Source organism: Phoca vitulina, unplaced genomic scaffold, assembly GCF_004348235.1.
Source record: "Phoca vitulina isolate PV1807 unplaced genomic scaffold, GSC_HSeal_1.0 scaffold6, whole genome shotgun sequence".
NCBI classification, from domain to species: domain Eukaryota; kingdom Metazoa; phylum Chordata; class Mammalia; order Carnivora; family Phocidae; genus Phoca; species Phoca vitulina.
The window spans coordinates 58398818-58470906 of NW_022589709.1; the positions used below are offsets into that span (position 1 = coordinate 58398818).

At 37.7% G+C, this 72089-nt stretch overlaps 1 protein-coding gene across 4 annotated transcripts; it reads right to left on the reverse strand.

Moving 5' to 3' along the window:
* Positions 1-14510: 14510 nt before the first annotated feature.
* Positions 14511-56265, reverse strand: SREK1 (splicing regulatory glutamic acid and lysine rich protein 1). Of its 4 annotated transcripts, XM_032404312.1 has the most exons (13): positions 55957-56261; positions 46572-46705; positions 41197-41320; positions 40795-40910; positions 35100-35264; positions 34779-34957; positions 33446-33576; positions 32451-32565; positions 27413-27532; positions 26661-27035; positions 22758-22853; positions 18730-18874; positions 14511-17150 (listed from the first exon to the last, which is right to left on the reverse strand). In XM_032404312.1, the coding sequence occupies exons 4-13, from the start codon at positions 40855-40857 to the stop codon at positions 17001-17003; spliced, it is 1539 nt and encodes a 512-aa protein (XP_032260203.1). In that variant the 5' UTR covers positions 40858-40910; positions 41197-41320; positions 46572-46705; positions 55957-56261; the 3' UTR covers positions 14511-17000. The 4 variants fall into 4 exon arrangements, with proteins under 4 accessions (XP_032260203.1, XP_032260201.1, XP_032260200.1 ...); XM_032404310.1 differs by lacking the exon at positions 41197-41320 and having other exon boundaries at positions 18730-18871; positions 55957-56265; XM_032404309.1 differs by lacking the exon at positions 41197-41320 and having other exon boundaries at positions 55957-56264.
* Positions 56266-72089: the final 15824 nt, after the last annotated feature.

Genomic DNA, 72089 nt, shown 5'->3' on the forward strand with positions numbered 1-72089 from the left:
GACAGCCACATGCCGAAGAATGAAACTGGACCATTTCCTTACACCACACACAAAAATAGACTCCAAATGGTTGAAAGACCTCAATGTGAGACAGGAGTCCATCAAAATCCTAAAGGAGAACACAGGCAGCAACCTCTTCGACCTCAGCCGCAGCAACTTCTTCCTAGCAACATCGCCAAAGGCAAGGGAAGCAAGGGCAAAAATGAACTATTGGGACTTCATCAAGATAAAAAGCTTTTGCAAAGCAAAGGAAACAGTCAACAAAACCAAAAGACAACTGACAGAATGGGAGAAGATATTTGCAAATGACATATCAGATAAAGGGCTAGTATCCAAAATCTATAAAGAACTCATCAAACTCAACACCAAAAGAACAAAGAATCCAATCAAGAAATGGGCAGAAGACATGAACAGACATTTCTCCAAAGAAGACATCCAAATGGCCAACAGACACATGAAAAAGTGTTCAATATCGCTCGGCATCAGGGAAATCCAAATCAAAACCTCAATGAGATACCACCTCACACCAGTCAGAATGGCTAAAATTAACAAGTCAGGAAATGACAGATGTTGGCGGGGATGCGGAGAAAGGGGAACCCTCCTACACTGTTGGTGGGAATGCAAGCTGGTGCAGCCACTCTGGAAAACAGTATGGAGGTTCCTCAAAAAGTTGAAAATAGAGCTACCATATGATCCAGCAATTGCACTACTGGGTATTTACCCCAAAGATACAAAAGTAGGGACCCGAAAGGCTATGTGCACCCCGATGTTTATAGCAGCAATGTCCACAATAGCCAAACTGTGGAAAGAGCCAAGATGTCCATCAACAGATGAATGGATAAAGAAGATGTGGTATATATATACAATGGAATATTATGCAGCCATCAAAAGGAATGAGATCTTGCCATTTGCAACGACGTGGATGGAACTGGAGGGTATTATGCTGAGCGAAATAAGTCAAACAGAGAAAGACATGTATCATATGACCTCACTGATATGAGGAATTCTTAATCTCAGGAAACAAACTGAGGGTTGCTGGAGTGGGGGGTGGGGTGGGAGGGATGGGGTGACTGGGTGATGGACACTGGGGAGGGTATGTGTTCTGGTAAGCGCTGTGAATTGTGCAAGACTGTTGAATCTCAGATCTGTACCTCTGAAACAAGTAATGCAATATATGTTAAGAAAGAAAAAAAGAAGAAGAAGAATGTAGCAGGAGGGGAAGAATGAAGGGGGGGAAATCGGAGGGGGAGAAGAACCATGAGAGACAATGGACTCTGAAAAACAAACTGAGGGTTCTAGAGGGGAGGGGGTTGGGAGGATGGGTTAGCCTGGTGATGGGTATTGAGGAGGGCACGTTCTGCATAGAGCACTGGGTGTTATGCACAAACAATGAATCATGGAACACTATATCTAAAACTAATGATGTAATGTATGGGGATTAACATAACAATAAAAAAATTTAAATAAAATAAATAAATCTTTAAAAAAAGAAGAAATAATGATTTAAAAAAAAATCTCTGGAAAGACACACAAGAAACAAATTATACAATCTCTGAGGAAGGAAAATGTATTTTTTTGTGGTCTTTGAATTTTGAAACATAAGACTGTTATTTCCTGTCCAAAATGAAGTAATTAAAACACAATTTAAAATACACATATTTGGAGCGCCTGGGGGGTCAGTCATTAAGCATCTGCCTTCAGCTCAGGTCATGATCCCAGGGTCCTGGGATGGAGCCCCGCATCGGGCTCCTTGCTCAGCGGGAAGCCTGCTTCTCCCTCTCCCATTCCCCCTGCTTGTGTTCCTGCTCTTGCTGTCTCCCTCTCTGTCAAATAAATAAAATCTTAAAAAAGAAATTTTAAATACACATATTTATTTTTAAAACATTTCTTTTCCCCAGAATTTCAAGGTAGACTAGCCAAGGTTGGCCCAATAATAGTGTACTTCTGGGTAGAGTAGACTTCCACAGACTGCAACACAGGAAAGGTGAAATATCAGGATCATGGTTCTTTGGGAGACAGGTGGAACCAGAGGTGGAAAAACAGTGTTGTACTAAAAGGTTACAGTGCCAGTATGGAATTGAAACTCCTTAGACCTCCAGGAGCATTCCTGAATTCACAAAATCACGGGAGCGTCACTGGACTTTCCTATACAAAATGGGGACAAGGACAAGGCTCATGAAGGGACTAGTATGGGGTCAAACTGAGGCAGCACACTTGGATGGAGAAGCCAGTTAGGAAGAAGTTCAGAAATTCACAGAAGTCACAAAGAAGGTATAGGGTACACACAGAACAGAGATTTGATCCAAGTCCACCTCCCAAGAGCATGCCAAACCCCAATTCAGAAGTTTATACTTACACTGAAACTGAGGTTATCCTGGAAGGAAACTTGCTTCTGAGACCCATGGGGCAGCACCCGTGCCAGCTCAGACAGAACCTCAGTGTCATCAAGAAAATGGTACTCCTTACTTAAGACACCTTCCTTATATCTGCCAGAAAACTGTCAAATCTATGATGACTGCTCTTTGAAGGGTACCCCCTCATGCTGTGTAATCCACAACATGTTAAACCACCATGGCTGCAGAGGACAACTCTGAGTAGGGGGCAGGGGGTCTGCAGGAACATGTTTGTGGATCTCAAATGGAGGCAGGATTGCCTATATTCTATAAAACCTTAGTGAAATACACACACACACACACACACACACACTCACTCACTCACCTCTTCTGCCTTTACAGAACAAAAACCTTAATGAGTAATTCACATTTCAAAAAACTATTTTGTGAAAAAACTTCCCTCAAATAATAAGTTTTCTTTTTTAGGTTGAAAATGTGAATTGTTATCACTGTATTTTATTTCTATATTTTACTGTGCCCTGAGATTTCATTTGTGCCCAATTTGTCATGGTTCAAGACATGTTAGGAACTCATGGTTGAAAGACGCCTGGAGCTGCAAGAGCAGAGGCCATCCACTTCCAGAGTAAGATGTGCTTCGTGTAGCATGCACTCTGCACGTCAGCTTCACTTAGTGATCATAGGTGATGGAATAAATTATTGTTTTAGGGATCTGCTACGGATAACAACGTTCTCCTCAGCACACAGAAATGGTTCTCAAATTCTAATCTGCATAAGAATAACCAGAGAAATATGTTAAAATTATATTCTCACCTCATTCCATCCCAACTACAGCCACCATCCTGACTCAGTGGGTCCAGAGTTTTGTTAAATACCTGAGCAAGGACTCGGTTACGGTACAAACTTCACTGTCTTGTGTGAACTCAGAGGAGACCTGCCAAACAGGAACAATAACTGTGATCTATTTTGTTACCAGTGGCTTTTAAATAAATAAGAAATAATCACATGGCTCCCTTAGGTACTTGAAGCAAATAAAGTGAAAGTCCAGGGTAATCAAAATTGCCTTTGATGTCTTCCTTCCACTGGGTTCCAGATGAAGAAATTGACTTGCATTCAGGAACTCTCGTAAATGAGAAATAAATATCACTAAAGAGAATCCCAGCAAGCATGCAGCACACAGAGAATGAGACTGACCCAGGTGACAACAGATCGGAGTCTCCCAATTTATACCAACAGAGGAGTAAGGAACACACAATTCCACGACAGAGGAGGAAGCTCTCATGCTATTAAATTCAATGCCTATATAATGTGATATTGTTTGCATGGCGTTAAGCAAAGCACTAAGTATGTTCAAGTTGCTCTAAAGCATCTTTTTTCTTCTGCCCTCTCTCCTCCCCACTGTCCCAGCCCTGAAACACATGCCCCTGAGGAAAGGGACAGGAAATCAACATGTATGGAGTCAAGTGTATCTATCCACCCTGTGAAATAGATAGTCCCCTTACCACTTTGCAGATACGGGAACAGAAGCACAGAGATTAAACAACTTGCTGCAGTCCTCAGGCAGGACAAACCGGGGCTAGGATTCACGTGCTGTTCTGCTGGCATTCCAAGTCCTGGCTCACCACACCTGGAGCATCGTGCTATGCACTGTGCCAGGCACAAAACAATGGTAACTAACACACGTAGTGACTGCATGGTTTGCTCTCAGTTTCTTAAGGCTTGCTCCCACTCTCTTCCTCTACTCCCTTTCCTCAAATCTCATTTATTTCTCATGGCTTTAAATTCTATCCATATATAGTCATCAACTTTCAAATATATATTGTCAGCCCAGATCTCGTCTCTGAGCTTCAGAGACGTATCCACTAGGCAACATATCCATGACTTACTGTTGTCTGAAATGGAATATGTCAAACACTGAACTGTTTATTTACAGTCCCTCCTTCCCCAGCAAAATCCTTTCCCTTCCCCGTTCTTCACCATTTCACTTACTGGCCCTGCCTTCCACGCGATTGCTCAAGCCAAAACAACGAGCAGCGCCCTGAATTCCTTCACCCTCCCACACAAGGTACATTAGCATCCTGAGAAGCCACCTCCAAAATGTAACTAAAAATCTAACTACTACCTACTGTCCTCTCCTTTACCATCCAGTTTTATATATATATACGCATCTGTGTACTCACGTTTCTTAGCTGCAGTGTGAGCGTCAGAAACTTTGGGAGCCACTCATTGCCCGCCAGGTTAAGGCGCCTGCCTACGTCTTTGATCTCATCTCCCTCCTCTCCCCCTCTTGGTTCCTTTGGTACCTGGAGTTCCGAGCTCTCTCCCACCTCGGAGCGTGAGTATTTGCTGTTACCTCCACCTGGACCGTTTTCCTCCATACCTTGCCCATAGCTCTCTTGGTTTAAATGTAGATCCTCAGAGAGGCCTCCCCTGACCACACTATGTAGACTGTGTCCTATACCTACTTATTTTTCTCTAATGAATACCTATCAGTTGACTTATCATCAGTTTTTCCAGGAGACTAAAAGCTTTGCGAGGACAGGAATGATTGACATAAATGGTGACGCCCTGCACCCCACTCTCACCTAACTCAAAGAGCCCCACAGGAAGGGAAAGTAGCTAAGGACTTCCTGCAGTGTCTCTGTAGTTTCATAGAAGTAGTCAGGTTGCATGTTGGGGTAGGTAGGATTGCATCCCCCGAAAAGATATGTTCATTTCCTAACCCCTGGTACCTGTGGGTGTGACCTTAGTCATAAATAGAGTGGCTGCAGATATAATTAGTTAAGATGAGGTCATACTGGACTAATAATGACCCTTAATCCAATATGACTAGTGTCCTCAAAAGAGGAGACTCGGGACACATAGACGGAGAACGCCAGGACAACAGGACAGCGACTGGAGCGGTGCACCATCAGCCAAGGGAGCCGAGGATTACCAGCAGCTCCAGAAGCTAAAAGAAAGGCACGGGACAGGTTCTCCCCTGAAGGCTGCACACACAGCATGATGCTTCAACACCTTGACCTCAGACTTTCAGCCTCTGAACTACAACTCTGAGGATGAATTTCTGTTGCTTTGAGCCATCCCGGTTTGTGGTGGTTGTCTCTTGCTTGAGGAAAGTGAGGAGAGGATAGTAATTTCTAAAATAAAATGTAGCTCGTTTTGTGGATTTTAAGAAGAGTAATTAGTCAGAAGTGAAGCTAGGCCCAATATAGGATTTGGAGAACCTGGAGATGATTTCTAACACGGGTTTTCTTCCCCGAAGGTAAAAACTCTCACCCAAACTCTACTATCTCATCCAAACCGATGTTACCCCAACCCCTGAAGCAAAAAATAAGACATTTAATTCTTTAAGCAATTAAATTCCTCATTAAACTTTTGCCACCTGACCTGAAAGAACAGAAAATCCTATTAACAGTGATGCTAGATGTTCTCATTGTTTAATAGCTGTAGTACTTTTAGAAGTCAGGTACTGATAATGAAGTTACATCAGCCTTTTAGGACATCTCTGAACACAAATTGCATTAACTCGCAAGTCTCAGTTGGTTCATCAAGAGTAATGGAATTATTACTGCCAGAAGCCACAATTCCACGGAAATGAAAATTTTATCTTTCCAAACACTATAAATGATGATGCTTGGCAGTCTTGTACTCATTGAATCAGAAAACTTATCTTTTTATCTGCATTTTTGAGATAGGTTTTAATGTAAGCAGCATTTTGGAGGGGAAAAAAAACTAACCAAAATTTAATTTAAAATAGTAGTTAAATATCGGCTAGGAAATTACTGATGGTCAAGTATTGGGTCATTCAGGCCCTTGGTCCAGTCTTGCTGCTTACCCCTGGTGAATGTGGGGCTACTCACTTCCTCTGAGCTTTGGGATCCTCATCCATTGAAGAGCAAGAAGGGAAGAACTCGATCATTTCCCAAATCCTTTCAAGCTCTAAAATAATGTTGTATGTGGACATTTCCTTATTCCTCTGCAGCTCAGGATTTCATAGTTAGGCTTTCTGACTCTTTTGAGCCAACAAAAGTTTCACTGATCTCAGTGCCCGTACCTGCTGAACAAGCCAGTGAGATGTTGTGGCTGGAAGGAGACTTGTTGAGGCTGCCTCCCATCACTGGGACCCCACAGACAAGTGTGCAGTCTGTTCATGGCACAAGAATGCCCAGTCTGGGAGACAAGGGAGACTGAACTCGTCCGAGCTCCACTTGCCAAGCCAAGCGCCTGTGAGTTTGCGTCTCTCAGGGGCGGCACCTTTTCCTAATCCACAGAAAGGCACCAAAGAGACTCACAGCAGCCCTGCGTCACCTCCCTGGATTTCATAGTTTCTATGGAGAAGCTGCCAGATTCTTTTCTTGTTTCAGAGAAAGCAGTTACAGAATATAATTACTATTGCTATTAATGTATGACTGTTTATTATCACTTATTCTTACGAACTGATAAAGAGCCTATATGCACATTAAACTAGAGAACTCTGAAACCAAACAGACTGGCTATAGAATTTCAAAATTCCAGTCCTCCTTTTATCACTATACTCTGTACATGACAACAATCGAAGTTGCCAGTTGTAACTCAGTCAGTTTCATGATTTGTTTTACAATCACATGATCCTGAGTAGGGTGTGTATCACTTTAACCCCTATCCAAGTTTCTGATATTAGCTTGCTCTCACACCATGCAATTAGTAGGAGCTTAAAGTTGGGACAACAAAGATAAAAGCATGCACCACAGATTCAGCTCATGGGATAATGTGAGACCTCTCCCAGGCCCCCCACGCCACCCCATCTGTTCCTGGGCCAACTGGGACTCCAGGCTGCCTGACCCTGGAGGCACAGGAGATCCACTGGGTCCAAGCTCCTGGCTGAGTGGCTTCGTGGAATCTTCAAGCAAATGAGCTTTTATGATCTATCAAGAAATCAGTCTTTGCAAATACTACCTCTTTCATTGGTTGTCACTGGCCACACTGCACTTGGCAACAGTCTAATGAGCCTGGAATGAAGCCTCCATCCTTCCAGATCTTGTCCTTCTTCTCTTAAAGAGGCCCTAAGATGGATTTACTGTAAAGTTTAAGCCTCAAGACTCACTGCTTGCATGGATCTTTTCCAAGACTTTTAATCAATTTTTTTTTGAGAATACACAGAATCAGCAAAAAGTATGCAGCCAAATAAGTCGGTTAGAAAGGCTAACAGCAGACTTCCCACTTTTATATGCTTAAATTACCTTCATATTTTAACATGTAAAATAGACATGGAAGATATAAAAAATTATAAACTGAACTTCTAGAGCTATAAAATACAGTATTGAGATTATTTTTATTATTATTTTTAAAGATTTTATTTATTTGAGAGAGAGAGAGAGCAAGCGCACACACAAGCAGGGGGAGCGACAGGCAGAGGGAGAGGGAGAAACAGGCTCCCCGCTGAGCAGGGAGCCCGATGCGGGGCTCGATCCCAGGATCCTGGGATCATGACCTGAGCCGAAGGCAGACGCTTAACCAACTGAGCCACCAGGCACCCTTGAGATTATTTTTTAAAAGATATACTTAGGGGCACCTGGGTGGCACAGTTGATTAAACATCCAACTCCTGCTTTCAACTCAGTCCGTGATCTCAGGGTTGTGGGATCAAGCCCCATGGCGGGCCCCATGATCAGCATAGTCTGCTTGAGTTTCTCTCTGTCTCCCCCTGCCCCACCCCCGCTCTCTATCTCAAATAAATAAAAAAGATAGACAAAATCAACAGATTAGACTCTACAGAAGAAAATATTAATCTCAGAGATAGAGCAAGAGAACTTTCCAAAGTGAGACATATACACACAAAGCTGAAAAAAAGAGATTGAGTAAGCTGTGGCACAACTTCAAGTGACAATATGCATTAATAGGAGACTACAAAGTGGGGAGAAAGAAAACACATGAAGAAATAATAATTGGAAATTTTCAAAATTTAACAAAAACTCAAAACATACAGACCCAAGAAGCTCAAGGAACCACAAACACTGAAACATAAATAAAACAATACCAAGACCTATCAAATTAATTAAAACCAATGAAGGGAGTTAATCTTAAAAGTGGTCACAAGAAGGGGTGACTGGCTGGCTCAGTCAGAAGAGCATGTGACTTTTTTTTCCTTTTTTTTATCTAGGAAGGTAATGAGGGGGAGGATGGACAGAGGGAGAGGGAGAAACAGAGAATCTTTTTGTTTTTTTAAGATTTTATTTATTTGACAGAGAGACACAGTGAAAGAGGGAACACAAGCAGGGGGAGTCGGAGAGCCACCCAGGCACCCAGAAACAGAATCTTAGGCTCCATACCCAGCACAGAGCCCGATACAGGGCTCCATCTCACAACCCTGAGATCATGACCTGAGCCAAAGTCAAGAGTCAGACACCTAGCCAACTGAGCCACCCAGGTGCCCCTAGAGCATGTGACTCTTGATCTTGGGGTCAAGAGTTTGAGCCCTACATTGGGTAGAGAGATTACTTAAAAATATATAAACTTAGGGGTGCCTGGGTGGCTCAGTTGGTTAATCATTTGCCTTCGGCTCTGGTCATGATCCCAGGGTCCTGGCACCGAGTCCCTCATCAGGCTTCCTGCTCAGCAGGGAGTCTGCTTCTCCCTCTCCCTCTGCCACGCCCCCTGCTTGTGTTCTCTGTCAAATGAATAAATAAAATCTTTTAAAAATAAACAAACTTAGGGGAAAAAAGTCATCACAAGAAAAAGACCACATACCGTGTAGAGGAACAATAATAAGAATGATAGCAGATCCATTTGCAACGACAAGGATGGAGTTAAATATGCTAAGAAAAATAAGTCAAAGACAAATACCAGGCGCCTGGGTGGCTCAGTCGTTAAGCATCTGCCTTCGGCTCAGGTCATGATCCCAGGGTCCTGGGATCGAGCCCCCAGTCGGGCTCCCTGCTCCGCGGGAAGCCTGCTGCTCCCTCTCCCACCCCCCCGCCGCTTGTGTTCTTGCTCTCGCTGTCAAATAAACAAACAAAATCTTAAAAAAAAAAAAAATCAAAAAATAAAAGTACTGAAAGGGAAAAAATGTCAATGTAGAAGTCTATACGCAGCAAAATATCTTTAAAATATTAAGTTGAAATAAATATTTCAGCCTGGAAAAAGTGAAAGAATCCATTACCAACAGACCTGAACTGTAAGAAACGTTAAAGGATGTCTTTAGGCAGAAGGAAAATAGAACCAAGGAGAAATCTGGATCTACACAAAGAAATGAAGAACACCTTAAATTGTAAATATATGGGTAAATATATGAGACTTTTTCCTTCTTCTTCAAAATCTCTTTAAAGCCATTTAAGCAAAAATGGTGTACTGTGGGGACTTTTAACAAATATAAGTAAAATGTATGACAAAAATAGCACAGTCTGGGACGCCTGGGTGGCTCAGTCGGTTAAGCGTCTGCCTTCAGCTCATGGCATGACCCCAGGGTCCTAGGATCGTGTCCCACATCGGGCTCTTGCTCGGTGGGAACCTGCCTCTCCCTCTGCCTGCTCTGCCTGCCGCTTCCCCTGCTTGTGCTCACTCTGACAAAATCTTTTTTAAAAAAATAGCACAAACTGGGAGTAGGAAAAATATTATTACTGTAAAGTTCTTACACTATAAATGAAGTGGTATATTACTTAAGACTAGAATGTGATGAAAATTCATACACAATAGGGGATGCCTGGGTGGCTTAGTCGGTTAAGCATCTGCCTTTGGCTCAGGTCATGGTCTCCAGGTCCTGGGATTGAGTCCCCAAGTCAGTCTCCCTGCTCAGTGGGGAGTCTGCATCTGCCTCTCCCTCTGCCACTCCCCACCCCCCCCAAACTCATTCTCGCTCTTGCTCACTCTCTCAAAAAAATAAAAAAAATAAATTTACATACAATAAACCCTAAAAACACTTAAAATTTAAAACAAAGTATTATAGCCAAGAAGCCAACAAAGAGGAGGAAATGGAATAATAAACAAGTATTCAAAAGAAGGCAGATAAAAAGGGAGACAAAACTCAAGATGGTAGATTTAAACACAATGACATCAATATTCACATTCAATGCAACTGGTCTTAACACTCCCAACTAAGGCATAGGTTGGCAGACTGGATTTAAAAAAGGCAAAACCAAACTGTATGCTGCCCACAAGATGGACACTTTAAATATGAAAAATACAAAAAAGTCTCAAGTAAAAGGAGAAGATAATACTATGTTAATATCTGGGTTTTTTTAAGTTTTTAAGTGGACTGCTAGTATTAACATAAGCTTTTAAAGCAAAAAATATTATCAGGAATTAAAAGGGTAATTAAATAATGATATGAATGAATGTCAATTCAACATGAGGACATAACAATCCTAAACATTAATGAACTATTAACAGTTTCAAAATACATAAAGCAAAACCAGTCAGAACTAAAATGAAAAATAGACAAAATCCACAATCTACCTGGGGATTTCAAGACCCCAACATTAAATGATAGCAATGACAGCCAGAAAATCAGTAAGGATATAGAACTTGACCACCACCATCAGCCAACACGACTTAATTGGCATTACAGATTATTTCACTCAACAGAGCCAGAAGATATATTCTTTTCAGGTGAATATGGAACACTTATGAAGATGTATCATGAACCATAAAGCAACTCTTAGAAAATTTTTTAAAAGGAATCAAATCATACAAACTATTTACTAACCAAAATGGAATTAGAAGTCAGCAACAAAGATCTTTGGACACTAAATATTTGCCCAAATATTTGGACACTAAATAACACACACTGAAAATAACCCATGGATCAAAGACAATGCCAAATGGAGAATTTGAAGTTTTGAACTGAATGAAAACAAAGATACATTATCAAAATTTGTTGGAATGAAGCTAAAGCAGTGCCTAATTAGAAGGAAATTCATAGCATTAAAATACCAGTATCAGAAAAGAATTGCCTCAAATCAGTGACTCCAGCTCACACTTTAAACTAGAAAAAGAGCAAACTACACCTGAAATAAGCAGAATAATAAAGAGCAGAAACTGGTGAAATAAAAAGCAGAAAAACAACAGAGGAAATGATGATGGAAACAAAATCTGATTTGATTCCTTTTAAATCAATAAAATTGATTTTAAAAAAGACATGTTAGGGAGCCTGGGTGGCTCAGTCAGTTAAGCGTCTGCCTTCGGCTCAGGTCATGGTCCCAGGGTCCTAGGATCGAGCCCTGCATCAGGCTCCCTGCTCAGTGGGGAGCTCGCTTTTCTTTCTCCCCTCTGCTCATGCTCTCTTTTGCTCGCTCTCTCTCAAATAAATGGATAAAATATTGAAAAAAAAAAGGGCGCCTGGGTCACTTAGTTGGTTAAGCGACTGCCTTCGGCTCCGGTCATGATCCTGGAGTCCCAGGATCGAGTCCCACATCGGGCTCCCTGTTCAGCAGGGAGTCTGCTTCTCCCTCTGACCTTCCTCCCCTCATGCTCTCTCTCTCATTCTCTCTCTCAAATAAATAAAATCTTAAAAATAAAATAAAATAAAATAAAAAAAAGACGGGGCACCTGGGTGGCTCAGTCAGTTAAGCATCTGCCTTCTGCTCAGGTCATGATCCCAGGGTTCTGGGATCAAGCCCCACATCGGGTTCCCTGCTCGGTGGGGAGTCTGCTTCTCCCTTTCACTCTCCCTCTGTGCTCTCATGCTAATAAATAAAATCTAAAAAAATAAAATATAAAAAATTTAAAAAAGATGTTAACATTAGGATTGAGAGAAAATATCACTACGTATCTTACTTTATTAAAATACAAGCGGAAAAAATACAAGCGAGTTTCCAACTTATGCCAATAGATTTGACAACAAATTCCTTTGAAGATGCACAACCCCAAAGCTTACTCAAGAATAAATAACATGAATAACCCTTAATCTATTTTTAATATTGATTTGTAATGTGAGAAGGAAATTCCAGACTCAGGTTTGCTTTGTTATGAAATTCTACCTAACACTAATGGAAGAAGTAATGACAATATGATACCCGGTCCTTCAGAAAACTGAGGAGGAGGGAGTTAACACTTACCCAAATAACCTGTGAGGCCAGCATGACCTTTATAAACTCAAACCAGAAATACATGACAAAACCCTGGAAGAGCTTATCACCACCTTTCTGTTATTTTTAAAAAGCCATAAATATGTCAATGTCTCAGAAACAGGTGAAATTACTACTCAACAGTGGCAAGATTTGAAGATTTTCATTTTATTAAAAATATAGCAACACAATAGCAGCATCATTTGATAAATCTTTACTAGTACCACTTAGAAGTAGTCCTACTCACATAAATATACACCACCTAATGCAGCATCTTTATGTTTACATTTTAAACTCTTCCCTTAATAATCATAGCATTATGTAAAGAACACTATTGTTAAGATTCAGGAGAGTAATATTTAACTGTTAAACGAACTACCTACACAACTACACAATACACCCAAATGTCATCTTCTGTGGAAATCGGGGAGTTCTGTAGATTGTTCCCCAAGTCTGCTGCCTGCCATGCAACCTCAGGTTGGTAGAACTCCATACCCTCAACTCTTAATTCCTTCAGTATGATTTTCATAAATTTCAACTTGTACATATAGTCAAGAAATTATCTATCTAGCAAATAAAAGTTAATCAGGAGTGGAGCAAACTGTATTATTCCATTCCAATCCCAGGAAAATAAATCTTAGCAGTAAAATATGTGAAGTTTCCCAAAAGTTGGCAACTTTCAAAATTAAAATGTTAGCTAGATACAAAGTAAATTTAAAAATCAGGCAATAAACTAAACCCGTTTTTAAAAACAATATATTAAGTATTATATTAAATATAAAGTAAGTTTTAATAAATTGGTTGCTAGGAACTATAAAAATACCTTAAAATAGAATGGAAAGAAATCTAGTTATTACTTACTACCAACCTCAATAGGGACCAAAAATCATTAATAGCTCCAGCTTTCATTTTTAAAATAATGTATCAATCTTCAGGCAGAATCACCAATAGAACATTTAAGAAAAACAAATTCATCCACAAACCCAAAATTAAGTAGGGAAGTCAATTTGATTTTAAAAGACTTTATATTACATTATACTGGACTACCGCTTCCAGAAATGTAAATTAGCCCTTTTAAGAGCACTAACTTTTGAAATTTGAAAATAAACAATTTTAAATGAGTATTACACTAGTTAAATAAATGTAAGAATACTAAGTATGTGTGAAAATTAAAAAATATCTAAACACATAATGAACATATTTTGTGGAAATGGCTCTACTTCATAACCCGCCCAGTTAAAATCAGATATTATCTTTTAGTGAAAATATAATGACTCACTGAAATGTTAAGTTATTCAATGCATCCCTCCAAAAGGACTCATTTTAATAGCTAATTCAACTACTAAAAAAAGACATTTAAATCAAATCATATTATTTCTAATAGATTTTTTAAATGTTTAAAAGCCTGTTACTACATATTATAATTCTTAAAATTAATAATCTTCAGAGCTGACTTGGATTAAGGGTTTAAGTTTTAAGATAAAGACAGCAACATATATATAGGAATGAATGAGGTCCTGGAAGTAACTAGTATCACAAATGAAGTTATTTTCTTCACAAAAAAGGATTCTAAATATGAGTTCTCATTTTTGAGCATTTCAAAATTTAAGTCTCTGACATTTCTGAAGATCAACATAGCATATATAGACTAACCTCCTGAATGTAAGAAATCTGAACAAAATCACAAGCTGATTAGTGTTTGCAATTATAAATTAATTAGATTAGATGGAGAATAATGAGACAATTGCAGAAGTTAAGGATTTATACTTCTTTTCACATATGAAACTAGCCAGCTTATTATGAAGGCCCATCTTAATATAAATAATTCATTACGCATTGCTGAAAAGAAAGAACAAGAGGATCAACAGAATTTGTCTAAAATGATGAACAGCAACACAATTAAGGAACAGAATGTACTCTGTATAATCAAGCTAAAAAAGATAATTATAAAGGGATCACATATAAAATGGCTATCTTCTTTGCCTTACCTCAAGTTTTCCTGACAACATCTACCTGGGTTGAAAAAGAATAGCCTTAAAGAAAAAAACAAAATGCCTTAAAAGAAAATAACAAATAAATGGAAACCTACCAGGCTCCTATAAGTGAACAAAGAAAAAATGTCTTTCTCTCTCTCTCTCTCTCTCTCTCTCGATCTGTCTCTCTCAATCTCTCACACACACACACACACACGCATACTCACACTCACTCCAATACCTCCAGGCCCTAAAAAGTTTTGCTTCCATAAGCCCATTTAAGAACATTTTTTCACTTCGTCTGGATCTCTTGTATTCCTATTCAGGTCCAACTTTCATGTATCAGTCTTTCAAAAGAAGTATCATTATTTTAAAGCTGAATATCACCAACAGGAAAAATAATCAGCAGCAAGAACCAAATTAAGTGTGTTAACTGCCAACACAGAAAACATTAAGAGTCCAGAGTACAAGAAATAACTCAAACTTTAAATGATTGTTTTATAGACACCACACATTCATTCTCCATGTCGAAACAATCTCTATGCCAACTAAAACATGATAAACTAAGATGCTGTTTTGAAATGCATAAACAAATACTTTCCTCTAAAATACTTAGCTTTATTAGAGAAATGGTACTAAAAATAACAAAGATTCAAACATTTGCTCTATTCTACTTACATATTATAAATAAGACAATTGTTGATGCAAGACACACACTCCTTCACAATCTTTCCATATGCACCCAAGCATTCTTGTATCAGAATAAGCTGTTTACCAGCCAACCGTATGTGGTTGAATGATTAAAATGACCATCTATACTTTACATAGTAAAGCATTTTCAAAAATTTTAATGTACACAGTGACAAAAAGGAAAAAAAAACACAGTAATTCTGAACACATGAAAGAGTAATTAAGCAGCTTCATAATCAAACCAGGCTTCATTGCAATAAGGGCAATTCTTTCCATTCTCTACCAAATACTTAAGTTTCAATAGTATTAACATTAAAAGAAAACTCAAGTTGAAACCAAGTAACAGATGAGCTACTCAGCTTTTTAAATCTATAAGTAATTCTTCCCATGAGGTAAGGCAACGGAGTAATCTGATTGTATTAGACTGCATTAAAATAATTATACTTGATTTTTTTAATAACATGCTAATTAAAAGGTATAACTTTGGGGGAACAAAACAATAATGAAAAGATTTCTGAAACTATGAGTTATGGCTTTGGGGGAAAATATTAGCAATGTTGTCATTTTACTACTTGTTACTTCCTGCAGAAAGCGAGCCTAAGAGTAACGGATGACCTATATTTTAAACTCAAGTAAACATATCCTTAAAACAAATAACCTCACGTGTTCTCCTTTACATAGAATTTCTGCACATCATTTATGAGAAGATAATTAAGAGGTAATAATTAAGGCCATCCAATGGAGACAACGAAAGTGTTTGCTTTGATTTAAGTCAAGTAAGAACATGCTTCATTTTCAATTATCACAGTATAAAACTGATGGTCCCAAAACTGCACGGTTGTTTTAAGCTCTAAAGTCATTCTTGAAAACAGGACTTCCCTCACATTAGGTGAACTATGTAAGAAGCTCTTCTGACATACCACTCGCACACTTCTCTCTGGGAGTGAATGGAATATCCATCTGCATTCCCTATGAACTGAGAATGACTAGCACATATAAAACTCTAGAAAACAGCATACCACATTGTAGAAGGCACTAAAGCTTCAGCTTGTGCTCCCATAGCCCACTCTGAAAACCCAGTTTTCTTCTCGTAACGGCACCTCTGCCACCCACAGCTGACAACACACACTGCAATGCTATTCCTGATAAGCTCGGAAATGTCAACAAAGTTCAAAAAGAAACGCTGACTTTGTGGGGAGACCCAATGACTCTAAACACCGAATACTAATACGTTATTATTAGTATTCGACATGGGTGCTCTTCCTTTTGAAAGAGAACAGGAGCATGCATTGTCAGTTGTTTGTTAAACCACTTAGTTAAGCAATTTTAGTCTGTAAAACTATTTTAACAACAAAAAAAAACTGTTGTCCTAAACAGTGAGCAAAAGAAAACACAATAGTGAGAATTTAACACAATCACCGTAAATCCTGTGAAGTAAATGTTTAAAACTTCTTACATACTCTGCACTTACAAGGGTGTGTATATATTTGCACCGATTTCAAGCACATCATCAAATCCGTATATACTGAAATTTAAAAAGAAAAAAAAAGTAAAACAATACAAAATTCAGCAACTACCATTTTTTAAAAGAGCCTCCAATGCTTATCTCCAGTCTTTATGGATAGTACAAATTTGGATTTTGATGTCCCATTTATTTGTAATAGTTCTTGGCAAACACTAACAAACCACATGACAAGTGTGTCAGCCACCATGGAAATGCACAGATTCTAGAAGATGAGTTTGGGTAACACGTGTTATTTTCACGATGTCCATGCTTTATGTTCTTACTCCGTAACAAGATGGCCACAAAGTCACCTAACAACTAGAAAAGCTGTTAGTCTGTATCTTTATGCTCAACTGGATTTCTTCACTGTTTAACATCTTGTCGAGAGAATCAAAAGCTTTGGATTTTATTCCAGCATGTGTTCAGAGGTGCATTTGTCAGTCCTATACTGCTTCTGTTTTGGTAGAGAGGTTTTCTTCATTTGGCTGACAATTCCCATTTTGCTGTACTTTGTTTTCCTCAGTCCTTGGTGCGTCCTTGTCATCTACTTCTTTGCCCACGCTTGAATCTGGTTCTTTATTGTGTTCCTTCTCCTACAATGAATATTAAGCCACACATTTAATATTTTTCTCAAGAGTTGCGTACTATTACATCTGGTATGGCTAAAATACATACTCTGTCAACTTAGTACGAGTAGGTATTTTCTCTCATTACCTTATCATATAAATAGATATGCAAACATGTATCAGTATGTCCTCTGTACCTCTCATAAAAGACGGAAATTGTAAATTAGAATAAAACAGTCAAAAAGAAAGTCTAAGAAGTGTTTAATAAATGTTACTGAACTGAAAAAGTAGAACAATCTGCTGAAAGAGCTGAATTGCTCCCAAAGATGCCAGGATACATTTGTAATCTGGATACCAAAGCAGCAGAATTCAGAGGATGTAGAAAAAGGAATCACTACTCGTCCTAGCAAAGACTGCTCAAGAACAGTCCAATTCTGCCCTCAGCTTAAAGAAGAATTAAATGAGAACATATGGAAAAATGCCAGACACACAGTAATGCTCAAGAGACATTATCAATGTTACTGACGATGATGATAAACCCCTACCAATATGAGAGTAAATAAAATTATAAGATGAAAGCTCCAGAACTCATAATTGATTTCCAAATACAAATACACTTACTGGAATAACAAAGCAATTAATGTAATTTATAAGTAGTTAAATATTTATCTCAAAAAACACCCTTACTTGGTGGAATTTGGTTTTCCATTAATTATTCTAATTCAACAAACCTACTAATTACAGTATATGTTACAAAACCAATGATGAAAAAAAAGGGGGGGCGCCTGGGTGGCTCAGTCATTAAGCGTCTGCCTTCGGCTCAGGTCATGATCCCAGGGTCCTGGGATCAAGCCCCGCCATCGGGCTCCCTGCTCCGTGGGAAGCCTGCTTCTCCCTCTCCCACTCCCCCCGCTTGTGTTCCCTCTCTCGCTGTCTGTCAAATAAATAACTAAAAATCTTAAAAAAAAAAAAAAAACAACCAATGACGACAGAACTTTTGACAAATTTGCTGAAACAAATCTATTTCAGGAATATATATATACATACATACATATATATATATATATATATATATAAGAAAATAACCTCAACCAGAAATCTTCGTATAAAATCAAATACATGTTATGTGTAAACAGTCTTATTGTATGCCATCCTTGGACTCCCTAAAGTAAGGAATGCATTTGTCTGAGTTTCAGTTAGCTCTTACCCCATCCCTTCAAAAATCCAGCTTAAAAAAGTTACCAGTTGAACAAATATTAAAGGACACCAAAAACATACAAGATCCCACAGCCCTCAAAAAGGTTTTGCTCTAAATCTAGTTCTATGTAGGGGCGCCTGGGTGGCTCAGTTGTTAAGCGTCTGCCTTCGGCTCAGGTCATGATCCCAGGGTCCGGGGACTGAGCCCCGCATCGGGCTCCCTGCTCGGCGGGAAGCCTGCTTCTCCCTCTCCCACTCCCCCTGCTTGTGTTCCCTCTCTCGCTGTGTCTCGCTGTGTCAAAGAAACAAAATCTTTAAAAAAAATAAAAATAAAAAAAATAAATCTATGTAAAAAACAATCTCAATTATTAATTTTTTAAAGCCTAAACAATGAATGACTGCTACTTACTTTAAGTGAAGTATTGTTCTTCTCCAACTTTTCCTTTCCATCTCGGTCATTAGAACTCTTTCTTGTAGAGCTTGAACGTTCTCTCTCTCTTCTTTCACTAATGTGGTCCCTTTCTTTTTCTCTCTTTTTATCCTTCTTATTTCTGCTATAAGAACAGTGATAATATGCCAGGTAACTTCTAAGAAATTAAAGACCTACTATGTTGTTGACAAAACAGTCTTATCTAACACTAATGCAAATGTAATCTGGTTTGACCAAGTAACATAAACAGTCCTATAGCCCCACCTGCTCCACCCCATACCCCAATTAGTTTTTTAAAGATGCCCAAGTCTTTTTTTGTAGAGGCCACCATGCGTTCACAAAAAACACAATTTGGTATTTTCAATTTATTTGTTCAAGATTTATTTATCAATCTCAACTGTAATGAGATTAAAATAAAACCAAATATATGGGTTTTTTACCCACCTTTTGAAAGCAAAAAATGAGTAAGCAGAAAGAAATGAAAAGGATAAAGAATTAGAGGTGGTTCCCAGGGAGGACTGAATGACCGAGTACCAGTAAAACTTGAATTTCAAATAACCAGTGCTACTGCCCTTGTCATTCACCATTACAAACAAGTCACACCAATTCAAATCAAAAGTTAAGAGAAGACTACACGAACAAGTTCCACTGATAAAAACAATATACCTTTAGAATTAGAGGGAAAAAACAATGCATTTCCGATCAGAAGCATAAGCTGCCTTTCTACTTTAAAAAGTTAGCTTTAACGTGGAATTCTAAGCTTTTTTCTCTTAATGAATGATTCAAAAATAAAGACAAAGACCAAGAAAACAAATAAAGAAACTGAGCAAAAAGACCTAAGAACATATGAAAATTTAGTATAACAAAGGTGGCATCTCAAATCATTGAGGAAAACATGACCTTTTATAAATAAAAGGTATGGAGACAACTGGATTATTATTTGGTAAGTGATAAAACTTGATCAATATCTCATATCTCATTCCACAACATATAAATAAGTCCAAATGGATGAGAGACCTAAATTCTTAAAATAAAATACAAGTGCTAAAAAAAAACATGGGTAAATTTCTTTACTATCTGGGTTTTGAAAAGAAAGATTTTTTAACCTAACTAAAAATCAGGTACAATAAAAGACTGATAAATTTGCCTACATAAACCTTGCAGGGAAAAAAAAAAGACATTACCATATTCAAAAGAGAAATGACATATTTGCAACATATGTGTGCATCTTTCTACATAATTTTTAAATGTCAAGGGAACAATCACATCAAACTGAGTAAAATTCTTAGGAATAAATTTAACCAAGGAGGCAAAAAATTTGCTGAAAAAGATGAAGACAAATAAATAGAAAGACATCCAGGCTTATGGATTGAAGACTTAAATATTGTTAAAATGGCAATACTATCCAAAGCCACCTAGAGGTTGAATGCAACCCCTATCAAAATCCCATTGTTGTTATTGCAGAAATACAAAACCCCATCCTAAAATGCATATAGAATCTTGAAGGATATCAAATAGCCAAAACAATCTTAAAAAGAACAAAGTTTGAAGGCACAGCATTCCCAATTTCAAAACTTACAAAAACAGCACAGTATTACATAAACAAAGAAAATAAACCAGTGGAATAGACCAGAAGACCCAGAAACAAACCCCCACATATATGATTCAAATGATTTCTGACAAGGATGCCATGACCCATTCAATGGGGAAAGGACAATCTTTTCAACAAACTGACACTGGGAAAACGATATCCACACTCACAAGAATGAAGTTGGACCATTATCTTATACCATATTAAAAAGTTAACTCAAAATGGATCAAAAACCTAAATGTATATGCTAAAGCTATAAAATTCTTAGGAGAAAATCTTCATGACATTGCATTTGGCAATGTTTTCTTTAATAGGACACCAAAAGCACAGGCATCAAAAGGAAAAAACAGATAAATCTGACTTCATCAAAATTAAGAACTTTTGTGCAGGGGTGCCCGGGTGGCTCAGTCGTTAAGCGTCTGCCTTTGGCTCAGGTCATGATCCCAGGGTCCTGGGATCAAGCCCCACATCGGGCTCCCTGCTCAGCGGGAAGCCTGCTTCTCCCTCTCCCACTCTTGCTGTGTCTCCCTCTGTCAAATAAATAAATAAGATCTTTAAAAAAAAAAAAAAAAAGAACTTTTGTGCATCAAAGAATACTATCAAGAAAATGAGAAGCCAACCCACAAAACAAGAGAGATTATTTACAAATCAGAAATGCTCAAAAAACAGCAGTGGAAGTGTGGGGGAGGATCAGCCTTACTAAACATTAAAAAAATACTACACAATTTGAATAATAAAAAGCATGGAGCATTGGTACACGAATCATCAGTCAAACCAACCCAGCAGCAGTGAAGGCCCAGAAATAGACCCAAACACAAAAAGAAATATTTAGTACCTGAAAAGGCAATATAAGAAATCAATGTTAGAAAAATTGAGTTTTTAATAAATGATACTGATCAAAAGAAAAGCATACAGAAAAATAAAATTGGACCCACATGCCATACTGTAACATAAGGATGAACACCTAATGGATCAAAGATTTTAATGCAATAAGTAAAACCATAGAAGTATAAGAAAAAACAAGGAGGGCATTCTATTATAATCTTGGAATAGAAAAGACCTTTCTAACTTTATATGACTCAAAATCCAAAAGTCATTAAAGAAAAAATTTGAGGGGCGCCTGGCTGGCTCAGTCAGTAGAGTATGTGACCCTCAATCTCAGGGTTTTGAGTTTGAGCTCCACACTGGATGTAGAGTTTAAAGAAAAAAAAAGAAAGAAAGAAAAAACTCGGGAAATTATTTAAAAAATCAAAATCCTTTGTAAAATCAAGTCTCATAATATTTTCTGAAAAGAAACAACAAAGTAAGAATGATACCTAGTATCAAATCACTAAAGAATAATCTCCCTAACACAACGCGCCTGGCTGGCTCAGAAGAGCACGCTACTCTTGATCTCAGGGTCGTGAGATCGAGCACCATGTTGGGGGTAGAGTTTACTAAAAAACAAAAAACAAACCAAAACAAAAACAAAAAAACAAAACTTAAAAAAAAAAAATAATCACTCTAATACAAAAAGAACCCCTGGAAGTAAGAAAAACAAACAAAAAGCAGAGCCCACAAAGAAAAAAAAAATGGGCAAAGCATACCAACAACTCACAGAAAAGGAAATACAAATGGCCTTCAAATATATGAAGAGAAGGTCACCTTCACTCCTAAGAGAAATGCAACTAAAATTACTATATACTGATACCATTTCTCATCTATCAGACAGACAAAAATCACAACTGTAGTAACATGATATGGTGTAGCTGACAGAAAACACTCTCGTACACACCGGCTGAAGTGCAAATTGCTGCCAATCTTTACGGAGGGCGATAAAGAAACAACTCTCAAAATTATAAACACACTCTGACACAACAATACCACTTTTGGAATTTTCCCACACAGCTGCACACAACAAAGTTAAGTCTAAAGCTATTCATTACAGTATGGTCTAATTTATAATAGGAAAATTAAGCAAACCCATTCTACTGCAGGCTGGTTAAATAAACCAAGGTAGTGCCACACAATGGAAGTCCATGCAGTTCTAAAAAAAAGAATGAAGCGGCACTTGCTGATGAAAGCTCTCCAGGCAGTTGGGTGACAAAAAGCAAGGGCACAACAGTGTGTTTTTTGTGCTAACTTCTGCATAAGAAATATGAAAAGAAACTATAAATTTCGATCTCGTGTATCTCTACACAAAACTGGAAGGATATACAATACAAAAAAGCTAAGTCACTACTTATGGACACACAGTAGATGAGTGCATGGATGAAGTGAAGACCTACAGAGGTAGAACTTTTTATACTGTTGGGATTTCTGAAACATGCAAATGTGTAACATATTACTCATTCAAAATATAAAGTTTAAAAATAGATCCAAAAGAAGATTTTTCTTCCCCCGCTCCATCTTTGGATTTAGCACACTTTCAACCTACCTCCTAGGGGATGGAGATCTAGAAGATTTCCTTTTTATAGTTTTTGATGTTCTTGGTGATCTGGAAGAACTCCTGCTCCTCCTCCTACGCCTTTCCCTGAAAGTCAAAAATATATCATTTAAAAATATAGCAATTTTAATAAAGGGCAATTCAAATAAACAAAAGCAAAAAGGTCCTTAATGCTCTCAAGTTAACAGTCTTTCAAATACCAGTTTAAACTCATGTCCTTTAAGAACATGTTCTATTTTCTAATATTCGTACAGGTCAAATTTTGAACCATAAATTTTACAGACATGAAAATACGTTCTAAGATTTCGTAACAGAAAAGGAAGAAGACTTCTTTTCATCTGGTTTATCTGAACAAGAACTTCCTGAATAGAAAAAATATTAATGGATATTTCAGATTCTCTGTTTTGCTTATCCCGATCCTTTGTCCTGCATCTAGCTCCTTGCTGCCCCACTGTGGATTATTTTATAAAAGATTAAGGTGGCTTGCAAAATTTGAACTTTACAAATCCAAGCATTTAGAATGTCTCTAAAAAAGCATTTACATTAATCTATTTTACAGAGGAATTGTTTTACCCTTCAACTTCCTACCATTTTATTGTTCTATTCATTTAAAACCGAGGGCACAAGTTGCTTAGAAGTAAAATAGTTAAAACCTGGGCCTTAAATATGAAATAAAAAAATAACTACTGAATTGATTAACAGTGTTTAGTATTATTAAAAACGATTTTCTTTAACATGTTAGCAAATGATGCATACTCAAAATTACTTCATTTATAAGCACGGTCAACTGAGAAACAATGAATTTCAAGATGTCCATAACTCAGGGGATGACGCACGCAGGAGGACATACTTACTATGATTAATGTGTCCAATGATCTCACAAGGAGCTCTAATAATTAGTGGCCATACAGGTGAAAGAACCAAATCCCCTAGAATCCAAGTCCTCCATACAACCTCAGTAAGAATATTCTAGGCTAAAGAAGCATTTTGCCTACATTTTTCATTATAAAATAAATATCAGATAATGCTCAGATGTGGTAGATACAGTATATGTTAAGACCAAATTAGCCAAGAACTTTGAAAACACCATCAATTCCAATTTTACCTAAAGCTCTCTCCTCCATTACCCAATTTTATTTCCAAGACACCCCAAAATTATACTTCCTGACTAATGTGAAAATAGGTGAAGATATTCCATTCAGTCAATGCCATTCTGTAACAGCCCAGCATAAATACCATAGATACTTATATCATAGCATGAGAATATCAATGTATGTCAGACTTTGTTTACACAAAATGGTGCCACCCTGACCAGTTTTGACTGTTTAACTTTGTTCAGGAAGCACTATGTGCAGGTGGACATCTAATAACTAACAGCTGATGATAATGAGCGCTAAGGCTGGATAGACAGCAATCTAGAACGTCAATTAGTTGAGAAAGAGGCAGTCAGGGGTAGTATAGGGAACTGTAGTTGGTTAGACTTAGATTTAAATTTTAGTTCCATACCTTACCAGCTGCATGACTAAGGTCATATTACTTAATCTGAGTTTCAGTTTTTCCAACTGGAAAATGGAGTTAATAACTCAAGCTTGATAGTGTTGTTATGAGGATTTAGGATGATACCTATAAAAGTACCATGCACAGTCTCTTGCATATACTTGGTGTCAATATTTTCTCCTTTCTCCTCACTAGCTTTATTGCTAGTTACTGTAAACACTGAAAGTTGCTTAAATATCAAAATTTTCTTTAAAAATGTAGATTAGGGGGCGCCTGGGTGGCTCAGTCAGTTAAGCGTCTGCCTTCGGCTCAGATCATGATCCCAGGGTCCTGGGACTGAGTCCCACATCGGGTTCCCTGCTCAGCGGGGAGTCTGCTTCTCTCTCTCTCTCCCTCTACCCTTCCACCCCTGCTTGTTCTCTCTCTCTCTCAAATAAATAAAATCTTAAAAAAATAAAAAAATAAAATAAAAACGTAGATAAGAGGATGATGTTGAAAATAAAAATACCAAGTACTCTATTTTTCTGAGCCATTAAAATGTTTCCTGTTAACTAAACAAATCAGAGCACATGAAAAACAGAAAAATGCTAAAAGATGACAAATTTTAACTCTTCACCAAGCTCTTACGAAAGCACAAAACGTACCAAACTTCAGAACCTTTAGAAACTAACGTTAGTCAGCATTTCTTCCCCAGGCCCCAGAGGTTAGTTAAGAATATATTTAGGAATGAATGTAAACATCTGAACTTCCTTAAATGTCAAGCAACTTAAAATGGCCACCGAAAAAATTAAATATTTCAAAGTCATCCAAAAAGTAAATTCAACTGAATTTAAAAGGAATCAAAACATTGTTTTGTGTTATGAAGGGCAATAACTAAATGATCACATAAACACAAAGGAAGGTGTGACAGACAATAAAATCACTGTGCAGTAAAGGAACAGGCTTGCAAGGCTTGACTGATGTCCACAGCAATGAGACTAAGTTAATTCTTCAGTTTCTGGTTCAGTGTGCTGAAATATGGTAGTGATCTGTTTATTTTAAACCCCAGTTAAACATACACTGTTGTTTTCAACTTTATGCTTTTGCAGCAGTTTCTTAAAGCAGGTACCAAGTACTGATTAGAGAATTCTCAAACTTAATCTCTTAAAAAGAAGAGAAAGAGCTACCGTATTTCTAATTTGGAAGTGCAGAGCAGCAGATGGAAAACTTCCCGAAAGCTATGGTATTATCATACTTTGAAACCATGATAATAATAGTCTTCTCACAGACTTACTGTGAGGAATAAGATTAGTCATGAAAAACCGTGCAGAGACAAAATCTGGCATTTGGTAAAACATTCAATAAACACCTTCAATTATCTTGTAGTACCTAACGAAAGACTGGTATTAAGAACAAGCTATTGAAACACAAAGTTAGAAAAACAGGAAATATACATTCATCTCCAATTACCTTCTGTGAAAAACCACGATTAAAATAGCCATAAAACTTGCTAAAATAGGTGTTTTATTCAGTATTTTTAAGATCTAGTTTAAAACAAGTTTAGGAACCTCATTCACTCAGTTATTGTATCATGTGGAGTAATGGATATAGGTTTAAATAATCTTGAATCAAGGGAGGTCCTAGGTCCTCTTTTTGCAGCTGTTACTATGGCAACCTGCTGCCACCTGGTGGCAGTGTACTTATTAATTGAGGGAACAGTCCTAAGAAAAAAAGTAAGACCTTAACACTGACAGATCAGGGGCGCCTGGGTGGCTCAGTCGTTAAGCGTCTACCTTCGGCTCAGGTCATGATCCCAGGGTCCTGGATCGAGCCCACATCAGGCTCCCTGCTCCGAGGGAAGCCTGCTTCTCCCTCTCCCACTCCCCCCTGCTTGTGTTCCCTCTCTCGCTGTCTCTCTCTCCGTCAAATAAATAAATAAAATCTTAAAAAAAAAAACCAAAAAAAAAAAATTGACAGATCAAGGAAAACCAAAATTTAACTGTCATGCACTCAACAAATAGAGCAGTAAAAATCACTTAAATGAAATTTTAATAATCATTCGGCATATTAAAATTTACCAAGAAGTCAATTCTTCCATTTAAAAAAAAAAAAGGAAGAAAAAAAGAAAAACTCGTCCTTGCCATCTCATCCTCCAAGAAAATAAGCAGCAGCGGCCACTGCCGGCACCAGGAATTACGAAGGATAGTTAAAATTTTTCAAATAACTTTGCCCAATTATCATCTCTTCCACCTCATAGGTTCAATACTGTGGCAAGCGCTCTACTAGAGAAATGTTTATTCTGCAATTAGAGGGCAATGATCTGGTTATTATTGTACTGTTTCCACTTATGGAGCATAATCTCTTCCCCCTTGGTTAAAATTTACATTTTCATTTGTCATCAGTAAAAAATTATCAAACCTGCTGGAACTACGAGATCTTCTTGATGCGTTGTAACTTCTGGGTGGTGTTCTGGATTTTTTATCCTTCTTTCTTTTCTCATCTATCTCTTTCGATCTGTCCTTGTCTCGTTCCTTTTCTTTGTCCTGTTCCTTTTCCTTGTCTCGCTCCTTGTCATGTTCTTTTTCCCGCTCTCTCTCTCTGTCCTTTTCCTTGTCTTTATCCCGGTCCTTTTCCCGTTCTTTATCCCGGTCTTTCTCTTTGTTTTTACCCCGTTCCTTTTCTTTTTCACGTTCCTTCTCCCTGTCTCTCTCTTTTTCCCTTTCCTTTTCTCTATCTTTTTCTTTCACTCTTTCCTTTTCCTTGATCTTTTCTCGGGTGTCTTTTCTCTTGTCCCTTTAAAAACAAAAATAAATAAATAAATTCACAACTAATATTATTCTACTCCCCAAAAAGGACCTCCCTCTCATTCCTCAACAATTATCAACCCAAAACAATTTATACTAGTTTATAATACATTACATGATAATCTCTATATAACCCAGGTGTACACGAAGCTGTTAGATGAAACAGTTACCGGTTTAATTATGTATTTTAGAAACCTCATGAGTCATTCTAATCATCATCAGATTCAAATCAATGGCAATCAATATTAATCACTACTAAAACAATCAGAAAAAAGTTTACTGTCTCTCATTAAAAACCTAAACCACAATCATTTTTTAATAAGTGAAGCCACGAGAAAAATTACCACTAATTTCCCCAAAACTCACCGTGAACGCGAACGACTCCTTGACTTCCGTCTCTCCCTTGATTTAGAGCGTTTTTTATGTGGGCTCTTAGATCTACGTCTGTCTTTTTGTCTTGAACGTGATCTATTATGGGATCTACTCCTAAAGAAAAACAAGTTGTTAGAATGTCAAAACTTACTCTTAAAATTTCAATTTTTAAAAATTTAAGATGTCTTTCAAGTTGAGAAAAATTTAAAACCTATCCCAACAGTACTTATCAATATTTTAAAATTCCCTATTACATAACGCCTCAGATTATTTCCAGTAATTTATTTATTGGCAACTTTACCAAACAGTTCATTTTCAGAACACAAAGTGAAAGAAATTATTTTCTATGTCAGACTGAAGCTGTTATTTTCAAGTGTGGCTTTCTTGTCTAATTATTATATGCCTGTTACTATAACTTCTCCCACAGAACAAGTTTGTATACCATAAACTAAATTTAACTCTTGACTTGCATGTAATTGCTTGTGGTTATACTTTCACAAGAAATCGTGGTTTTTTTGGCTCAAGAGTTTCTCTAACTGGCTGTGTGATGTGTGTCATAACATATATTAAGAATGTATAAGGAAGCACAGTACTAATTACGCTGCTAGTATAACAGGAAAATAAACATTACTCATGAGTTGAAGATATAGATAATTAAATGTTGGATTTGCAAGAACTCTTGATTTTATAACTATATAAACATAGCTATTAAAAGAAACCTTTTTTTAAAGATTTTATATATTTGAGAGTGTGAGCATGATCAGGGAGAGGGAGGGGCAGAAGAGAGGGAGAAGGAGACTCCCTGCTGAGCAGGGAGCTCAACACGGGGCTTGATCCCAGGACCCTGGGATCATGACCTGAGCCGAAGGCAGACGCTTAACCGACTGAGCTACCCAGGCGCCCCCTAAAAGAAACCTTTATTACTGGAATTCTTGCGGGAAAAATAACGATTACTCCAATTCTGAAATTCTCTAGGCTCCTTATTCCCACTGAAATAATGCTTATATAATGTGATTTTTATCCTAGTAACTATTTATTAAAATATAACAAAACTGAATGCACACAAATAACAAAGTAATGAGACTCACCAGCTCTGGAGTGAAACAATCTGGCTCTGACACTCAGCTCTGCCACATACTATCTGTGAGAACTCTGGCTACTCACTTACCCTCTCTAAGCCTAGTCTCTTCATCTACAAAGTTGGAGAATCATACCTACATCACCTAGGGCTGTAATGAGGACTAAATCAGATGACGCATGAAAGACTGCCTAGCAGTCTCGGGCACAGAGTAAATGTTCAAAATTCTTAACTCTCAAGATCATCAGCATTAATAATTAACATAAATGAAAACTTTAAGTTACAGCTTTATTTATTCCAAGGAGATCAAATGAACTTCCACAAGTATGCTTTATATAATTAAAATTCATCTTGATAGTCATGTTTTCATGAGTTAAGTTAAAACAAAGATCTATAAAAGAAATACATACAGTTAAATTCTTGTGGTATGCTAAGAAGCCAGAAAAATCTTGAGACAATTTTCAATTAATAATGAAATCCTGTTTTTTTAAACACATTTTTCAGTTAGTTAAAATGTTTCCCAACAGCTAATTTTCAACTGAACCACTCATCTATTTTACAGTTTTAAAAATCATACATTTATTTTCATACCATATTTTCAATACAAGAAGATAAGCCACAGTTTGTTGAAATCTTTATTACTAATAATCCAAGAGACAATGGGGCAAGTGGTAGGTAAAAGCAAAACTGCAAAACTTAAGACCTTTTTAATCCATTTACAGACATCCACATAAGGGGAATGTTCTATAAGGCCTTTGCTTCTATGTACTTAATAGAAAGTCTTTACATTTCTGTTCTACTTAACCTTGCTAAAAATATACATAGTAATTTTGTTTTCCTCAAACACTGCTTTCCAACCTTAATTAAGCAAAGAAACACCTTTTAAAAAAACAAGTATAGCCTTAGGAAGTAAGAATTAATTTTAAAAACACTGATCACTTGGCTTCCCACCTTACCCCTACAGGTCCTCAGAGTTTGGAAGTCCCAAGAGTAATTACTGTATTTTAATTCTGACATTAAATATTTTCATGTCCCTATTTCACCCACTAGTCACCTCCAAACAAGTGTTCTGATTAGGTATGCTAAAAGCTTCAAGTCAAGAGCAAATCTAATCCAACCAAAGAGAAAGACTTGAGTTATCATTAGGAGATCTCATTTCAGCATAATGTGCAAAATCACATTTATAAATTAAACTGTAAATACAGGGCAACTTACCATCATGTCTCATCAAAGTTCAACTCTAAGTCCGCTGTTTCCCATTAAAATACTATAAAATGTCTTATAATTCCCATGCTGGTCTGTCAAGGTTACTTAACTTTAAAATATAATAATTACAGTACTACCCACCTTTTCTAACACTGTCCTTTGAAAAAAACACATATAAAATTTTGAACAAAGTCAAAATACATCTCCCCAGTCCTAGCCAAGATCACAGTGACAAGAAACCCCTTCCTGCCTCCTCCTATACAAGGGGAAGGAAAAAGGAAAGGATAGGGGCTGGAGGGAGGCTCCAGAAGCATCTGAGAATGCTGAGAAAGTAGAAGAAGGTGGGCCTTCAAGAGCAAAGGCTCCTGCAACTCGCACTCCTGCTAATAAGTCTAGTGGGGCAGAGCCACAGCTGAGGGTATCAAATCCCACTCGCAGGGGAAGCCAAGAAATGCCTGCCATCCCCCTCCCCTACCAGGGAAGATCCTTCCATACCAAGATTCTTAAGTCAAATGTTTTCAGTTAAGGGACTTTTTTTTTTCCCTTAAAAAGAACCTTTCTTCTTTTGTATTTCTTTATGAACTCACTAGAGGCTATATGTGTTTCTGTACATGTATAAAAATAGTATAAATTTACACACTACATAAATACATGAGAGTGTTACAAGTATGTGTATGTATGCCAAAAGCAAGTAATTTCTAATGCTACATAGTTAGACAAACCTATAGGAAAACATTCTCATGGGGGCGCCTGGGTGGCGCAGTCGTTAAGCGTCTGCCTTCGGCTCAGGTCATGATCCCGGGGTCCTGGGATCGAGCCTCACAGCGGGCTCCCTGCTAGGCGGGAAGTCTGCTTCTCCCTCTCCCACTCCCCCTGCTTGTGTTCCCTCTCTCGCTGTGTCTCTGTCAGATAAATAAATAAAATCTTAATAAAAAAAAAAAATCTCATGAAGAGGAACAGTAATTAACAAATTTCATTTTAGACTGAAAAACCCTTCCCCTACTAACCCTTGGAAGGGGAAAATACCCAAATATACCTAAAATGATAAAAGCAAGCACCTTAAAGCAGAGAGTTAAATAAATCTGCTAAAACAGATAAATCTTCACAGAGATTATCAAGGAAACAATGATGTTAATCAAGTTTTGCTTTTTTCCAGCCTTATAAAACCACTAAGGTAGTGTATTCGGAGCACGGCTCTTGTAATCAACATAAAATGAAAGTCGGGTCATTGGTCTTTTTCCTCCTCAGAAAAGAAGTAATTACTCTTGAGCTCAATTTTATATTTCCTTTATCTCCTTCACCTTCACCACATCCCGTCAACCTGTAGAAATGTCCACAATCTAGTGCCACTGCTTCTATACCACTTTCCTTCTCCAGCGCTGGCTTCTGTTGCTCTAACGTATGCCTTGTACATGCAACAACTTCCTTCACTTGGACCTGAACTTGCCTTACTGGAAGCCCTTGAAGGGAGACAGTAAAACCGTATCGCAAAAGAGACCTTATAAACAAAGAATAATGGAGAAGTATACACCTTGATATCACAAAAAAAACAGACTAAACCGAGCTTGCTGATGAGGTTCAACATACAGCATACCGGTTCCCTTTTCCCCTCCTCTCAAACCTTCCTCCTTCTCTAATACCACCACACACGCCGTGCACACACACGCACATACACTTTTCTCTACATCTTCTCTTTAGACCTACGTGTGTACATATTAACACGCAATTGGGATCCACCATATACATTCTCACATTTCAGTAACACCTCCCTCCATATCTTAAAGAAGACAATAAAATTTTTCACTTTAAACACGATTCTTAGGGCACTTCCAAATTAAAATGCTGTTGCAAGTTCACGTTTTGAGGTCCACTTCAGACTAAGTACAACACAACAGATTTTTTATTTATTATTATTTTTTAGATTTTATTTGACACAGAGAGAGCATAAGCAGGGGGAGTGGGAGAGGGAAAAGCAGGCTCCCCCCTGAGCAGGGAGCCCAATGTGGGGATTGATCCCAGGACCCTGAGCCGAAGGCAGACATACTTAACCGACTGAGCCACCCAGGCGCCCCACATTTTTTTTAAAAAAAGAAAATTAAAATGACAGAACTATGTTCCAAAGTAAGATAAACAGAACAGAAACAGAGCTTAAGCATAATACAGTAGTTGGAACTAAAGCTGCAAAGTTACTGCTGTGTTTCAGGTCCCAAAGTGGGTGCAGGAGGCTCTTATCATCAAAAATACCAAAGATTTAAAGCACCTCATTTGACTCACGGAACTAGAGATAGGTAGGTACTGGAATCCAAGATATGAGGTGCTACTCCCCCAAGCCTTGAGTAGCTGGGCTGGGGGGGGGGAAGAGGGGGGAGGTGCACAGAGCCATTACAATAATATTTCAGCATCACCATACATATATATTCCCTTTTCTCAAGAAAAAGAATGAAAAATTTCTGCCAGTCCTATATAAAGAATAGTTTATTCTTAGAAGAATCAGGAATAGAGCGCCTTAAGATAGAAAACCAACTTCTAAAACAGAAAATTGAGATAATAAAAATTACGTATCAATTAGATAAAATTTCATTCTTAACTACAGTATTATAATTAAAGCAACATTTAATGATAAGCATAATTCCTGCTGAAATCCACTGAAATTTCTAAATTCTGATACATAAGCAAAAACTCAGAAAATCTTAACTATTTTAAATACTAGACCAAAAAAATTTTAAATATGATAGCAGAAATTCTCACCTGTGTTTTGACTGTGATCTTTTTCGTCTAGAATGGGATTTTGAGCTAGACCTGGATTTTGAACGAGTGTGGGAACGAGATCGACCGCCTTTTCTTTCATTGCTCTTTCCAGACTCTGGGAGGAAAAAACCACTTTGCAGTGTAAGCTCAGAACAATTAAAGATCCCAGTTAATAATCAGGCACAAGTGGAATGTACCACATATAGTGCAAGGGGCCTACTCTCTGTACATCCTCCTCCTGTGCAATTATCCTTCAGAAACATCCAAGAAAGTCATTGCATAAACTCGTTGAGTGCAGCCACCCTGCAGCAGTACATATAAACCAGATGATTATAAACAGCTGTTCGTAATATTTTGTTGCTGCCATAATGTACGATTATAACATGTCTGTAATTCCTATGACAGTGATTTTAAATCTTCTCTCCATTTATTTTGCTAGCAGTGAAGCTTAAATTCTGAGTGCTGATGTAGAAAATTTGCTCAACTGTAAACCACCTAGACATTTTTAGATTGGATTTTTAACTTTCCGTAAGCAACATGAAAGTCTGAATAGGTGTTCCTTTACCTTGTTAAAACAGTCTTTGTATTTTGCCAATCATGGGCTCTCTTTCCTATTTTTAAAATGAGAACTGTGAAGGAAAGTGAACCTGCTTGATTATAACCTTTTAATTATATTTATTCTTACTTTTCGCCTCAAAATAACATTTACACTTTGCTTTAAGCCAATCACTTGTGAGCACTGACTTTGCTACAAAAACATACAGATCTGATTAACTCAAGCTAATGTGCCTCAATTCAGTATCATAGGAAAACACAACATTTATGCTAACCAGTTCTTTGACCTTTGACACTAGTAAGTCACTTACTCTTTCTCGAGTTTCAGTCTTCTTGTTTGTAACATAGAGGGACTAAACAAGATAATTTCTAAAATTCCTTCCAGTTCTACGGTTCTATGATCTTAAACTGCAACCTATATAACAACACCGTGGCCTTACCTGGTTCAATGGCTGCTGAGATAAAGGACTGAGCCTCTCGTACTCGCTTCATTACTTCTTCTAACTCCTTAGCTGCAGCCTGAGGTGTCATCTCAGGGGGTTTTACTATTGCATTGTTGGAGTGATTAATTCTAAATTAAAAATATTAGCATATCACAAATACACACCATATTTTACAAAATATGAAACAAATGTTTATGATACACATATTTATAAATCTGAGGACATCTCGAAAGCACATTAAGAATGATACAGCTAAATACAGAATAATCAAAACCAACATCAAAACCATGATTAATCTCATTATCACTCATCTTTACCTCTTGCTAACAGAGCCAAAAGCAAGGAAAAAAGAAAGAAAAACTGAACCCTAGCTGACTCCTTAACAACTTGAATATACCAGGACAATTGCTTTTCCACACAACTTAGAATTATAATAAATTAAATGCTGACACCAATATTAAAATACATCATTTCTCATCTTGGATTATAAGATTTTGTTGGTATCTCTGCACGCTGGGAGGATGCAGGAGAGGCTAAATATATGCACAATTTTAACCAATCTTGGACCATGGTGAGTCAGATACAGCTTTGAATGTGGGAGGCACCTGATAAAACTCTTCCCTACTAGGTCAGAAGTGGTTTCTCTGATGCACATAAATGAATCTGGTGAGTCTCACTTTACCCCCTTCACACTGAGAAGACAAGCATTCACCAAAAAGAAATTTTATCCTTTCACAGCTGAATCCTGATCAAGCTGTATAACTAAGGCAATTACCTATGAAATTTAGATAAAACTGCTGCCTCAATAATCTGCAAGAAATAGATTTTCTGGTCTTGAGAATGTAAAGTCTATACCAATTTTTCATTTTGCAAAATACGATATGAAAAAATATTAAAACTCAAACTGATTGATTTAAAACACTTCTGGGTACTTAATATTATTTTCCTCTTGGGATTTTGGATTTATCAAAATTCTTATTACAGTATTACTCTAAGTTCATCTCGTATGTTCAATCATCCATTAGTCTAGTCATAATGCAAACCCAATCTGCTTTATTAGAGCTTATGGGAAAAGACCTATAATCATTATATAGGGTATATAAATAATGTTAATATCAAATTAGACCTTATAAAATAGAAAATATGTTTTCAAATACAACTTTAAAGGCTAAAATAGTAACTCATGTATTTCATTTATACTTAACACAAAGTCTTCCTTTCCACAAATTGCCAATTACTATTAAAAAGAAAAAAAAAAAGCCTTAATTACATCAGAAATACTTTAAGTTTTTCCATTATCATTAAAATTTCTTTGTTTAGGGTTTCTTACTTCAGTGGCCTGTCTCCAAACATAACTCCATTAAAAGCAAGGGCCCTTGGTACAGAATTTTGGTCTGCAAATTCCACAAAAGCAAACCGAGTTGGCTGAGTCTCATCACCTGCCATCCGCACAAACTTCACTTCTCCAACTTGTTTAAAAAATTCAAGTAGCTGATCAGCTGTCGTTGTCTGAAGAAACAAAGTCACGCTTTAATAAAGTAATTCTTTTTTAAAAAATTAGGTAAACATTACTTTATCAATCGATATGACTTTGAAGAAGGGGGAAAGAGTTAAGAGATCCTACCACTCAGTTTTTTCTTAAATTAGTTACCTGGGAATTCAAATTGCCAACATAGACTGTTCTCCTAATTTCATCAATTTTGGAAGGATCCACATTTCCCATAAGTGGTGGCTGTGGTATTTCTCCAAGTGTTGCAATGTTGGGGTCTAGTGCTGCTGCTGGTATAGCTCCCAAACTGCTAAGGGAAACACCCAACTATAAATTAAAAAAAAAAAAAGAACACATATTTTCTGTTAGTATCAAAGATTACTGTTCTTTAACCTTAAAAAGAAAACGATCAACTCAACAAGAATGGAAGGTGACTAGGGAGTCCCAACTTTAAGCAATGTATATGTCTGAATTATTGAGAAGGAGGTCACAGTAGTTCTGTGTGTAATTAGAAATACAACATAATTCTTAACTATCTGGGTATTTTAACTACTTTCAAACTTGAAACTAAAAATGAACAGTCAATTCTCAGAAGTTATTCACAGCAGTTATGTCCTATAAAGTTGCTGTATGAGTATTATGCCAATTTCACAGATAAAGAAGACTTACAGAAATTAAAATAATTTTCCCAAAGCTACTCAGCTACCAAGTGGTAAAAAGCAAGGTACTACTATACACAGACTAAAACTGAAACAGGGACAAAGTTTACCTAAGAAAAGAAAACTGAAAACCTGAACTCACCTATACTTTGATGGGAACAGGAAAAAACCTTTGAATGATCTTTTATAACATTACGAAATTCAGTTTTTAGTTCAAGCGTTAAGGAGTATGTTTTTAATGTGAACTTAAACTAGGAAAGATAGAGTATCTCAAAATTTGAAAACAGAAGACTTTGCAGAACTAATGAGAAGACATTTCAAGGGGAAACCAGCTATAACTTTCATTTCCATTTATGAGATTTAAGAAAACTGAGCACTGGGGTGCCTGGGTGGCCCAGTCAGTTAAGCATCCAACTCTATTTCAGCTCAGGGTTGTGTGATGAGACCTGCATCAGGCTCTGCGCTGGACATGGAGCCTGCGTAACATTCTCTCTCTACCCCTCCCAACCCCTCCCTCTCTCTCTCTCCCCCTCTCCAAAAAAAGAAAGAAAATTTGGGGCAATGACTATACAATGTTATGAAACTAAGATTAAACAAATACTATGTAAAAACACTTCCGAAAGGTAAAAACGTACGTTGATGAAACAAGTATCAATTACAGGTGTCGCAACGGCCTGTGTATGATCTTTTTAAAAATGTCAAATTAGGGGCGCCTGGATGGCTCAGTCGTTAAGCCTCTGCCTTCGGCTCAGGTCACGATCCCAGGGTCCTGGGATCAAGCCCCACATCGGGCTCCCTGCTCGGTGGGAAGCCTGCTTTGCCCCTCCCACCCCCCCGCTTGTGTTCCCTCTCTGTCAAATAAATAAAATCTTTAAATAAATAAATAAAATGTCAAATTATGTCTTACCCTGCTTAAAGCCAATCAATGGCTTCTAATTACCTTTTGAATAAAATTCAAATTCCTTTCCATGGCCCAAAAGCCCTATAATCAGTATGCTGTCTATCCTTCCAATATCTCAAAACACATACTACCACTGCCCCCATTTCCAAAGCTTCGACTATACTGACTGCCATTCTGTACCTTGAAGACAAAGTTTTTCCCACCTTAGGGCTTTTGCTTGGCGTTCTTTCTGCCAAAAAACTCTTCCTCAGCTTCTACCAGCCAAATCCTTCAAGCATCAGGTCACTCATCCCCTCCAAGAGGCTTTCCCTGACTTTATATAAAGTTTCACTTACTCTCTACCACATCACTTTTTTTCTTCATAGTATTTATTATATAACCTGTGGTATCTTGCTACTAACATCTTGGATTTGTTGCTCAGCATTACCACTTCAAGTTATCATAAAGTTGTATAAAATATCTTAATTCAAAATGGGTGAGTGATCTCTGAATCAAGGCTACCACCCTCTAAGCCTAGTTTTTCTCCATGGTTTGCTTATGCATTGACACTCCTTTTTTCCCCCAACACCTTATCTTCTATGGTATTATAAGGTACACAGATGTTTGAGGGTCATTACATTAAATTTTTTTTTAAAGATTTTTATTTATTTCAGAAAGAGAGAAAGGGAGCAAGCAGGGGGAGCAGGAGAGAGGGAGAAGCAGGCTCCCTGCTGAGCAGGGAGCCAGATGCAGGGTTCGATCCCAGGACCTCAAGATCACGACCTGAGCCAAAGGCAGACGCTTAACCAAATGAGCCACCCAGGCACCCCCATTAAATTTTTTTTACTGTGCAAGAGAATTATTATATATCTTTAAGTTAAATCACAAATATGACTCTTATTATTTATTAGTTTTGCATGGATTTAAAGCACTGAGCAAGCCTTTCCAGGCACTCCCAGTTGTCCATCCCTTTGACCTGCAAATTTTCTCCACTGGGACATTATATATATACATACACACACACAAACACACACACACACTTGGAATGGGCTTTTCCAAACCATCTAATCCATCTAACCTTTAAGTTTCTCAAACTTAAAGATCATTCAGCTCTTTTTTAGAAACTTTTCCCTGTCTCTTTTTTTTACTATACCCTTCTGCTACACCTATGCTATTTAATATGGCAGTCACTAATCCCATACAGCTATCTGAATTTTAGTTAAAATTCAGGGACTCATTTCAAGTGCTCAATAGTGTGGCTACCACACTCGATAGTACAGATACAGACATTTTCAGCACAGCAGAAAGTTCTACTGAATGCAGATGCTCTGTAACAATACAATTACCCTTCTTTTAATTAATCTACTTTCTAGCCCTGGTCTAAGAAACTTAAGTATTTAGTTACCCTTTTGGTCTTCGATGGGTTAAAGATGACCTAGGCTCCTGATGTAACACTTATTTTTTTTTTTTTTAAAGATTTTATTTATTTATTTGATGGAGAGAGAGACAGCGAGAGAGGGAACACAAGTAGGGGGAGTGGCAGAGGGAGAAGCAGGCTCTCTGCCGAGCAGGGAGCCTGATGCAGGGCTCGATCCCAGGACTCTGGGATCATGACCTGAGCCGAAGGCAGACACTTAACGACTGAGCCACCCAGGCACCCCTGATGTAACACTTCTGACATAGAAACCATGGCCTCGGGGCGCCTGGGTGGCTCAGTCGTTAAGCGGCTGCCTTCGGCTCAGGTCATGATCCCAGGGTCCTGGGATCGAGCCCCGCATCGGGCTCCCAGCTCAGCGGGAAGCCTGCTTCTCCCTCTCCCACTCCCCCTGCTTGTGTTCCCTCTCTCGCTGTGTCTCTGTCACATAAATAAATAAAATCTTTAAAAAAAAAAAAGAAACCATGGCCTCCCTGGAAACGAAATGTTCTAGGCAAAGGATGAGTAAGTACAAAAGCCCTAAAGCAAAAATGTGCTTGGTGTGTCTAAGAAACAACAAAGCCAATATGGCTGAAGTAGAGAAAGCCATGAAAACAGGTAGGAAAAAGGTCAGAGAGGTAAGCAGGAGCCAAGTCACAATGGGCCACCTGTCCCGTTTTCTAATTCAAATTGTTCTTCATAAATTAAATTTCAAAATAATAGATAACTACAGCTGAATTTAAAGAAAACCATTTCCCCTCAAGGCAACAAATTAAATAAAAACTTTATGCTGTTGCTCAATAAACCCTAAGAATTGTCAAGATAGCAAAACAATACTTTCTGAAAAAAAATAGTGATCCAGGAATTAATGTGTTAAAATATACCAAAATATAACCAAAATAAAATTTTCTAGAACATTTCTAAAAAGCTTAACTCAAACGATCAGATGATGAATTAAAAAGTATTTTCCTGGGATGCCTGGGTGGCTCATTCAGCTCAGGTCATGACCTCAAATGATAAGATGTTGAATTAAAAAGTATTTTCCTGGGATGCCTGGGTGGCTCATTCGGCTCAGGTCATGATCTCAGGATCATGAGATCAAGCCCTGTGTCAGGGCTCCTCGCTCAGTGGGGTCTGCTTGAGATTCTCTCTCTCCCTCTGCCCCTCCCCCCACTCACGCTCTTTCTCTAAAACAAATAAATACATCTTTAAAATAAAAGGGGGGGTACCTGCGTGGCTCAGTCAGTTAAGCGTCCAACTCTTGATTTGGGCTCAGGTCATGATCTTGGGGTTGTGAGATCGAGCCACATGCCAGGCATCATGCTGGGTGTGGGACCTGCTTAAGATTCTCTCTCCCTCTGCCCCTCCTCTCTTTCTACCCCCCTCTAAATTAATTAATTAAAAAAAAATCCTCCTCGCCAAAAAAAGAAATTAAAAATAATTTCCACCAGCGATCACAATGCAGGTCTCCAGCAGTTCAAAGTTATGCAAAAAAAGACCTAAAATTTTGCACTTTGTTCTATAACTTTGGTAAATTAACTACCATCAAAGGGGTAACTGGCTGGCTTAGTAGAGCCTGAGACCCTTGATCTCCAGGTGAGTTAGAGCCCCACAATGGGGGTATAACTTACTTTAAAAAAAGGTGGGGAGAGGGCCTGGTTGGCTCGGTTGGCAGAGCATGCAACTCTTGATCTCAGGGTTGTGAGTTCAAGCCCCACACTGAGCGTAGAGATTACTTAAAAATAAAATCTCTAGGGGCGCCTGGGTGGCTCAGTCGTTAAGCATCTGCCTTCGGCTCGGGTCATGATCCCAGGGTCCTGGGATTGAGCCCTGCATCAGGCTCCCTGCTTGGCGGGAGGCCTGCTTCTCCCTCTCCCACCCCTGCTGCCTGTGTTCCTTCTCTCGCTGTGTCTCTCTCTGTCAAATAAATGAATAAAACCTTTAAAAAAATAAAATCTCTAAGAAAAAAAAAAGTATTTTAAAAAATTTACTATCGGGGCGCCTGGGTGGCTCAGTCGTTAAAGCGTCTGCCTTCGGCTCAGGTCATGATCCCAGGGTCCTGGGATTGAGTCCCACCTCGGGCTCCCTGCTCAGTGGGAAGCCTGCTTCTTCCTCTCCCACTCCCCCTGCTTGTGTTCCCTCTCTCACTGTGTCTCTGTCAAATAAATAAATAAAATCTTAAAAAAAAAAATTTACTATCATAAAGCTAGTATTAGTTTACCCCCTAATAATCCAATACCACAAAGCTAAAATACAACTTGCAATTAAGGTGACTTTTATATTTTGTCTTGTATTCATTTTTGAAGAAAAATGACCTTTCTTTAAGATAAATATGACAAGAGCCCAGTAACAGCAAAATCTTTTTTAACCCCTCTTAGAAATCACAAAGAAGGTATTAAATTCCTATTTAATTGCACATAGTTAATGAAAAAATATCTTTACCATGTTTTTACCTTGCTGTATTTTCTCAGTATCAGACAAATGCTTCTCTGAGATTCTTTTTCCTGTTACAAAGCTGTGGATCATTTTATTTTATTTTACTTTAATAGATTTAGTCCTTTTGAACTGGGAAATATAGTTACTAGATTTTCCAATTCCCCATGCGATCTAAAATGCTTAGTTTCAATAACTGATTCTCTAACGAATAATCTATTTTAGTTCTCAAAGTTAAATGAATGCCCAATTACTTCAAAAATAATTCCAAAAGTCAGTTTAAGTCAATGATAATGTGTGTGTGTGGGGGGGGGGGATTAAGTAGACATTAAGTAGAAAAATTAAGTAGACATTCTGAATCCTTTTCATTTAAAAAAACGATTCAAAACAGAAATAATTTTCTAAGCTCCTTTTCAAATGATTACACAGTTCAACATAAATCTCTTTCAGAAGAGGGTGTGTAATACTTACTGTAGTCAGGGGATTTGGGGTCGGTATGGGAAGCAAGCCTGCACCAGGCATTAGACTTGTCATGGTTGGAGCAGGAGCCAATAAAGAGAGGGCTTTGGATTCCTCTGGAATTTTACCTGCAGAGGCAAGTTCCAAACATTACGGAAAGCAGAAACACCACACAAACTTTACACTATGATTTTACAATTACCCTTGCACTTAAAAAATAATAATAATAAATGAATCTATCTATCAGATCTGTACAAAGAAATAAATAAGAACTTAAGTCTTTCCTTTTATCCTGCTCTACTAGGAAAAATAAAAGTGAGCAAAACTTCAAAGACTAACAATCTCATTAATGGAATATTATTTTAAAAATTGAATAATGTAGACAATTATTTAACACTTTGAGCTATGGGTCACCTGTACTGGAAACTTAATGTTCATGAACCAAACGATATCAAGCATGGACGCTTTCCCAGGACGGTGTTTTCGCGGTGATCGAAAGTTGTGTTACACATGACAACCGTTCGTGTTGGCTGCATCACTAATAGCACACAGAACATCAGATACAGAAAAGAAGAACATTTTTTAAAGTTTAATCCCCAGAAATGGCAAATAACCAAATTAGTCAAAAAAAAGAAAAAGAAAAAACAAATATGTGCGAATTGAAATTTGTTCCTTAATGAGTGCTCCTGGTTACTAAAACTACCTACTGGTGATGCAAACAGTTTTGATAACCTTCCAATCAATTCCATTCAATTTCAAGTAGACAGAAAAAAACAAAAGCCTATTCCATGTAATCAGCTTCAATTTAAAGGATGCCTACACCCAGCCGGTTAAAAAGACATCTCACCAACCAGGTCAGAGATGCCTAAAAGAATCCAATTCCAAAAACTATGCCTTGTGAAACTACTAAAATTTTTGAGAATCACTAACAAAAAAAGTTCCCTTGTCTCAGGTAACTTCTTAAAGTCCTGACTTTTAGAACCAATTTATGTATACTTATCTGAAGAAGGGGGTTAATGCCTAAATGTCGTGCTTATAACCATCTTAACTGCCTAATAAAAATGACAGTAACACTAAAATAATCTTAGACACTAAAAAGAAAAAAAAAATCCTTACAACTAAAAAATGAAAAATTTACTCTAAAGTTCATCAATTTGCCGTATTTAATTACTAGACTCTAATCAATTAATTTTGATGTGAACTGCAACTTTCACACATTTTCCCTTTGTGTCCTCTCTTTCTTACTGACACCGCTAAAATTATCTCTTGGAAAGTTGACTACGTATATCTATTTTGGAAGAACTACTTATAGTTATATGTAGTTGGCTATATATTTCCATTATGGAGTCCTCAAAAATAATTTAAAACACAGTGTACAAAGTCACACTAAATTGGAAATAGCATATGGAGTAAGTTTTCAAAAGCACCATGCTGGATTTTAGAAGTAAAAATTCTACTTAAAACAACCAGATGTGGAGGGATAAATCTCTAAACAATATTATCTGAATATACCTCTAAACATGGATGGAATTCAAGACAGCTTTTAAATTTTGCTTTAAATAATGGTTACACCTTATTTATAGGAACAGAAAAATTACATTTGATTAGCTTTAACAAATGTCTACTTTTTCCTAAATTTTGCAACATCTAAGTCTACATTAATTTACTGATTTCAAAAACAGTTATTTTATTATTTCAGTGTAAATTCTGCACAAGCACAGATTTTTTAACATGCATAAATGAAAGGTAGGTAGGCCTTACTGAAGACATCAAATAACAATTTATTTTATATTTATTAGTTACTGGTATTAATACACGTGTCTATATACCCACCTATATATACTAAGCTATTTAGATTGCTACCAGACCCATTTTAACTGTTATATATAGGTATTATTTTTAATGCTTATAAAACCTGAACACATCTTGATAAATTCGACTGAGGTCCTGTAGCATAAATCTTATGCTTTGTCACCCTAATTTATGTACCCAAAAAACAAATTGTTTCAATTTATTAATGTCCCCAATTTAAGATTACTTGTCAATTAAGTAAGCAAAACTGCCCATAAAAGACAGTGTAGAAAGACTACACAAAATAAAAAGTATTCAACACAGGCCAAAAGATGAATAATTAATATCATACTTTCACTTTTGGCTTAAAAAAAGTAACAATCAGTTATCTGAGTCTCACTACCTCTCATAGTAGTAATAAACTATTATAAATATTAAGTCTAACTGTAAGCACATTTTTTATTTTAATTACCATTAAAGACATCTTAAGAAAAAAGTTCCATTGCTTAACTCCCAAGATAGAATTCTATCAAATTTATCCTCCAAATACTACCAGAGTATATACAAAAATATAAAACAAACAAGCATTTAGCATTTTTCCCAAACTATACTCCTCAAAGACAACTGAGAGGAAAAACCTCTCTCAGAGTATTAAAATTAATAGTCCTAATCTCAGAATCCATTTAGAAGCTAGTAACACCTGAAATTTTTTCAAAAAATTCAAGCAGAGAAATACACATGCCAAGTAAGTTTTCAAAGTTTGTCCAATATCCATTCCCCACACAGGCAGGTAAAAGTCTTTGTAAAGTCAAGGAAATAAGTTCTTTCTGTAGTAAATAACTCAAAAAAGTGAATGTCTCTGCTTGTCCTCTACCCCTAGATTATTCTAAGAAATTTACTTATTTTCCTTGAGGATTCTGTATGCCTACAATTCTAGGGGGGGGGAAGGATGAAAATTAGAAGCTGTTAATTGGTTTTTATGAAAGATGTAGATTTGGGAGAAAAATCTGAAATGTTGCAATGAGGTCAGGAAATGTTCCTAAGAATTCTAACAGTGTTTTAGTGTTTCGAGAACAAAATGTACTATGCAGTCTATAAACACCAATTAAGACTCACACTGAGCTTCACAACACTGTATCCTAGGTTTACTATGAAAATTTATTTCACTCTAAGATTGAGCTCTGCTAATCATCTCCCAATATAATCTGCAAAGCAATGTTATGAACCCTTAATGGAATACCATTTACAAAGAACTGGAAAACCAGCTCACAAGTTAAAGTGAAAGAGATTTAACAAAACAAAAACAAAAACAAAAACAAAAAAAGGGACAAAATAAAGAAAAAGAAATGAAATTAAAGTAAAACAATAAAAAACAGAGACAGGGCGTCCATCTTCTGCGGTTCAGACTCCGATCTCATTTCCCCAATGAAGGTTTCACTTGACGGCAGGTTTAGTGGCATGGCAAACAATGCCTAACTCAGGCAAGTGTAACAGGTCTGCCTTGGCCAGTCTAGTCATCTAATAATGCACAAATATCACATAGAGAAAACATACAAAACCAAATTAATAGTCAAAATCCATCTACCAGAAAATGTGGACATAAAGTTACGACTGATGATTAGGCTTGACACCCTTGTTATGTTTGACCTTATCTTTTTCTAAGTGTTAACATTTATAAAAAAGAAATCTGAGATGCACGCAACAACAAAAAGAGGTCATATCTGGACAAGTATAATGAAAGCATATTTTATTTTGAAATGGCATGTTTTATTAACAATAGCTAATGCTTAATACGCATGAAACTCTTACACATTAAACATTACTTATACAGCTTAGGATCTTGTTACAAAACTGCATTACAAAAACAGCAAATTGAAAGAAAATGAAAAAACTTTTCTTAAAACTGTTTCTATGGTTTTCTCATATCTTTCACAATGCTGTTTCTATAATATCAAAGAAAGAATGCAACCAGTGAAGTAAATAGAAGAATGCTTACAGCACCCCATCTTCCTCTAAAAGAACTTACTCCACTGGAACTCTTTCCTTTGGTTTATTTCAAACTCACTTTGCTATCTTTTTCAGTATAATAACACATTATTACTTTGCTTGCGGTGCATAATCAGATCTTTAACAGCTCACTGTAACACTCCTCAGATTCTAAAAGGTTATTCGGTGGTATTTAGTTAAACTAAAGAAAAACGTGTATCTGAATGTTTCTCTAATAGCAATTATTTTATCAGTGTTCTAAAATACTTACAACTAAACTGCAATAAAAATGTGCTTAAACTTTCATGTTCAAAACCAGAGAAACTGTCTCAAAGTGGTAATATTAAAAATATTCAAGAGCTATTATAATAAACGTGTATTTATTAAGCTCTATTAAGTAAAACAGACAAAAAAGAGAACCTCTACATGCCCATAACCTTGAACACTTACGACAAATCACAGTATGGGCTTCTCAAATATATGAAAAATTCTATGGAAATATAGCAAGGTTCCAACAAAGCAACACTGATAAAAAATTCTTCCTTCCAATTCAGTAAGCTAACATAATACAAGATCCTGCACTACTGGAAGCATAGTTTTCTATGATTAATATTCCCATTTAATAAAACTTCTTATTTTTTTCCCATGCAGTTTACCTGGTATGAAACTGGTATGAACTTGGTATGCAGAACTAAACCATTTACCAGCTCTTTTCTCACCTTGCTCTCCAATTCTGGGCTCACTGTCCCCTTACAGATCAATAGATAAGGACAGATTCAGCAAATAATTAACTTTAATCCATTTTTATTCTACCTTTCCCCAGGCATGGGAAAAATACTTTCAAATTCATCTGAAAAAAAATCCAGAATGTCCTATTCTGGGACTTCAAAACCAAAAGAATGGTACCTACTGTACCTAACTGTAATGTTTCTGACATCCCAGAATAGGCATTCTGAAATAAGCATCAAACTTTAAAAGTGCAGCACTGTGTACCATATATCAAGTTATTTTAATATTAGCCTGGTTTCTAAAAGAGGCTTTAAAACATTACATATGAAAGCTCCTTAAATTGTTCCAGGTAAATTTTTTACATTGTACAACAGTTACCACCATCCACCAGGGAAAACATACTTTAAGGACATTTAAATTACAATAACCTATTCTAAAATAAATGTACACACACCACAGTGTGTACTCTAAATAAAAGTTAACTACACACCAGAACTGTCAAATTCAGCACAGCCTATTATATGTGAATGGCTCTGTAAACGGAAATAACTAAAAAATAAGTATTGGTAATAATTAGCTCTTAAAGCAGGTTAAGTCTTAAATTAATTTAATAACTATAAGGCTTTTGGACTTGTTCCCATCTTCAACAACTATTTCCTTGATGGAAGCTTTGGAAAATTACTTTCCATTCAATTACACATCCCACCCCCCAAGAAAAGCAAGCCATTAAAAGAAAAAAATAAATTCCAGTTGCATAGCAATCACAATGAATATGCAATAATGGTCTCTATGACAAGGTGAATTACCTTAAGAGGATACTTCAGAGATTAAATTATGAGTATTTTTCTAATGAACATAAATACCATTTAACCCCAAATTTGGCAAAATGTACAGTTTTTATGTCATATCATTAATATTGTGTACAGAGGGGCAAATGTTCACTTGTTTATACATTTAAAATAATTTCCCCTACCAATTTTATATTTTAATTTCAGAAAGCTTTGTTTACAACTTGCAAATTGACTACAGAAAGCCAAAGCAAACCACAAGTCATTCATGAATTTTTTTAAATGTTTGGCTATTAAATCTCAAGCATACATAAGTAATAAATTAACCACTGTATTTTATTATTAGGTAAAAATTCTTTTCTTCTCCAAATTTCATTCTTAAACACACACACACACAACAGTGTACTATCTACCTACCAATTTCTAGGAAAGCCAAAGGTAGTAACACACAGGACAGAGATTAAAATAATAGGAAAAAACACGGGAGATACCAACCTTCTGCACAAGGTACAACTATCAGAGCTCTGTCAATAAAAACCGTGTTAGTTAGATGCTGGGCCACGCCAACACTTGATGGGTCACGAAACTTAACATAACATACTTTGGAAGAAAAAGCAAGAGGTGCGTTGCTGCAAGATAAAAAGAAAAACAATTGGACTAATAAACATTTGGTTGGTTTTGTCATTTTCATTTGAAATTTCTTTCTTAGATCTTTATATAATCTTACATAATCAAGACAAGAATTTTTATTGCTAAGGATCATTAGCACATAAAAAGATTTGCATTTTCAAGTTTTTACTTAAATTCCAGTTGGTTAATATACAGTTACCATCAGTTTGTTCTCTATAGTTAAGAGTCTGTTTCTCAGTTTGCCTCCCTCTTTCTCCCCTTCGCTCATTTGTTGTTTCTTAAATTCCACATATGAGTGAAATCATATGGTATTTGTCTTTCTCTAACTTATTTTGCATAGTATAAAACCCTCTAACTCCATCCATGCCATTGCAAATGGCAAGATTTCGTTTTTTTATGGCTGAGTAATATTCCATTGTATATACACACAGCTTCTTTATCCATTCACCAATCAATGGACACTTGGGCTGTTTCCACATTTTGGCTCTAAACTTCGGGGTGCATGTATCCCTTTGAATTAGTATTTTTGTATTCTTTGGGTAAATACCTAGTAGTACAATTGCTGGGTGGAAGGGCAGTTCTATTTTTAACTTCTTGAGAATCCTCCATACTGTTTTCCAGAGTGGCTGTACTAGCCAAAACTTAAGTCTTTTCATGGTGATTTGTCTGCAAAAGTTGACAGCAATCTAGGAAGGCCTATCATTTTATTTGTAAAAACTGGAAATGTAAATTAACGAGTTCCTAAACAGAGCAAAATTGAGAACAGCAGATTTAACCCAAAAATATTCAGTCTATCATCTGAAGCAAAATCACTTTTACATAAAAGTCCCAATCCTCATGACTTCAAATTTTGCAACCATTTTCAACCCTTCCTAATGTGACTCCCCAGGTTTTAGATCACTAAAAACTTCACCAGAGTCTTGCAAACAAATAACACAGAATTAAAATTAAGGTCTTTCACATGTACTAGAGACTGCTTTAAGCTAGGCAGCATTGTGATTTTCCAGACAAAAGATTTTACAAACAAAATTTAACGTATTTTATATGCAAAAGAACATACTCTTCTAAATCGTACCAGATTCAGTTTAATCTAGGTAGACCTGTAGTAAGAAAACGACATAACACAGATGAAAGCAGTTTTTCCATAATATGAATCCATCTTGTTAGACTGCAAAATATACTATATTCACTGAGGATCATTTTGTCAGTCTGTCCAAGATTATTTTCAATTCAAGTCTAAAATTGTCTTTAGCAAGAAAAAAAAACACCCAAACTAAATATACACCTAATATAGAATACACTCCTTTAAAGCATTAAGATTTTTGACCACTAAGAAAGAAGTGAGATGATCTGAAAAATATCTCTGCCTTGTACAGTAACAATTTAGTTTACAAAACAAGTCAAGAAAGTTGACCATAATATAATCCTAGCCCTAGTAAATGGCAAAGGTGGGACTTAAAGTCTAATTATCTAAATCCAAATCTTGTGCAATCTTAATCATTCAACTAATCAAGAATTTTAAAAGCATTTTAGGGGTGCCTGGGTGGCTCAGTCAGTTAAGTGTCCGACTCTTGATTTGTGCTCAGGTCATGATCTCAGGGTTATGAGATTGAGCCCCATGTCAGGCTCCACACTAGGCATGAAGCCTGCTTGAGATGCTCTCCCTCCCTCTCCCATTCTCTCTAAAAAAGAAGAAAAAAAAAAAAAGAATTTTAAAAGCATTTTAATGTACTATTTAATTAGCAATTCCAAATATTAGCCATTTTTAAAATTAAAAAAAAATCACATAAAGCAACAAATCCATCTTGGTAACGGTTAAACATACATATTTATGCTATTACCAAAACACTGTGACAATAAAACATATTAGCATTGAGAACTTGACATTATTTATATTATTATTAACATAACTAGTCAGGGTAATGAAAGTTGACAAAATGAAACCACCTCTTTCTCACCCAACCCAACTCAATTCACTCCTGCCTAAGGTTATCCAATTCAGGCTTCAACAGGCCCGCTCCAATGATGCCTACTCCCCACCTCCCCACACAAACATCTAAGTCAAACACTTCATGAATTTGTCACTGAGGTAAAAACAGTCGTATCCACACTTAACTCACCTTCACATTACCAAATCTCCAATTTAGGCCTCTCTTGAGCTTTTGACTCCCAGATCCAAGTGTCTGCTGGAATATTACTCCTTGATGGTCACAGGGCCCACCCCCAAAAAGTTATGGAGTCTAAAATAAAGCCATCATCCTTCTTCCTCACCAATCCTGGTGGTCATCCTCACTTCATCTCTCAGTTAAAAATACCACCATATTACTCAAGTCATAAATCTAGGAGTCATTAAATGTAACCACCATTAGTACCGTTCACTAAATACTTCAAATCGCTTCTGGCTACATGGTAAAATTCCATTTCTTTGTTCCTTGAAGTCAGCTGTGCCCAAGCAACTTGTTTTGGCCAATTATGTATGAGCAGAACGGACATTCAGGAGCTTTAAGGGTCACTGCTTGGCTCTTTTCCTCTGCCACAGTGACCAGCAACATTTGAGAAATGGGTGGCTGCTACATCGGCTTTATCCCAAAGTGAGTGACCACAGTAAGTAGAGTTCCCTACTCCACAAGCTTAGACTAAGAAATAATCTGGTTTTACACAACTACTGAGATTCGAGGGTGTTTCCATCCTTGACCCTTCCCTCTTCATCCAATTGGTCATTAAATCCTGTGAAGACTGTATCCCAAATATTTGTCACATGAATTCTTTTATCATTCTCACTATCAGGAGCTTAATTCAGGCCCTCATCATTTCTCACCCAGATTATCACAATGGCTCCTAAACAATCACAGTGACTCCAAACCCAACTCCTTAATAATGGTCTTTCACAAAAGCTGCCAGAGTGATCCTTCAAAACTATAAATTTTGTCATGTCATTCCACTGCTTAAATTTCCTCACAGACACCCTTTTGTTCTTGCTTTATCATCTAAATGCTCCCAAAAACCAGGCATTAGAAATACTTGTGGTGTCCAGAACACATTCTGAATATCTGGGCCATCTTTGCACATGTTCCATTTGCCTATGATATCCTTCCTCTCTTTTTGAGTGGTAATTCCACTTTTCTTCAAGACTCAAGTTTCCAAGTCTTCTGGAAAGCTACTTTAAGGTATCAGTGATTAAGGACCTCTCCTCTATAAACATACATATTTATGCTATTACATTATTATTATGCTACCAGGGCATTCTATACACTTTTAGCACAGCCTCATCCATTTTCTTAGATGAAAACTCTCAACAGATTTTGGAAGCCTCTAGCCACAATTGATTGGCCACATGACACAAGGGCCCATTTTACTGGCTAACCAACAACCTATAATTTGGGTGGTTTGATCAAATCCACTTAAACAATTAGATTCTCTCTCTTGGGCTGAAAAGTCACTTATACTCAGGGCTTGGGCCAGATGCCAAAATACTGAGTACAAAATAAGTCTGCAAAGAAAATAGAGCAGATACACGGAAACAAACTGAGCAGACAATAAAGCCTCTGAGAAGAGGCAGATAGTCGCCCTGGATGCTGATTATCTTTCTGGTTCCCAGTCCCAGTTCCCATGAGGCCTACTTAATACTACAGTCTTTATTTCAATTTAGGAGAATATCCATCTTTTTAATAATTTTCTCTCTTCACGAGCTAGACTGGGTAGGGCTGTTTCTGTCTTTTGCAATCAGTACTCCCCACCCCCGCAAAAAAACCTTTAATTACAATAAGCTACTAAAGCCCTAGCAATTACAAGTATACTCTCTTTGAGCACTGAAATCTTCAAGAGCCTAACAAACCACCACTGAAAGTACATTCCCTAAATGGACAGATCCTTTTGTGAAAGAATGGAAACCTAAATAATCACTATTGAAAACTAAAAACACATTTTCCAATACCCCTACTTAAAACCCACATCATTTCAGATTTAAAACATCCAGAGGAAAAGGAAATATGAGCCTGGATGGTAAAGCAACTTCATGTTATGACAGACTACAAAAATTTGAGAAGCCCAGAACTGGATAAGAAAGGCTGACCTGTGCGGACCAAGCATTATCAAAGAAGTGTGGACACTAGACATAGCTACACCACTGTTCTAAAGAATTTTATCTTCATCTCCAATTACCTTTCTTAAAATACAGAATAGAGATCAACTTACGTTAACACTATTTTATTTTGAGCATTACAATCTAAAATACAATATAGTGGCAAGCCTAAATACAGAAGATGAATTTCTCAACAAATGTGTATTTATTTATACATCATTGTTTCCAAATTTTATATTTACAGCTTTCATTTTAATACATCTAACCTTTTAAATATTTACTTTTTTTAATTAAATAGAATTATCATCTTTAAGTGTAATTTTGACCTAGAGTTTTAATTTTTAAAAGGGCGTTACATATTCCATTTGGTCTAAACATATGCTTCTAAGGAAAGTAGCAAGAGACCAAAATAGCAAATTTTATTTCCACCTCATTTGTTGAATAAAATTTTGTTTTTGTTTTTGTTTTTGTTTTTCCAAATATAAAACTTTCTACAATTGTTTTTCCAAAAATTCAGAATTTCTGACCAGGAGTTTATTTATTTTTTAAAAAGATTTTATTTATTTGACAGAGAGAGGCACAGCGAGAGAGGGAACACAAGCAGGGGGAGTGGGAGAGCGAGAAGCAGGCCCCCCGCAAAGCAGGGAGCCCGATGTGGGGCTCGATCCCAGGACCCCGGGATCATGACACGAGCCAAAGGCAGACGCTTAACGACTGAGCCACCCAGGCGCCCCCTGACTAGGAGTTTAATGCAGAAATTACAGAACCAAATTTTTGAGCATCAGTTAAATTTCCTAGGCTCTAACTGGTTATTTTGTTCTTCATTAAACTTGGTGATGGCACAGTACAATCTTTTTTAAAAAAAAGTCAAGTGGTACTAATATATCCAGTCTTTTACTGTAGGGTCTATCAAAAAGGATATAATCCAAAGCATGGACAAAGTACACAGACTTATATATAAAAATATTAACTGACACATAATTTATAAGTGTTTCTCAGCAGGACTTTAGTGGTACTTTGGATGGCACAGTTTTTCCTTATGTTAAGATCTTCTATCAATTACTGACACTTGCCCACCAAATGCCAGAAGGCGCTCCAATCAATGCAGACAATCAAAAAGATACGTTTTTGTATCTTTGCTAAAATCCATTGACTTAAAACACCAATACAAAGGAACCAATATAGCTAATGAAAGAATTTGAAAAATACACTTAAGACATAATTACAGCCTTTTAAATGTTATTACTATAAATAAGACACAGGAATATGAAAAAGTACTTTTATGTTGAATGAAAAAAGTTCACCATCAGTGTATAAATCCTTTGATTACACTACATTAAAATAAGCACATATTAAAAGGACTGCAGGTAAATATATAGAAATGAAGAGAGAAGATCATTAAGTGGTGTTTTTCTTTCTCATAAAATGGCTATATTGGTTCTAATTTTTTTAACTAAATAAATAAGCAGTTGACACATTTTTCCTTGCTTATTAATACTTCTGAAGACCAGAGAAGTGAAGAAAACCAGCAAAAAAAAAAAAGAAAAATCAACACAGGTGTTAATATGAGACATGGTGTTAGAAATCAGGATAGGATTACCCTTCGGGGGTTAGTCACTTGAAGGGGGCATTGGGAAAATGCTAGGGTGCAGATAAGCCTGATGTGGGCGCTGATTACACAGGTGTTCACTTTGTGGAAATTCATCAAGCTGTAATTTTATCCATACACTTTTCTGTACGTACAGTATACCTTTAAAAAAAAAAAAGGTGACTAAAAAACTACAAAAGTTTCTTACTGCGGTAAAAAGGTTTTCATGACATGATATTCATTTGTTGTGCAACAAGTGAAAACAAAAATTCTGGGTATTTATCATCCGGCAGCACAAAAAAAAGAGCACAATTAAGAATTTTTAACATAGGGGCGCCTGGGTGGCTCAGTCATTAAGCGTCTGCCTTCTGCTCAGGTCATGATCCCAGGATCCTGGGATCAAGCCCCACACGAATCGAGCCCCACACCCAGTTCCCTGCTCCGCGGGAAGCCTGCTTCTCCCTCTCCCACTCCCCCCTGCTTGTGTTCCCTCTCTCGCTGTGTCTCTCGCTGTCAAATAAATAAAATCTTTTAAAAAAATTTTTTAAAAAAGAATTTTTAACATATATAATGAATGTTCACACTAATTACCGATGTTTAAAAACTAAGAAACTGAATCACATCCTCATTCCAAGAGTTAAATTTAAAATGTGAATTTTCATATTAGCAAATTCTTAAAATGTTAATGAGAAACTGTTTTCACATTCTTTTAAAGAAACGTATTTCCAAATTTAAAACAAATGAAATTCTACTCAGCTTCCAAACATGAATCATAAAGTACTATTTCCGAGACACTACAAAACAGTTATCTGTCTTCAATACAACTACTACTATTGCACTGTTATCCATTTCAGCTCAAATTTGCAAACACATCTTTAATATAAAAACCAGGTTATGACAACTTCACCATAGAGCAGAAAACACGCTGTTAGTAAAGCATGGCAATATTTTTGAAAAACAGTAATAAGGGATTACACTTCAGGAAAAACTGATTAAGAATTTTGCAGGGCCCATATGTGCTATGTTTATGTTACAATTTTGCAAAATCTATTACAGTTTGTGACACACTAACTCCACCATGTTTAAATAAATAGCTTTTTATTCTCTTTGACTTTTAAACTCCAAGTAATTAACATGTGATTTCAAAAAACAGCCCATTACTGGTGATGGACACTGGGGAGGGTATGTGTTCTGGTAAGCGCTGTGAATTGTGCAAGACTGTTGAATCTCAGATCTGTACCTCTGAAACAAATAATGCAATATATGTTAAGAAAGAAAAAGAGAAGAAGAATGTAGCAGGAGGGGAAGAATGAAGGGGGGGAAATCAGAGGGGGAGAAGAACCATAAGAGACGATGGACTCTGAAAAACAAACTGAGGGTTCTAGAGGGGAGGGGGGTGGGAGGATGGGTTAGCCTGGTGATGGGTATTGAGGAGGGCACGTTCTGCATGGAGCACTGGGTGTTCTGCACAAACAATGAATCATGGAACACTATATCTAAAACTAATGATGTAATGTATGGGGATTAACATAACAATAAAAAAATTTTTTTAAAAAAATAAAAAAATAAAAAAAAAAACAGCCCATTACTAAATCTCAGATAACTGGCAGGATACTGCCACCCATACCCTGGTTTTAACTATGAAAGTGGTATTATGTTCGCGTTGAATAATATTCTGTGATATACTTCTTCTACGAGATACCTTATTACCACAACCTTGAAAGCAAGGTTAGTTTACAAAGGTTCATATACAAAATATTTTACTGCTTGATTCCAATTCTTAAGGGTACAGCCCTCTCCCAAACACTTCTCAATTAATAAAAAAACGTTCTGAATGCTGAAATGAAGAGACAGCAAAAAGCATTTTCAAAAGTTAAATAAGATATTCAAACTATAAATGCCGCAGCTGGTCAATAAATATGTATATACATGCACTTATGAAGTATTCTTGACAAAAATGTATTGTCTGAATCTAATCATGTAGAAACAATCTATATAAGCCCAGATTTACAAACTACAAGACAAAATGTCAATGTCATGAAAGACTTTTAAAAAGGTGACAGGGGACTGTTCTGGATTAAAGGAGGTAACAACCAAATAAAATGGGTGGTTTCTCATTATATTCTAGACCAAAAAAAGAAAAAGAAAAAACACATGGTTATAATAACTGGGAAAATTTAAATATGAACTACTTGTTATACCTTATCAATGTTAAAGTTCTTAAACATGTTAATAGTATTGTGGTAATGTAGAACAATGTACCTGTTCTGAAGAGATACATACTTAAGTGTTAAGGAATAAACAATCATGGTGTCTGCAACTACTTTGAAAAGGATGGGAAGAAAGAGGGAGTTTAAGTATAGAGGGGGAGACAACTCAACTGGCAAAGAAGGAATACAGGTGAAGGAAACGTGGGTGTTATTCTTTCAACTTTTTCGTATACATTACATATTTCAAAACAAGAGAGGAAAAGAAAATTTAAAAAGTAAAATTTAAAAATCCAAACACTAACCTTTACCAATCAGTATCTATGCTGTGGCAATGCGATGTACTTACAGATAGAAACCGAAAGAAAACAGGTCTACACGCATCATTATGAAATAAGCCAAAAAGTCAAATAGATTTTTTTTTTTTTTTTAAAGAAATCCTGGGCAACTACTAGCTCTTCCTTCAAAGGATTTTGACACAATGAACAAAATACTGAGGATTTTAAGATTCTAAGCTCTATCTTAAAAAAAAAAAAAGTATGTGTAATAAAGTGAACAACCCACAAACCCCTTACATATTTTGAGTAGATAGTACTATACAAGGGAAATCTTACTTCAAAATACAGTACTTGGGAAGTGGCCGCGAGTTGTAGACTTTTTAAATAGAGACAGACTTTTAAAGCATCCAACAGGGATAATCCTGCACCGACTAATACTTTTTATGAAAGGCTTATGACAGTGTGACCTTCAAAGCGGAAATTTTAATCCGCTGCCAAAAGGGCGAATAAGACATATTTAACAACATGGATGGGCTCGGTCAGATTCACCAAGAAGATGCTCAATTTGTGAACACCGCCCTGGGGAACAAATACAGCCCTAATTCCAATCTGCCATGAGCCACAGGCTTTCCAATCAGTAACAACGGCCTGACACTAAGACCCTAACAAGTGGACAGTTTCTCCGGCGTGGTCTCTGCGATTTTCACATTGCAAAAACGCTAACAGGCGTTTGCCATGAGGACTATTCCGGGCCCACCTGCGGCCATCTTAAGTTCGGGAAGAAAAAGGAAAAGGGGGAGGCACTGAATACGAGGACCCGACGGAGACCAGAAATCGGAGATGCACGAAAAAACAACTTCTCTAAATTCTCTCTAAGGGCTCGGCGTAGAGGTTAACCCCCACAGTCTAACTAACAAGGAGAAGAGGACCTCGGGGCCCCGCGCCCGGGTGCCCTAATCAAACATGGGCACCAAGGTAAGCCCGGGCGGTCACGTGACGGGCACCGCGCGCCCCCGTCCGCGCTCTCCCCCACGCCTCGGTGCCCGAGGTCTCTATGGCGCCCGCGCCCCTCCCCCAGCCGTGCTCGAGCACTTACTCTGGGGGGTAAAGCCGCAGCTCCTCGATTTCTCCTAGGAAGGAAAAAAGCGTCCGCATCTGCTCGCTGGTCACCGCCGACGACAGATTGGTCACCTGAATCACCGCCGTAGGGGTAAGGCCGAAGCCTAAAGCCAAACCGAAGCCGCCGCCGCTGTTCATCCCGACCCGCTGCTGCTGTCCTCCGCTCCCCAACGTCTACGACGCGTCAGCGACGGAGCCGGGAAAGCGAAGAACGCGCGGCCGCGAGCGCGCTCCCGCGGGCGAATTCACGGCGGCGGGTAGGTCTAGCCGCCCATTCCACAACTCCCCTGCTCCCAGGCTGCGCGCGCCGGCCGGAAGCGTCGCCCCGGCAACCCGGCGGGTCGGCAGAGGCTGTAGCCTGGGGCTCACGGGTCTCCCAGCCGTAACTCCTGTCAGTGTTCTCCCTGTCGGGATTTTTATCGATCCCCCCCGCCCCGCTTCAACTGAATCAAATTTCAGTACTCCTAAAAACGTAGGAGACCCAGCTCTTTCCGTTGTTAAATCTAGGTAGAACTGGGGAACCAAGAGGCCCGGCCTGCTGGTGCGGGGCTGGGAAGGAGGAATGACTGGGGCAACGCGGATTAATGCTTCACCAAACTGTAGCGCGTCGTGACCACATGCAGGCCGCTCCCTCGCCCCTACTATTGAAAACATTGGCCAAGTCCTAATTTAAAAAAAAAGAAAGAAAAATTTAGAAAACGTTTAATTTCTGATTGAATTAAAGAAAGGAGGCAGTAAGGGCGCCTGGGTGGCTCAGCTGGTTAAGCGACTGCCTTCGGCTCAGGTCATGATCCTGGAGTCTCGGGATCGAGTCCCGCATCGGGCTCCCTGCTCAGCAGGGAGTCGGCTTCTCCCTCTGGCCCTCCTCCCTCTCATGCCCTCTCTATCTCATTCTCTCTCTCAGATAAATAAATAAATTCTAAAAAAAAAGAAAAAAGGCAGTAAGATGAAGACTATGCAGTCGTTGTTTATAACTTGTCATTTAGTGGCTCATTTCGCAGATACTAATATTTATTGAGCCTTAGGTTCCAGATGCTATTAGACAAGGGCACATAAAAGACAGCTACAGACGGTCCACATAGAACTTGCAACCTATTGAGGGACAACTAAGTATGTGCTACTGAGCAGCTGCTCCCAAAATGCCATCCCCAGAACCCTGCTGAGGGTCCTGGAGGCCCTTTCGGTGGGTCCACAAGGCCAAAACAATTTTCTTTCTCTCTCTTTTTTTTTAAGATTTTATTTATTTATTCGACAGAGAGAGAGACAATGAGAGAGGGAACACAAGCAGGGGGAGTGGGAGAGGGAGAAGCAGGCTTCCCGCTGAGCAGGGAACCTGATGCAGGCCTCCATCCCAGGACCCTGGGATCATGACCTGAGCCAAAGGCAGACGTGCTTTTTTTTTCCCCAGTATCCTTTTTTTTAAATTTTATTTTATTATGTTATGTTAGTCACCATACAATACATCATTAGTTTTTGATGTAGTGATCCACGATCCATTGTTTTCGTATAACACCCAGTGCTCCATGCAGTACGTGCCCTCCTTAATACCCATCACCGGGCTAACCAATCCCCCCTCCACCCTCCCCTCTAAAACCCTGTTTGTTTCTCAGTCCATAGTCTCTCGTGGTTCATCTCTCCCTCCAATTTCCCCCGCTTCATTTTTCCCTTCTCCTAATGTCCTCCATGCTATTCCTTATGTTCCACAAATAAGTGAAACCATATGATAATTAACTTTCTCTGCTTGACTTATTTCACTTAGCATAATCTCCTCCAGTCCCATCCATGTTGATGTAAAAGTTGGGTATTCATCCTTTCTGATGGCTGAGTAATATTCCATTGTATATATGGACCACATCTTCTTTATCCATTCATCCGTTGAAGGGCATCTCGGCTCTTTCCACAGTTTGGCTATTGCGGACATTGCTGCTATGAACACTGGGGTGCATGTGGCCCTTCTTTTCACTACATCTGTGTCTTTGGGGTAAATACCCAGGAGTGCAATTGCTGGGTCATAGGGTAGCTCTATTTTTAATGTTCTGACACACCTCCACACTGTTTTCCCAAGTGGCTGTACCAACTTGCATTCCCACCAACAGTGTAAGAGGGTTCCCCTTTCTCCACAACCTCTCCGACATTTGTTGTAATGACAGAGCTACCCAGGCGCCCCAAAACAATTTTCAATATAACGCTAAGACTTTGTTGACCTTCTTCACTTTGTTGGCATTTGCACTCCTCGTGTAAAAGCAATACTAGATTAAACTGCTGCACCTTAGGAAGAATCAAGGCACTGGTGCCAAACTGCACTAATAGTGGTATTTTGTATTCTTTACCTCCTTGCAATCATAGCATACAAAATTTAAAATTGTTTCAATAGGCTAATCTAAGAATGTCCTTGACAAAGGGGTAAAAATTATTAATTTCATTAAATGTTCACACTAGCATACACATCTTTTTAATGTGTGGAGAGAAATGGTAAGTACTTATGTTGCATGCCCAAATAAGATGGTTATCTCCAGAAAATGCACTCGTGTGATTGAGTATTCACACAAAAATACAAATTTTGTAAAACTTGTATATACCCCCTTAAGCTGCAGCTTTACAGTACTTTTCCGCTAAAAAATACCAGTGATATTAACACATGTATTTTTTGACATTATATAATGAGATATGGGAACATTTGAAAGATCTCTACAACTCAACCAACAACTATTTTCAAAATAGCCAATGCATGCTATTACAAAATCAAATGAGTCATCAAAGTGGTAGATAGACTCATGTATTTTAATGTGGCAGAATACAAAAAGTTAATTGATACAGTTTCCGATTCAGTCCACATTGCAACTGCACTCTAAGAAACTACCATATGTCAGGTTTGGTGTGGTATCAAAGAAGAATATCTAGAATTATCTAGAAAGGCTATGAAAATAGTTTTCCCCTTTCCAACTCCTTATCTATGTGAGACCAGATTTTCTTCGCATGTTTCAACCAAAATATATCACAACAGATTGAATGCACAGATATGAGAATCCAGCTGTCTTCTATTAAGCCAGACATTAAAGAGTTTTGAAAATGTAAAACAGGGACGCCTGGGTGGCTCAGTCGTTGAGCATCTGCCTTCGACTCAGGTCATGATCCCAGAGTCCTGGCCTTCGACTCAGGTCATGATCCCAGAGGCCTGGGATCAAGCCCCACATCGGGCTCCCTGCTCGGCAGGAAGCCTGCTTCTCCCTCTCTCTCTCCCCCTGCTTGTGTTCCCTCTCTCGCTGTGTCTCTCTCTGTCAAATAAATAAATAAAATCTTTAAAAAAAAAAAAAAAGTAAAACAATGCCACTCTTCTCAAATTCTTTTTTGGAAAATATCATTTTATCATAAAAATACATCATTTACATTAATATATAATAGGTTTTAAAATACTAAGTTTCTAATTTCTAATGTGGATAGATATCCCATAAATCTCTCAGGGTCCTCAATAATTTCTGAGAGTGTAAAAGCATCCTAAGTGAAGTCTGGGAACTACTACCAGAGGGATAAGCATAGACAAAATTGGGAGTATATAGGAGGGCCACTTAAAGTTAGTCCTAATGGAAGACTTTCTAGGAGAATTGTTGCTTGTGCTGAATTTTAAATAAACAGGAATTAGCCAGGCTGGGGGAGAGGAGGGTAGGCAATGAAGGGCATTCCAGACTGAGTATGAGGAATATACAAATGCAGAGAGGTATGGGAGCCCAAGTGAGGTTCAGAATATTCAAAATTTATTCCTGCTAGACCAAAGGATGGTTAGAGATACATGAGAAAGAATAAGCTTTGATGAAAGGTGCTGTTTGTCATGGTAAGAGGTTACTTTATTATACACTTTATACACTATTGAGAGCCATTGAAGACCTCTGAGCAGAAGAATGACCATGATGAGGTTCAAGTTTTAGAATGATTGTTGTCACTGCAACATGAAGATACATTGAAAAGGGTGGTGACTAGGGAAGCCTGGGTGGCTTGGTCAGTTAAGCCATCTGCCTGCAGCTCAGGTCATGATCCCAGGGTCCTGGGATGGAGCCCCACGTCAGGCTCCCTGCTCAGCCGGGAGTCTGCTTCTCCCTCTCCTTTCACCCCTCCCCTCTGCTTGTGCTCTCACTCTCTCTGTCTCTCTCAAATGAATAAAAAATGCTAAAAAAAAAAAAAAAGAAAGAAAGAAAAGGGTGGATACTAGAGGCAAAAGAACTGGATCAAAGGGTAAGTGGAGGTAATGACAGAAAGCAAGGAATAGTCCCAATTTTGGGAAGGACTGACCCATTTGAAAATAAAACAAATAAAGGTTATCCACTTGGAAAAAATATAAATGGACATACACTCAGTTTTAGACACAATTACAGGTGTTTTTTTGGTCCTCCTGAAGCCCAACTATGGATTCCTAGAATTAACAGTCACAAGTCTAGAATAGCTGTCCTCAGACTTCAGTATACATCAAAGTCACCTAGAGGGCATGTTAAAACAGACTGCTGGCTTCCTCCCAAGTAGGTCTGGAGTGGGGCCTGAAAATTTAAATTTCTAACAAGGTCCCAAGTGCTGCTGCTGCTGGTGACCTGAGAACCCCACTTTCAGAACCCCTGGTTTAGAAGGTCATAAGAGCAGTACTTAGTACATTTACTAATCTACTGTTGATAGTAAGGCAGAGGGAGGAATTTGTTTCTGGCCTGGGGGATTGTGTAATAGTGGCATAACTTAGGACCAAAAATAGGAAGGAAAGGCAGCTTTGAAAGGAATGAGCAAACAAATATTGAGGTCCACTACGGACAAGTTTCTGAAATGAAGTTGAGAGAAAATATCTAGAACTAAGATACAGTATGTGACTTAAGCTTGAAAGTAGATACAGTTAGGCCAGGCACATATGTAGAGGAGGCACAGTGGGTAACATTAAAGGGATACAAATAACAAACAACCCAAAACAAAATCAAGGCAGCGTGTAAAGGGGAGGGGGTGTTGTCACCAAAGCTAAAGGAGGAAAAAATCCTAATTAGGAAAAAGCGAGGCTTGGGGAGGAAAGAATGCTGAAAAGTATCACATTCTGTAGAGATGACAGAATCAAGGACAAGATGTGCCCATTGATAGATATAATGTGACTATTGAGACAAAAGCTGTATGAACCAGTTTAGAGAAGCAAAGTGCACAGCCTCACTTCTCTTGATTCCTCTGTGAATCTTCCAGCAAAACTTCCCAACGCTGGGCCTGTCCTAGCCCTGCCGCTTTGGCCAATGCCAAACTGCTCCACCCCGGGAGAGTTTTCAGATAAGCTTTAGAAATCCAACCTTTATGCCATGTTCTGTCTTCAACCTCATGGCCCCCATTTGCAGATATTTCTTCATCACATAGGCTTCTTGGTTTCATCTGCCTACCAACACCTCCTAAAACAGTAAGACAAGCAGTGACAAACTTTCAGTGCAGAGAGGGCTCCTCACAATTAGGTTCAGGACCATAACAGCAAACCAGAAACCAAAAATAAGGAAGATAAACTCCAGTAAATATATTAACAACAACAAAAAAAGAAAGATATACATTAAAATCGTATGCGATTCTTGGATCTAGAACCTGGAATTGGACTCTGGAGGGAGCAGCTTTGGGAGCCTAGCCACAGGAAGAAAATGTTTGATCTGTGAAGCTACACAGATGAGTGTGGATTGTACTTACAAGAGGCCATGGTGTCTTTGGTCTTGTTTTGCTTTTTGAACAAATGAGATCTCCAATGAATCTACTCTACGGAATTTTAAAGGAAATTTTGACAGAGAATAATTTAGAAGTACCATCAAGTAAGGAAAAATCTCTAAGTAGCCCTATCTTTGAAGGAGGAGCGCTGATTGTAGACTGAATACAGCAAGAAAGCACTGGGAGGAAGGTTTTTTAATTTTATTTTATTTTATTTATTTATTTGACACAGAGAGAGAGGGGACACAAGCAGGGGCAGTGGGAGAGGGAGAAGCAGGCTTCCCGCTGAGCAGGGAGCCCGATGCGGGGCTTGATCCCAGGACCCTGGGATCATGACCTGAGCCGAAGGCAGACGCTTAACGAGTGAGCCACCCAGGCACCCCTGGGAGGAAGGTTAATAACTAGAAAGAATCAGAAGTGGAGAGCTTTGCATGCATGAATGCACTATGTGTGTGTACGTATGTGTTCATGTGTAGAGTGCTTTGAAATAGGACTCTTCCAGAAATGAAGCAGAAATTCTTAGTCTTTCCTGTGCTTAACCACATCACCCTCTTCTTTCAGAATCCAGAACTCTCCGTTAGTTCATGATGTCTCTAGTGGGCTGATTCTGAAAACTTATCAGTTGGCATCGATTTTTTTTAATGACTAAAAATTACTCTAGATAGCTTAAACAGAAGGGAAAGTATAGGCAATGATGGCGAGGTTATTTCATGAAGTGAAAGTGCACAACCAAATCTTTGGAAGAAGTATGACTAGGACATATTTAGAACAGACTTTGGCTACTCTAAAAAAACAGAAAATATGTACGAAGACAACTATGGTATTTAATAGAATTTTGGGCAGAATTGCACATAGAAATCTTAGGAAAGGAATTGACCAGAGCAATTCTGGGAACTTTAGCTGGAGACATTCATAGACCATCTCAAGAGTGTTGCCAAGGGGCACCTGGGTGGCTCAGTCAGTTAAGCATCTGACTCTTGGTTTCTGCTGCCCCGCCCACTCCCCCACCCACTGTGCGCACTGTCTCCCTCTCTCTCTCTATCTAAAATAAATAAATATTTTTTAAGGGGCGCCTGGGTGGCTCAGTTGTTAAGAGTCTGCCTTCGGCTCAGGTCATGATCCCAGGGTCCTGGGATCGAGCCCCCAGTTCTCCCTCTCCCACTCTCCCTGCTTGTGTTCCCTCTCTTCCTGTGTCTTCCTCTGTCAAATAAATAAATAAAATCTTAAAAATAAATAAATAAATATTTTTAAAAAAGAGTGTTGCCAGGGTGCCTGGGTGTCTCAGTCAGTTGAGCGTCTGCCTTTGGCTCAGGTCATGATCCCAGAGTCTGGTGATCGAGTTCCGCGTCGGGCTCCCTGCTCAGTGGGAACCTGCCTCTCCCTCTCCCTCTGCCGCTCCCCCTGCTTGTGCTCTCTCTCTCTGTCAAATAAATAAATAAAATTAAAAAAAAAAAAAAAGGAGTGTTGCCAATAAGGTAAATCAACTCCAGTGATTCCCCAGTTTTTGGCAATCACTGATCTGCTTTCTGTTTCTGTACATTTGGCTTTTTTGGAAATTATATACAAATGTAGTTATACAATATATGATCATGAGAATCTAACTTCTATCACGAAGCCTAGTGTTTTTGAGGTTCATGCATATTGGAGCATGTATCAATAGTTTTATTCCTTTTTAGTGCCAAATACAAATAGTGTTATATGAATATTCAATATTTTGTTGATTTGCTCAACAGTTGATGGACATTTGGGTTGTTTCCAGTTTGGGGCTATTATGAATAAGGCTACTATGAACATTCATGTATAAATCTATTTCTTTTGGGTAGATATCTAGGAGTAGAATAGCTGGCTCATATGGTCAGTTTGTTTAACTTTTCAAGAAACTGGCAAACTGTTTTCTAAAGAGGCTGTACCATTTTATATTCCTATTAGCAATATATGAGAGTTACGAATGCTCCATATCTTTATCAACACTTAGTATTATCAACCTTTTTGATTATAGCCATTCTAGTGTGTTTGTACTGGTATCTCATCATGGTTTTAATTTTGATTGCTCTAACACTAATAATGTTGAACAACTTATGATGAGCTAATTAGCCATTCACACATCTTCTTTGACGATACATCTCTTCAAATATTCAAATCTTTCATCATATTTTAATGAGGTCATTTGTCTCTTTTCAAAGAGTTGAAGGAGTTCTTTATGATTCTGGATACAAATCTATTATCAGACATGACTCGCAAATATTTCTTCATCTGTAACTTGTGTTTTCATTTTTTAATACTGTCTTTTTTTTTGCTAAAGCTTTTATTTATTTATTTGACAGAGAGAGAGAAAGAGAGCAGAAGCAGAGGGAGCAGCAGAGGGAGAAGGAGAAGCAGGCTCCCCACTGAGCAGGGCTCCATCCCAGAACCCTGGGATCACAACCTGAGCGGAAGGCAAATGCTTAACTGACTGAGCCACCTAGGCGCCCCTTAATAGTGTCTTTTAAAGAGTAAAAGTTTTTTATTTTGATGAAATCCAAATTATCAATGTTTTCTTTTATTTTTTATGTTTTTATTGTCACATCAAAGAAATCTTTTCTTCTCCCAAGGTCACAAAGATTTTCTTTTTCTCCTTTCTCCTTTTTCCTTTTTTTTTTTTTTTAAGTAGGCTCTACACCCAACATGGGGCTTGAACTCATGACCCCAAAATCAAGAGTCCCACACTTTATCAACTAAGCCTGCCGGGCACCCCACAAAGATTTTCTCCTGTTTGTTTGTTTTTTTTCTGGAAACTTTTAGTTTTATCTCTTACATTTAGGTATCTGATCCATCCTTAGTTAAATTTTATGTGTTGTGTTCGGTAAGGGTCATTGTTCTCTTCACTGTTCCTCCTTCGCCTCTTCTCCTCCTCCTCCTTCTCTTTCTTCTTCTTCTTCATATGATATCAAATTGTTTTAACACCATTTGCTGAAAGGACTATCCATTCCCCATTGCATTATCTGAGCAACTTTGTCAGAATTCAATTGACCATAAGTTGAAAGATTTATTCTGAACTCTAAATTCTGTTCTACTCATCTATATACCACACTGTCTTAATTACTATATTCATAATAAGTTTTGAAATTGAGTAGTGTGAGCCATCCAAATTTCTTCCTTCTTTTCCAAAAGTCTTTTAACTATTCTATGTCCTTTTCACTTCCTTGTAAACTTTAGGATCAGCTTATACATTTCTACAAAAACAAAAGCAAAAACAAAAAAACCTCCTGGGATTCTGATAAGGATTGCACTGACTCCATATGTCAGTTTTAGAGAAATTGTCATTTTAACAATCCTGAGATTTCCATTCCATGAACCTAGAATTTCTCTCCGTTTATTTAGACCTTCGTCACTTTCTCTCAGCAGTGTTTTGTAGTGTTTTTGTACTTCTTTTAAAATGTATTTCATGGGCGCCTGGGTGGCTCAGTCGTTAAGCGTCTGCCTTCGGCTCAGGTCATGATCTCAGGGGCCTGGGATCGAGCCCCACATCGAGCCCCACATCGGGCTCCCTGCTCAGCGGGAAGCCTGCTTCTCCCTCTCCCACTCCCCTTGCTTGTGTTCCTTCTCTCACTGTCTCTCTGTTAAATAAATAAATAAAATCTTTAAAAAAATAAATAAAATAAAATGTATTTCAAAGTATTTTATTCTTTTTGATGTTATTGGAAATAGGATGGTTTTCTTAATTTCATTTTTGGACTGTTCTTTGCTGGTATATAGATAAAAATTATTTTTATATGTTCTTGATACCTTGCTAAACTTGTTTAATAGGTTTTTTTTGTTGATTACTCTCAATTTTCTTTCTTTTTTTTTTTTTTAAGGATTTTATTTATTTATTTGTCAGAGAGAGAGAGCGAGAGCACAAGCAGGGTAGGGGGGGGAGCGGAAGGCAGAAGGAGAAACAGGCTCTCTGCTGGGCAAGGAGCCCAGTGTGACACTCGATACTAGGACCCTGGGATCATGACCCGAGGCGAAGGCAGATTCTTAACAGACTAAGCCACCCAGGCATCCCAACTCTCTATTTTCTATATACAAGATCATGTCATCTGTCAATAAGAGTAATTTTATTTCTTTTTTTTCTTTCTAAGATGTATGCTTTTATTTTTTCTTTTCTTAATGCCCTCACTAGAGTCTTCAGTACAATGTTGAGTAGAAGTGATGAGAACAGACATCCTTGTCTTATTCCTGATCCTTGGAAGAAGCAATCAGTCATTCACCATTAAGTATGAGGTTAGCTTGGTTTTATTAAGAGACTCTTCATTAGGCGAGGAAAGTTCTATTACATTCCTAAATTGTTGAGAGTTTTCACCATGAATGGATGCTGGATTTTTTAAATGCTTTTTTCTCCATCTACTGAGATGATCATGGTATTTCTAGGATAAATTCCACTTGGTCATGTTATGTAATCCTTTTTGTATGTTGCTAGATTTGGCTTGCTAATACTTTGTTAAGGATTTTTTTTATGAGGCATATTGGTTTTTGGTTTTCTTTTTTCACAATGTATTTATCTGGCTGGCTGTGATGTCAAGATAATACTGGCCTTGTTGCATGAATTGGGAAGTATTCCTTCTTTCTCTATTTTGTGAAGGAGTTACATAGGAATGACACTATTTCTTCTTTAATTGGAATTCACCTGTGAAGCCATCTGCCCCTGGGATTTTCTTTCTTTCCTTTTTTCTTTCTTTCTTTCTTTCTTTCTTTTCTTTCTTCTTTCTTTCTTTCTTTCTTTTTTCCTTTTCTTTTCTTTTCTTTCTTTCTTTCTTTCTTTCTTTCTTTCTTTCTTTCTTTCTTCTTTCTTTCTTTCTTTCTAATTGAAGAATCGTTAACATACAATGTTACATTAGTTCAGGCTTTTCTTTATGGGAATATTTTTCATTACCTAGTTAAATTTTTATTTCTTATAGGTCTATTCAGATTTTCTACCTCTTAAAATAGTTATGTTAGTGTTTGTCTTTTGGGGAATTTATCCATTTCATCTAAGTTTTATCATTTGTTTATCAAAAGGTGTTCAAATAATCCTTCTCATCTTTACAATTTCTGAAAGGTCAGTATTAATGTTCTTTCAATCCTGATATTGGTAATTTATGCCTTCTCATTTTTCTTTGTCGGTTTGGCTAAAGGTTTATCAGTTTTGTTGATCTTTTCAAAGAAGCATCTTTCAGTTTTATTGATTTTCTCTAATTTGTTTCTGTTTTTTGTTTTATAGATTTCCATACTGATTTTATCATTTTCTCACTTCTGCCCGCTTTGCAGTTGATCTGCTCTTATTTTCTGGTTTCTTAAAGCAGAAGCTTCCATTATTGATTTGAGACTTTTTGTTTTCTAATATTACCATTTAGTGCTATATATTTTCCTCTAAGCACTGTAGGGAATACTCTTTTTAGAGTGTTCAGAAAAGCTATTCAGAGCTAAATGTCTCACCAGAAGCACTATACTATAAATTTCTTTTTGTTACCGATTTATAATTTAATTCTCGTTGTTGGAAAACATACTACGAATGATTTCAAGTCTCTTAAATTTATTGAGACATGTTTTACAGCCTAACATATGTTCTGTCCTGGAAATTGTTCTATGTGTACTTGAAAAAAATGTGTATTCTGTTGTAGTTGCATGGAGTATTCTGTAAATGTCACTTAGCTCAGGTTGGTTGATTGTGCTGACATTCAAGGCTTTTATATGCTGACATAACATGCTATGCAGGATCCGGGTAGCGAAGAAGCTATCCATGCTGCAGAGCATGGTGGTGGACAACCATGTACCCTGTAGGAGCTGGACTCTGGGGGCACCATGTATTCTCTATAGGAGCTGCGCGTAAAGGCACGGGAATCAGCAAGGGAAATTAACAAGGGAAATCCTCTCCTGTTGCAGTGGTTATTCATTTCTCTCTACTAAAATAGTTCAGCATTCCACAGCCAGCTCCACCTGGTACGACATCATTGCCATTGGAGCAAGGGGGAGGATGGGAATGGGGACAGCCCCAGCCGAGAACCACACAGACTCACACTGCTCTTGCCATTCATCAGGTTTCATAATTAAGCACTTCTCATTTTGTTTGCCTTTTTCCCAGAGCCTTAAAATGGCTGGTTCTGACCGTTTTGCTTAGTTGTTTGTGGGAAAGAGCATTTGCCAACCTCTTCACCCCACCATGGCCAGAAGTCCCTGCCAGTCCACTTTGAAAAGGACATTTAATCACCTCTGGGAATAATTTCATGATAAATAACTGTCATTACTGTGAGGTTCCTAAGAAGGTAGCAGCCACATGGCCAAGCTCTAAAACTTTCTTGCATTACAGACCAAATTTTCCATAACTTACCAATGAAGAAACTAAAGCATGAAGAGATTTCCTCAAAAAACCTCTGTTGAGCACTGACTTAATGTCAGACCAATTCTAGGGGCTGAGGACACAGTAGTGAAAAAAATAATCCCCACCCTCTTGATAACATTGCAGTAAGTTACATTCTGGAGACTAAGAAACTTGTCCAAGATCACCTAACCAATGAACGATGATTCCAGTCTGTTTGACTCCCAAGTTCTTCTTACTTCTCCACATTGCCCCTTATCTTACTTAGTCTGTTTAACTGCTATAACACAATACCATAGATGGGGTAGTTTAAACAACAAAGTTATTTCTCACAGTTCTGGACGTTGGGAAGTCTAAGATCAAGGTGCCAACAGATTCAGTGTCTAGTGAAGACCAGCTTCCTGGGTCACAGATGACCATCTTCTTGCTGAGTCTTCACATGGTGGGAGGGCAAGAGAGCTCCCTGAGGTCCCTTTTATAATTTCATTTATGAGGGCTCTACCCTCATGACCCAAGCACCTACCATCAATGTTGAAGGTTAGGATTTCAACATATAAACTGCGGAGGTTGGGGACACAAACATTCAGTTCCTAACACTCCTCAGCCATAACTTAACTGTGAATAATGCTTTTCAGTATAAAGTAAACTTTCAGCAATTTTACCCTGTTTATTCTTTAGTAGAAACTCATGATGTAGAAATTTTAATGAAGGCTAAATACCAATGGGGCGTCAGCCTGGCTCAGTTGGAGGAGCATGCAACTCTTGATCTCCAGGTCATGAGTTGGAGCCCCACGTTGGGTGCAGAGATTACCTGAATGAATGAATGAATGAATGAATAAATAAATAAATAAATAAATAGATATATAAATAAATGTTAAAAAAAAAAGGCATACCAAGACTTAAACATAGTCTTTCTAATACCTAATTATTTCCATTATTTGTTAAACCATAGCATTTTACAAGAAAAACCTTGAACAAGGGGATCACCTATACTTTTTTATTTTGATGAAAATACTTTTTTTTTGATGATGAAGAAACTTTTGAATACATGCATGTAATTCAAAATTCAAAAATTACAAAAGGATTAAAAATCTCTCCCAATCCCTGTTTCCCAACCATCCAGTCTCCCTTTCCTGGGAGAATAAATTGTGCTGTTTGATTCACATCCCTCTTGGCCTAACACTCAACTAGGTACCTAACAGGTTTTAACAAAATACTTCATATACAATACAGTGTTAAGACCAATATAAAGGGAGATAGAATTTTTTTTTTTAATTAAAACAATACACGTTTGGGCGCCTGGGTGGCTCAGTCAGTTAAGCGTCTGCCTTCGGCTCAGGTCATGATCCGGGGTCCTGGGATCGAGCCTGGCAACAGGCTACCTGCTCAGTGGGGAGTATGCTTCTCTCTCCCTCTCCCTCTTTCCACTATGAAATGCTCAAAGTTCTTCACTCTACCCTCAAGAATGAGGAGTGTTGCTAGAGGTGGGTTCAGTACAAGGAAATGCATTGGTCCAACATGTTGGGCAATAAAATGTTTACTGTTAAGAAGCTGAAGAGTCAAAATTTGTCCTTTGTCTATTTGTGTTCTATTTTTTAAAAAGATTTATTTATTTATTTGAGAGAGAGAGAGCGAGCACACATGAGCAGGGGGTACTAAGCCACCCTAGAGCCCCTACTTGCATTCTATTTCTTAAAAGAAATCTTCTTGGACACTGTCTCCTTCTAGTGCTCTTCTCTTGAAATTCCATGCAGCTAGCATGGTGAGTTGACCTGGGACCACCTTCTTTGTGAATGGGTGGCCCAGCTGATTCTTACTTCAGTCTTGTTCAGCTTGCCTAGGGCAAAGTCTCAGTAGGTGATAACAGTATATATACATTTGTCTGAACTTGCTCCCTTTGTATAGATCTCTCTGGGGGACTTCATGGATTGGCAGGGGCCTGGGAGGCGGGTGGGAGAACTGTAGCTACAATGGGAAACTCACCAAGGGCTCAGATTATTTGAATTCCATATCCTGATAGTCACTTTTCTCCCCCTTTCTTTCTTTCTTCCTGGAGACAAAACTAATAACTAACTTCTTTATATTTAAAGGTAAAAAAAAGGGGGGGGGATGTCTGGGTGGCTCAGTTAGTTAAGCGTCGGACACTTGGTTTTGGCTCGGGTCATGATCTCAGGGTCATGATCTCAGGATCCTGAGATGGAGCCCCATGTCTCAGGCTCCAAGCTCAGCGGGGAGTCTGCTTGTCCCTCCCCCTCCCCTTCTACCCTTGCCCTTATGCCCTCCCTCTCTCTAAATAAATAAATAAGTAAATAAATAAATCTTCAAGGAAATTAAAATTAAATTAAAAAATAAAGGTAAAAAAGGTTCTTAAAGTCTCAGTATTTAATAAAGACCACATTTTCTGGACACCTAGGTGGCTCAGTCTGTTAAGCATCTGCCTTCAGCTGAAGTCATGACTCCAGGGTCCTGGAATTGAGCCCCACATCAGGCTCCTTGCTCCGAGGGGAGCCTGCTTCTCCCTCTCCCTGCAGCACCCCCTGCTTGTGTGCTCTCTCTCTCTGATAAGTGAATAAATAAATCTTAAAAAAAAAAAAAGACCACATTTTCTTTAATCTACTCTTCTGTATTGGTTGAATTAGATTTGGCTTACTGATGTCTTTTTGTTGAGATATAATTGATACATAATGTTATATTAGTTTCATGTGTGTAGTATAATGATTCAATATTTGTATATATTGTGAAAAGATAATCATAGTAAGTTAACACCAATCACCAAACATAGTAACAATTTTTTCTATGATAAGAACTTTTTTTTAAAAGATTTTATTTATTTATTTATTTATTTATTTGACAGAGAGAGACAGTGAGAGAGGGAACACAAGCAGGGAGAGTGGGAAAGGGAGAAGCAGGCTTTCCGCTGAGCAGAGAGCCCGATGCGGGGCTCAATCCCAGGACCCTGGGATCATGACCTGAGCCAAAGGCAGATGCTTAACAACTGAGCCACCGAGGCACCCCTTATGATGAGAACTTTTAAGATCTCTCGTAACAACTTTCAAATATGCAATACAGTATTGTTGACTATTGTCACCATGCTGCACATTACATCCCTGTAACTCCTTTATTTTTTTTTAAGATTTTATTTATTTATTTGAAAGAGAGAGAGAGCACTACAGAGAGAGAGCAAGCACGAATGGGGGACAGAGGAAGAGGAGAAGCAGGCTCCCTGCTGAGCCTGCTTGATCCCAGGACTCTGGATCATGACCTGAATTGAAGGCAGACTAAGCTTAACTAACTGAGCCACCCAGGCGCCCCAAGAGCAGTGATTTTTTTTTTCTCTAAAAGTAACATTTATAAATTCCAATTACAAAAGTAATACATCTTCAATATTTTAAAAATATACAGAGGGGGGCACTTGGCTGGCTCAGTCCATAGAGCTTGCAACGCTTGATCTCCGGGTTGTAAATTTAAGCCCATGTTGGGTGTAGAAATTACTTAAAAATAAAATCTTAAAAAAATAAATAAAAATACACTGAAACAAAAATAAAATAATTCATCTAATATTTGACCATTCAGAAAAACGTTGACATTTTGGTTTACATACATTTAGTTGGTTTTTTTTTTTTTGTATAAAGATACATATATTTTGACAAAATGCTACTGTGCCAGTCCCCTGGATTGGGTAGTCTTTCCTGAATCCTCTTCTTTCTTTGTTTTCGCCCTCATTTTGTACATCCCTAAGTAACATCCTAAAAAGATTTGTGTCACTAAAATTCTTGAGTCTTTATATATCCGAAATATGTTTTGCTTAATTGGCAGATTGATTAATTACCTGAATGGGGATAAAAAAATTATTCAAAGTGATTTTGGAATCATTGCTCATTTATCTTCTAACATCTAGCACGCTAATGATTAGTCTGTTACCAAACACTTAAAACATTATCAGTGACCAGTTTTTCTTCTCTACAAACTTTAACTTGTTTATTTATTTATTTATTTTATTGTTTGATAGGCTCCACGCTGAGCATGGAGCCCAACGCAGGGCTTGAACTCACAACCATGAGATGGAGACCTGAGCTGAGATCAAGAGTTGGAAGTTTAAC

Bases quoted from the DNA above. Each gene is read 5' to 3' on its own strand.
- SREK1 (XM_032404309.1), bottom strand. From the start codon at position 56,117: ATGAACAGCGGCGGCGGCTTCGGTTTGGCTTTAGGCTTCGGCCTTACC. The intron at 27,533-32,450 runs GTGAGAATTTCT...GTTTTTCTTTAG, and splicing joins AGATCACAGTCAAAACACAG to GAGTAGATCCCATAATAGAT. The intron at 22,854-26,660 runs GTTTGATAATTT...TTTGACTTTCAG, and splicing joins AGATCTCGTAGTTCCAGCAG to GGAAAGGCGTAGGAGGAGGA.